Raw genomic sequence first — 72089 nt, forward strand, 5'->3', positions numbered from 1 at the left:
TTACAAATGTAATGAAGATGGACAGACCTGTAGAAGGAGTCAGACTGGAAGATGAGGACATTATTTACAGATGTAATACTGTAGAAGACCTAAAGATGGATATTCATGTGGGATCACTGGGATGAGACCAGTTATTTAACTGAATTGTATTATTTTTAGAGTGGTATTTTTCAAACCTGAAATAAACTGGGATTTAGTCCATCCTCCTCCATTTCTACCTACATCTGACAAGGTTCCGTCTGTAGTTTATACATATCATCCAACTGGTGTTGTAGATCAAACAGAACAGATTTATCCTCCTCTGAAAGACTTTCAACAGGCTTTTGAACAAGACAGGTGATCTTTGTAATTACACTTTCTTCTTCAGTTCTCCTGGTCTTGGCAACAAAACTCTCATGTTTTCTTGCATATTTTCCAACCTTAAAAAGCTCCCAGTTATTACTGTATGAATTGTTATTCATAGCGTTGTTCCAGAAGTGTGTAATTACATAGTTTATCTCCATCTGGACCAACTCATGTTTTAATATAGAGCTATTAAGCTTCCAATAGGATGCTCTGCCAGGGCCATTATCAGAGATAAACAGTGTAATGTCAATATAAACAGCTCTATGATCAGTAAGGGCCATTATCAGAGATAAACAGTGTAATGTCAATATAAACAGCTCTATGGTCAGTAAGGGCCATTATCAGAGATAAACAGTGTAATGTCAATATAAACAGCTCTATGATCAGTAAGGGCCATTATCAGAGATAAACAGTGTAATGTCAATATAAACAGCTCTATGATCAGTAAGGGCCATTATCAGAGATAAACAGTGTAATGTCAATATAAACAGCTCTATGATCAGTAAGGGCCATTATCAGAGATAAACAGTGTAATGTCAATATAAACAGCTCTATGGTCAGAAAGGGGAGTGACCAGGATGTTAACACAAATAGCCTGTTAATCAAAACATTTCGACACCAACCAAAGATCTGTGGTGATTGTCTGGAGTGGGTCTTATTACTCCAAGTGAAAGACTCATCATTAGGAAACTTTACTCTCCAAATATCTAGAATATCAAACCTTTCCATCAACTGGCTCAAACTAATATTCATAGAAATGAACTGTCCTGGAGGCCAAACTAATATTCATAGAAATGAACTGTCCTGGAGGCCAAACTAATATTCATAGAAATGAACTGTCCTGGAGGCCAAACTAATATTCATAGAAATGAACTGTCCTGGAGGCCAAACTAATATTCATAGAAATGAACTGTCCTGGAGGCCAAACTAATATTCATAGAAATGAACTGTCCTGGAGGCCAAACTAATATTCATAGAAATGAACTGTCCTTTAGGCCAAACTAATATTCATAGAAATGAACTGTCCTGGAGGCCAAACTAATATTCATAGAAATGAACTGTCCTGGAGGCCAAACTATTATTCATAGAAATGAACTGTCCTGGAGGCCACTATTCAATTGAAAATTATTCTGGTTAGCTACTATAAGTAAAGCATTAGAAATGAACCCCATTAGCCCTACTATAAGTAAAGCTATTAGGGAACTTGGTTAGCCTACTATAAGTAAAGCATTAGGGAACTTGGGCCTACTATAAGTAAACTTGGTTAGCCTACTATAAGTAAAGCATTAGGGAACTTGGTTAGCCTACTATAAGTAAAGCATTAGGGAACTTGGTTAGCCTACTATAAGTAAAGCATTAGGGAACTTGGTTAGCCTACTTTAAGTAAAGCATTAGGGAACTTGGTTAGCCAATGGAGAATACGCTTTTCCAAAGATTCAAGTCATGGATCATTTTCAAGTTTGGAATTGAACCAATAAATGTTGGTAATAATGATGATGTTGTTACAGTTGATGACAAGACACAGAAAGTGACCAATAGGGTCCCAGTCTGAGTGTAAAATACTTCCATTGGACTGATTCATTAGAGTGGTGACTCCAGCAGAGAGTTCAGAACCAGGAGACACAAATCATTTCCCCACTGAGATCTGTAGAAGTTGACATCAATCTGTTTTAAGCTGTTTGGCAAATATAAAAATAAGGCCTTGTGCTTTACATGATTTCTTAACCCCCCGACATTCAGTGAAACTATAGACAACAACAAAGTGGAATACAGAACAGAAAGTACTACGAGATAAACAACAATAGTAAAAACTCTAGTAAAACTGAGAAGAAACCAGAGCTGCACAACATATAGATTTAAATGATTGAGTGAGAATAGTGGAGCATAACAGAGATAACTGTCAGACCTCCATATAGATTTAAATGATTGAGGGAGAATAGTGGACAACATAACAGATAACTGTCATACCTCAATAACTGTCAGACCTCCATCCTAGATTTATAATAATGATTGAGGGAGAATAGTGGAAGCATAACAGAGATAACTGTCAGACAATCCATATAGATTTAAATGATTGAGGGAGAATAGACTCTTTATCAACAACTCTAGCATGAGCATCCATATAATTTAAATAACAGAGATAACTGTCAGACCTCCATATAGATTTAACAACAAAGCCCATGATTGAAAATCAGCAAAAGGGAGAGAAAAATAAAATAATAATTATCCATTACTCCTGTAGTCCTGTATTAGAACGAAAGGTAAAACAGTCAGAGATAACTGGGAGTGAGATCTGCTCACATCAGAGGTAGATAACTAGGTATGTTGACTATCAGTCACAGTCTGGGATGAGATTCACATCAGAGGTAGATAACTAGGTATGTTGACTATCAGTCACAGTCTGGGAGTGAGATCTGCTCACATCAGAGGTAGATAACTAGGTATGTTGATCAGTCACACTGGGACACTATCAGAGGTAGATAACTAGGATTTAAATGAGTCACAGTCTGGGAGTGAGATCTGCTCACATCAGAGATAACTAGGTATGTTGACTATCAGTCACAGTCTGGGAGTGAGATCTGCTGTCAGGTAGATAACACCAGAGACCATGAATTTCACAATAATTCACATCAGAGATAACTGTATGAATTGTGGAGTCCATATCAGTCACAACTGTCAGATCTGCTCACATATAGCCTCTTTAACCTAATGATTGAATCAGTCACAATCTGGGAGCATAGACACCTGAGATAACATCAGACCTGATAACAGATATGTTTAAATGTCACATTGAGTGAGATCCTTTCAATCACAGTAGAATATGTTGACTCATCAGTCACAGTCTGGGAAGACTTATAACATGCCCTGATAAGGTCTTTACCTGCCTAACTCTCATGACATCCTTCCACTGTCCATAGACTTTATGATTGAGTATGATTGAATAGTCAGTCATAACAGGAGATCTATCAGACATCCTTATAGATTTAATGATTGACCAGAGACAACATCTAACAGTTGGGCATTTAACTGTTTCACACTGTCATACCTCCTCACAGTCCTTTAACACATCAGAAACTAGGTATGATTGACTTTCAAATATACATCAGAGGTAGATAACTGATTAATGTTTGACTGTCCATACCTGAGCCTACTCCTTTACACAGAGACACAGTCACAGCCTGATGAGACTCTGTCAGAGACAGATAACTGAGGTATTTGACTATCCAACTCTGGGACCTTTATATCAAGAGGTAGATAATTTATGTTGTCCTACAGTCACAGTCCTATCAACACCAGACTAATGTTTACTCCATACAACTCCTTTAACACCAGGACAATAACTAAGAAGACTGTCCAGACTGCCTACTCCTTAACAGGCTCTTTAATGTCCATACTACTACACCAGGACATGATTATATCAACCTGCCTACTCCTTTAAACCAGAGACAACATGATAAGTTTCCACTGTCCATACCTGCCTACTCCTTTAACACCAGAGACAACATTAACAGGACATGCCTTAACACCAGAGAGATTTAATGTTTCCACTGTCCATACCTGGCTCCTTTAACACCAGAGACAGATTAATGTTTCCACTGTCCATAGGACAATTATATCAAGAAGACTGTATAACTGCTCCTGATAGCTGATTAATGTTTCCACTGTCCAACTCTAACCAGGACAATTTAATGTTTCCATATCAAGCCTAGACTTTATAACCAGAGACCTGATAATGCTTTAACCTACAACTCCTTTAACAGGACAATTATATTTCCAGAAGACTTTATAACTGTTTCCTGATAGGCTCTTTACACATGCCTACTCTGACAAGGACAATTTATCAAGAAGACTTATAACTGCCCTGATAGGCTCTTTACTGACAACTCCTAACAGGACAATTATATCAAGTTGACTATTCACAGTCTATGACTCATGATACCTTACCTACAACACCAGAGACAACATGATTCAAGAAGTTTATAACTGTCCATACCTGCCTTTACCTACACCTAACAACAATTATATCCAGAAGACACTTTATAACTGCCCTGATAGGCAAAGACTAAAACAGGACATGTAATTATTAAAAGGACCTTTATGAACCAAACTAGTTTACAGACAAAGACTGTCCTGATAGGCTCTTTAAAGACAATTATATCAAGAAGACTTTATAACTGCCCTGATAGGCTCTTTACCTACAACTCTAACAGGACAATTATATCAAGAAGACTTTATAACTGCCCTGATAGGCTCTTTACCTACAACTCTAACAGGACAATTATATCAAGAAGACTTTATAACTGCCCTGATAGGCTCTTTACCTACAACTCTAACAGGACAATTATATCAAGAAGACTTTATAACTGCCCTGATAGGCTCTTTACCTACAACTCTAACAGGACAATTATATCAAGAAGACTTTATAACTGCCCTGATAGGCTCTTTACCTACAACTCTAACAGGACAATTATATCAAGAAGACTTTATAACTGCCCTGATAGGCTCTTTACCTACAACTCTAACAGGACAATATATGGGTCTGATAGGACATGGAAGAAGAACTTAATGCCCATTTGGAGCATCATATTATCTGAGTCAACACTTAAATGTGGGACTGCAGAATCCCATAATGTCCCAAACTAAGAAATATGGAGTCAGATAAATAAGAGACAGACATCTTCACCTTTCCTGACAAGCTCTGCTTCGTTATGGAACAACCATGAATACTAATTAGGAGGAAAGGTGGTTGTCTGGAGAGAGTGGGATAGGTTTTGTTTTAGCCTCAACACTAATACATTTCACTTCTGCTTTTAGTGTCAACTTGAATTAGAGTGGCTGTGGAAGACTGGTCCCTTGATGATGTCTGCAAGTGTCTGAGTACCAATGATCTCCATGATTCCATCCCATCATTCCAAGGTTCACAATCTTTCTGAAGAATGCCAACTCTATTCTATTGTCCACTTTGCAACGAGCAAACTTTCTCTGTGTCCAGACTACTCACACATATTGTCCTCTACCACCAGCATGAACCACATGTTCTAACTACCTGTGGAGTTAATGGGTGTGGGAAAACAAATAGATGTTTCAGCTTCTATCGGTCACACATCTACCAAAACCACACAGAGCTTTTAAGAGCCAACTTAGATGAGAATTGCCCTCATGATGAATTTGAGACTGGGACTGATCCCATTGAAGATGACATGAGCGATGTAGAGAGTCTGCCAGAGGCTGAATATGTTCAAGACACAGAGATCAACACTGAGCAGCTAATTGAAGGTCTCCAAAACAATATCTGTCTTGTTATTTAGTAAACCAGGAAAGAACACTGCATCCCAGCTACGGTACAGAATAACATTGTTGAGGACCTCAGAACCATGTTGATGCATTATGACCCACTACAGTCCCCTCAGGTTTCATCTGACAAATAAACTAATAAATGTGGTTGAACAGGACGATCTCAGGGACTTGCTTAACAACTCTGCAGTATTTGAGGAAGGCATTAGATGCATCATCTCTGAGTGGATGCTGGAGCATTACTGTGTGAAAGAAGTGGGCGTTGTCAGGACAACTGAAGTACCACTGAGAAACAGAGAAGGTTATAAAACAAGGTGATTTCAATACAGCTACATTTCCCCCAGGCTACATGAATATAAAGAGACATGAGACAACACAATCATAATGAATCAGATTACATGGCCCCCAGGCTACATGAATATAAAGAGACATGAGACAACACAATCATAATGAATCAGATTACATGGCCCCCAGGCTACATGAATATAAAGAGACATGAGACAACACAATCATAATGAATCAGATTACATGGCCCCCAGGCTACATGAATATAAAGAGACATGAGACAACACAATCATAATGAATCAGATTACATGGCCCCCAGGCTACATGAATATAAAGAGACATGAGACAACACAATCATAATGAATCAGATTACATGGCCCCCAGGCTACATGAATATAAAGAGACATGAGACAACACAATCATAATGAATCAGATTACATGGCCCCCAGGCTACATGAATATAAAGAGACATGAGACATATAAAGAGACATGAGACATTGTTGACACAATCATAATGAATACATGAATATAAAGACATGAGACAACACAATCATAATGAATCAGATTACATGGCCCCCAGGCTACATGAATATAAAGAGACATGAGACAACACAATCATAATGAATCAGATTACATGGCCCATGAGAGGCTACATGAATATAAAGAGACATGAGACAACACAATCATAATGAATCAGATTACATGGCCCCCAGGCTACATGAATATAAAGAGACATGAGACAATGAGACAATCATAATGAATCAGATTACATGGCCCCCAGGCTACATGAATATAAAGAGACATGAGACAACACAATCATAATGAATCAGATTACATGGCCCCCAGGCTACATGAATATAAAGAGACATGAGACAACACAATCATAATGAATCAGATTACATGGCCCCCAGGCTACATGAATATAAAGAGACATGAGACAACACAATCATAATGAATCAGATTACATGGCCCCCAGGCTACATGAATATAAAGAGACATGAGACAACACAATCATAATGAATCAGATTACATGGCCCCCAGCTACATGAATATAAAGAGACATGAGACAACACAATATAAAGAGACATGAGACAACACAATCATAATGAATCAGATTACATGGCCCCCAGGCTACATGAATATAAAGAGACATGAGACAACACAATCATAATGAATCAGATTACATGGCCCCCAGGCTACATGAATATAAAGAGACATGAGACAACACAATCATAATGAATCAGATTACATGGCCCCCAGGTTTACATGAATATAAAGAGACATGAGACAACACAATCATAATGAATCAGATTACATGGAGGGGGGGACCTGATCCTGAGATCATAATGAATCAGATTTACATGGACTGATCCTAGATCATACATGGGGGACCACAGATCATAATGAATCAGATTCAAAAATCCCCCATGGACAGAGGAGAATGAATAAGAACTTTTATAAATCATCTTCATCTTGAGGAGTCACCTGTGACAGATCATAATCATAAAGATTAGATGGAGAGGGGACCTGATCCTAGATCAGAATTAACCAGATTACAGGGAGAGGGGGACCTGATCCTAGATCATAATGAATCAGATTACATGGAGAGGGGGGACCTGATCCTAGATCAGCACTCCAACTCTGGGACACTGCCTGTATAAAACCGAACACAGAGTTGTAAAGTCTAGTTACAGCAGGTGTTTACTGCCATCTAGTGGAAGATACCAATATAACACTTTATTATCAGGGTGGGGAGGCGGCTGAGCTGAAACAGAACACATAGTTGTAAAGTCTAGATACAGCAGGTGTTTACTGCCATCTAGTGGAAGATACCAATATAACACTTTATTATCAGGGTGGGGAGGCGGCTGAGCTGAAACAGAACACATAGTTGTAATGTCTAGATACAGCAGGTGTTTACTGCCATCTAGTGGTAGATACCAATATAACACTTTACTATCAGGGTGGGGAGGCGGCTGAGCTGAAACAGAAAGTAAAGTTGTTCTTTTGTTCAGGATCCATTGTGAGACGACAGAGCAGAAAACACTATATGGAGATTATTGAAAAATAAAGTAAGTATTTCTGAACAATAATCTATTCTAATGGACAGAGTAAGAGAATGAATATCTGGAATGAGATATTACTAGTTAGTAGAACTGCTACTTGAGCTGAGTTGCTGACAGACAGCAGTTTCAAAGTGTAAACTAATCAGTAGTCCGACATGTTATCAGTAACACGTCTGGTAAAGATGGTGGAGGAGCTTTTCAATGATATGATTTTATGTTTATCTCAGGGTTTCTCCATCCTTTTGTTCTTACCAGCACTTACACACCTGATTCAACTAATCATCAAATATTATGTGAACCGACCTGAACAGGTTTAGGCTGGTCATCTATGATATATAGGCTGTAGCTGAGGTATAGACCCTGATCTGCATATCACTAACAAACTGCTATTATACATTATAACCTAGTCTACTTTACATAATGTAACATCTACATATCACTAACAACCCACTACTATACATTATAATCTAGTCTACTTTACATAATATAACATCTACATATCACTACCAACCCACTACAATACATTATAACCTAGTCTACTTTACATAATATAACATATCACTACCAACTATACATTATTCTGTCTACATTTTCTTTAAACCTTTATTTAACTCGGCAAGTCAGTTAAGAACAAATTCTTACTTTCATTGACAGCCTAGGAACAGTGGGTTAACTGCCTGTTAAGGGGCAGAACGACAGATTTGTACCTTGTCAGCTCGGGGATTTGAACTTGCAACCTTCTGGTTACTAGTCCAACGCTCTAAAAACTAGGCTACCCTGCCGCTACTACTCTACATTCAAATAAGTGTGAGACATTGCCTTGTGTTGCTGTACTGTCTATAACTACCTTAACAAACAGTGACTTATTATTATTATTATTATTGTTGCTGTACTGTCTATAACTACCTTATTATTGTTCTATAACTACCTTAACAAACAGTGACTTATTATTATTATTATTATTATTGTTATTATTGTTGCTGTACTGTCTATAACTACCTTAACAAACAGTGACTTATTATTATTATTATTATTGCTGCACAGTTACCATGGAGATGTCATTTCATAACTACATATTCATGTGATGCATTAAATCACCTGACTGTTTCTATATATCTGTTAGTAAATGTTTCTAAGAGATAATTAATAAATGACAACACTTGACATTCAATAATTAGTTGTCACTGTGTTAACCACAACCAACATGTTGGATCTCTGTTTAGTTGTTACTGTGTTAACCACAACCAACATGTTGGATCTCTGTTTAGTTGTTACTGTGTTAACCACAACCAACATGTTGGATCTCTGTTTAGTTGTCACTGTGTTAACCACAACCAACATGTTGGATCTCTGTTTAGTTGTCACTGTGTTAACCACAACCAACATGTTGGATCTCTGTTTAGTTGTCACTGTGTTAACCACAACCAACATGTTGGATCTCTGTTTAGTTGTCACTGTGTTAATAACCACAACCAACATGTTGGATCTCTGTTTAGTTGTCACTGTGTTAATAACCACAACCAACATGTTGGATCTCTGTTTAGTTGTCACTGTGTTAACCACAACCAACATGTTGGATCTCTGTTTAGTTGTCACTGTGTTAACCACAACCAACATGTTGGATCTCTGTTTAGGAGTCAGTGCTCTAGAATGAGTCGCTCTGGGAAGAGAGAGGAGGGACCTGCCTTTAAAAGGCGTCTCTCTGGGGAGAGAGAGGGGGCCCCTGCCTCTAAAATGTGTCTCTCTGGGGAACATGACACCAAAGCTAAGAGGTGAGATGACAATTTTTAAAAGAATAATTAAGAGTTTATTTCCAAAATGCATCACATTTGCTTTTTTCATCAGAAATGGTTGCTCATGGGTACCTTCAAAATTACTGTTCTCAGATTTTTAATTAATAGATTTTAGATGGGTATATCTTTATTAAATTATTATTACTATTATTATCAGTTAATAGATTTTAGATGGGTATATCTTTATTATTATTACTATTATTATCAGTTAATAGATTTTAGATGGGTATATCTTTATTAAATTACTATTATTACAGCATGTCCTCTTTTTCAAGACGTGGCCGATTTTAAAACTGCCTGAATACATTTTTAAAATAAGATTCATTTATTTTTTTACGACATTGTTTCTGAATGGCTGCTGGGTAATTTGATTTGCATTGATATCTTCATTTGTAGACATCGGATTGAGTGAAAGCTGCGCAGGTTCACTGAGTTGCAAACCAAATGGACAGGTCTAGCTCATTGATTAGCTACGTATGACCTATTTTAGCCTTATTTTTTTTGCCTATTTAGGAAATAATATTATGTTAGTAAATACCATTATTGTACTAAATAGCATTTAGATTATTTTGTTAATCACAACCTAAGCATTTTGCTTTTATTGTTTTGTTATTTTATTATATTTATTATTGCAAGAACAACAAGACACATTAGTTTTATTTTTTCAAATGTGGTTTGGACCAGTTTGAATTGGCGTGTGATAGATGGGGCAGGTTTGAGACTGATCTAAGGAATGAACAAGAAAAATACACTTTATTTCTCAAGTGCCTCACCAACGTCTGTAGGTGAATTAATAACTTTTAATTGCTAAATATTTTCAATAGATGGCAGCACATGACCACGAAGCATCAGTTATAGGCTACAAGCAGCAATATGATGGACCATGAAGTTATATCATTATGATGGCTGAACAAGCAGCAATATGATGGACCATGAAGCATCAGTTATTCTACATAGCAATATGATACCAATAGCAAGCAGCAATGATGGACCATGAAGCATCAGTTATAGTCTACAAGCAGCAGTATGATGGACCATGAAGCATCAGTTATAGGCTACAAGCAGCAATATAATTGACATAAAATAGCATACAACCACAGACTATATGTCCCATGATTTTCTAAAATGGTCACTCATTACTTTAGTTAGCTATATATCTTGTATTTGGGCTGTGTTGCTTTTGGGAGAGCAAAGAATAGTGACTATAGCAGGTATTGAACCCCGGGTAAATTATCACTAGTCAGAACCTCAACCTTAGTATAAATGCATTATAAAAAATAATCTTAATATCTGATATTGAGAGTAAACAACCTCGGAATAGAAAAGACAAGAATGCGACTTCCAGCCCGCCAATAAATTACATCATGCAAACCTCGCTGTTAGCAAATTAACCCCAACAGGCCCCTTGAGAAGGCAGAGTGACGACACAAGCTTTTTAGCGGGGCTGAGTTGACTACTAGCGAGAGAAGGCAGAGTAACGACACAAGCTTTTAGCGGGGCTGGGTTGACTACTAGCGAGAGAAGGCAGAGCGGGTCGATGCTGGTTGATGAATTTGACAATGAATGTACCTGGAAAATATGTTTTTCTCAACCAGGTGACTGAATTAATGTTCAGGTTTATTGCTAATCGTTAAATTAATAAAGTATAATTTCAAACATGAGCATAAAAACAGGTAATAATAAACATGAATCATTATATTACTTCACAGTAATCTGTTAAATGCTTTTTCAGTCCTTCCTCTTGTGTTAGCAGTGTGGAAAGGGACAGGAAGAAGCACACAGGAGTTTTCCTGTGAGGGGAGTGGTGGTGTATCCAGGGAGAAAACTAAACTAATCTTCTGAAATGTCATTTGTGGTCTTATGCTGCCATCTATTGGAATTATGTAGCAACTGCAGTAGTACTGAATAATGTGTTATTGCTTACTAAATTACTAAGAATTGCAAGATATAACATTTTGTGGTTCATTTTACCACTTACGACCATAAAATAACAATTTATAGCATAACACACAATGAAACTAACATCAACCAAAAACACATACAATTAGATAATTATTTTAAAAAATTAACTATTTAATTAGATGGGTGACATTACCTGCCAAAATAACAGCCCTGTAGACAAAAAAGAGCTCTCCAGTAGGAACCAAAACATTCAAAGGTCATTTTGTCAAAAGTGAGGTTACAAGTTTATCATCGTTCAAAGCAGAATTACTTTCCCATTGTTCCTCAACTGTAGTGTCTGATATACCATTGTTCCTCAACTGTAGTGTCTGATATACCATTGTTCCTCAACTGTAGTGTCTGATATACCATTGTTCCTCAACTGTAGTGTCTGATATACCATTGCTTCCTCAACTGTAGTGTCTGATATACCATTGTTCCTCAAATATACTATTGTTCCTCAACTGTAGTGTCTGATATACCATTGTTCCTCAACTGTAGTGTCTGATATACCATTGTTCCTCAACTGTAGTGTCTGATATACCATTGTTCCTCAACTGTAGTGTCTGATATACCATTTTCCTCAACTGTAGTGTCTGATATACCATTGTTCCTCAACTGACATTAGTGTCTGAATGGCTATACCATAATTCCTCAACTGTAGTGTCTGATATACCATTGTTCCTCAACTGTAGTGTCTGATATACCATTGTTCCTCAACTGTAGTGTCTGTATACCATTGTTCCTCAACTGTAGTGTCTGATATACCATTGTTCCTCAACTGTAGTGTCTGATATACCATTGTTCCTCAACTGTAGTGTCTGATATACCATTGTTCCTCAACTGTAGTGTCTGATATACCATTGTCCTCAACTGTAGTGTCTGATATACCATTGTTCCTCAACTGTAGTGTCTGATATACCATTGTTCTGATAACTGTACTGATATACCATTGTTCCTCAACTGTAGTGTCTGATATACCATTGTTCTCAACTCAACTGTAGTGTCTGATATACCATTGTTCCTCAACTTTAGTGTCTGATATACCATTGTTCCTCAACTGTAGTGTCTGTATATACCATTGTTCCTCAACTGTAGTGTCTGATATACCATTGTTCCTCACTGTAGTGTTATATTTGTTCCTCAACTGTAGTTCTGATTACCATTGTTCCTTGTTATTCTGATATACCATTGTTCCTCAACTTAGTGCAAGATACAACTCAACTGTAGTGTCTTATACCATTTTCCTCAACTGTAGTTTGATATACCATTGTTCCTCAACTGTAGTGTCTGATATACCATTGTTCCTCAACTTAGTGTCTGATATACCATTGTTCCTCAACTGTAGTGTCTGATAACCATTGTTTCAATACCATTGTTCCCAACTGTAGTGTCTGATATACCATTGTTCCTCAACTTAGTGTCTGATATACCATTGTTCCTCAACTGTAGTGTCTGATATACCATTGTTCCTCAACTGTAGTGTCTGATATACCATTGTTCCTCAACTGTATGTCTGATATACCATTGTTCCTCAACTGTAGTGTCTGATATACCATTGTTCCTCAACTGTAGTTCAGATATACCATTGTTCCTCAACTGTATGTCTGATATGTATGATACCATTGTTCCTCAACTGAATCAACTGTAGATATACCATTGTTCCTCAACTCTGATATACCATTGTTCCTCAATCTGTCTGATATACCATTGTTCCTCAACTGTAGTGTCTGATATACCATTGTTCCTCAACTGTAGTGTCTGATATACCATTGTTCCTCAACTGTAGTGTCTGATATACCATTGTTCCTCAACTGTAGTGTCTGATATACCATTGTTCCTCAACTGTAGTGTCTGATATACCATTGTTCCTCAACTAGTGTCTGATATACCATTGTTCCTCAACTGTAGTGTCTGATATACCATTGTTCCTCAACTGTAGTGTCTGATATACCATTGTTCCTCAACTGTAGTGTCTGATATACCATTGTTCCGAGAAATACCATTGCTGTCTGATATACCATTGTTCCTCACTTGTGTCTCTATACCATTGTTCCTCAACTGTAGTGTCTGATATACCATTGTTTCCTAAAACCTGTTCCTCAACTGATGTCTATACCATTGTTCCTCAACTGTAGTGCTGATATACCATTGTTCCTCAACTGTAGTACTGATATAATTGTTTATAGTGCTGATATACCATTGTTCCTCAAATTAGTGTCTGATATACCATTGTTCCTCAAAGTGTCTGATAACCATTGTTCCTCAACAGGTGTGTCTGAATATACCATTGTTCCTCACTGTAGTGTCTTTATACCATTGTTCCTAACTGTAGTGTCTGATATACCATTGTTCCTCAACTGTAGTGTCTGATCCTCAATACCATTGTTCCTCAACTGTAGTGTCTGATATACCATTGTTCCTCAACTGTCCTAAATATACCATTGTTCCTCAACTGTAGTCTGAATACCATTGTTCCTCAACTGTAGTGTCTGATATCATTGTTCCTCAACTGTAGTGTCTGATATAATTGTTTAACTGTAGTGTCTGAATACCATTGTTCCTCAACTGTAGTGCACTGATATACCATTGTTCCTCAACTGTAGTGTCTGATATACCATTGTTCCTCAACTGTAGAAAACCAAACTGTAGTGTCTCATTGTTCCTCAACTGTAAATTGTTCATCAACTGTAATAACCATCCTCAATTGGAATTTTTCCTCAAAGTGTCTGAATACCATTGTTTCAACTGTAGTGTCTTATACCATTGTTCCTCAACTGTAGTGTCTGATATACCATTGTTCCTCAACTGTAGTTCTGATATACCATTGTTCCTCAACTGTGTCTAATATACCATTGTTCCTCAACTGTAGTGTCTGATATACCATTGTTCCTCAACTGTACAATGTCTGATATACCATTGTTCCTCAACTGTAGTGTCTGATATACCAACTTAGTCTCCTCATCTGTAGTGTCTGATATACCATTGTTTCAACTGTAGTGTCTGATATACCATTGTTCCTCAACTGTAGTGTCTGATATACCATTGTTTTGTAGTGTCTGATATAATTGTTCCTCAACTGTAATATACCATTGTTCCTCAACAGTGTCTGATATACCATTGTTCCTCAACTGTAGTGTCTGATATACCATTGTTCCTCAACTGTAGTGTCTGATATACCATTGTTCCTCAACTGTAGTGTCTGATATACCATTGTTCCTCAACTGTAGTGTCTGATATACCATTGTTCCTCAACTGTAGTGTCTGATATACCATTGTTCCTCAACTGTAGTGTCTGATATACCATTGTTCCTCAACTGTAGTGTCTCAACTGTAGTGTCTGATATACCATTGTTCCTCAACTGTAGTGTCTGATATACCATTGTTCCTCAACTGTAGTGTCTGATATACCATTGTTCCTCATTGTTCCTCAACTGTAGTGTCTGATATACCATTGTTCCTCAACTGTAGTGTCTGATATACCATTGTTCCTCAACTGTAGTGTCTGATATACCATTGTTCCTCAACTGTAGTGTCTGATATACCATTGTTCCTCAACTGTAGTGTCTGATATACCATTGTTCCTCAACTGTAGTGTCTGATATACCATTGTTCCTCAACTGTAGTGTCTGATATACCATTGTTCCTCAACTGTAGTGTCTGATATACCATTGTTCCTCAACTGTAGTGTCTGATATACCATTGTTCCTCAACTGTAGTGTCTGATATACCATTGTTCCTCAACTGTAGTGTCTGATATACCATTGTTCCTCAACTGTAGTGTCTGATATACCATTGTTCCTCAACTGTAGTGTCTGATATACCATTGTTCCTCAACTGTAGTGTCTGATATACCATTGTTTCAACTGTAGTGTCTGATATACCTCCTCAACTGTAGTGTCTGATATACCATTGTTCCTCAACTGTAGTGTCTGATATACCATTGTATAAAACCTAGCAGTCTATACCATTGTTCCTCAACTGTAGTGTCTGATATACCATTGTTCCTCAACTGTAGTGTCTGATATACCATTGTTCCTCAACTGTAGTGTCTGATATAATTGTTCCTCAACAGTAGTGTCTGATTCCTCTCAACTGTAGTGTCTGATATACCATTGTTCCTCAACTGTAGTGTCTGATATAATTGTTCCTCAACTGTAGTGTCTGATATACCATTGTTCCTCAACTGTAGTGTCTGATATACCATTGTTCCTCAACTGTAGTGTCTGATATACCATTGTTCCTCAACTGTAGTGTCTGATATACCATTGTTCCTCAACTGTAGTGTCTGATATACCATTGTTCCTCAACTGTAGTGTCTGATATACCACTGTAGTGTCTGATATACCACTGTAGTGTCTGATATACCACTGTAGTGTCTGATATACCACTGTAGTGTCTGATATACCACTGTAGTGTCTGATATACCACTGTAGTGTCTGATATACCACTGTAGTGTCTGATATACCACTGTAGTGTCTGATATACCATTATCTAGCTCTGAGCTCTACTTTTATCTTAGCCTACCTTTAACAATCAGCTGAATATATTATTACTGTAAAAACCTCAGCTAGATATTATTACTGTTAAAACCAGCAGATATATATTATTACTGTGTAAAACCCAGAAAAACACTGTGTAAAAGAGCAGATATATTATTACTGTATAAAACCAGCAACTAATTAACCAAAAACACAGATAATATTATTACTGTATAGCCTACTTTATTACTGTATAAAACCAGCAGATATAGCTACTATACTGTATAAAACCAGCAGATATATATTATTACTGTATAAAACCAGCAGTATATTATTACTGTATAAAACCAGCAGATGTATAACTGTATAAAACCAGCAGATGTACTAGCCTACTGTATAAAACCAGCAACTATTATTACTGTAAAAACCCCTAAGCTAGACTAGCCTACTTAAAACAGCAGATAATTAACAAAAACACCTAAGCAGATAGCCTACTTTAACAACAGCTAACTAAAAACCAAAACACCCCTAAGCTAGACTAGCCTACTGTATAAAACCAGCTAACTAACCAACCAAAAACACCCCTAAAAACTAGCCTACTTTAACAATATAACTAATTACCAACCAAAAAACCCCTAAGCAGACTATTATTACTGTATAAAACAGCTAATAACTAATAAAACTGTATAAAACCAGCAGATATATATTATTACTAACCAAAAAATAAAATCCAAAAACACAGCTTTAACAACAACTATAGTGGGTATATATTCTAATTACTGTATAAAACCAAAAACTACCTGATTTCACTAGTGTATGCAGATATATATTATTACTGTGTAAAACCCCAGTACTACTGATTTCCCACCAGCAACAAATAAATTACCATAAAACCTAAACTACATTACTCACAGGTGATGGCAAATATATTATGAGGTGCTAAAACAAAAGCAGTAGGTTAAGACACAAAGTGAGGCAGATATATATTATTACAGAGTAAAACCTACAGTACATGCATTTACAGAGGCAGATTAGCTTATTACTGCATAAAACCTAGCAGTACTGGGATTTTCTAGACCAGGCAGATATAACTGTATTAGGGTATAAAACCAGCAGGTGATTCCTCTGAGTGAGGCAGATTATATTATTACTGTATAAAACCTAGCAGTACTACTGATTCCTCTGAGAGTGAGGCAGATATATATTATTATGTATAAAACCTAGCAGTACTACTGATTTCTCTGAGAGAGAGGCAGATATATAGCTGTTACGAACACTTTTGGGACAGTCTAGGGGATGGTAAGACACACATAACTCATGCAAACACACAGTAAAAGTGTGGAAATAACAGGATAAAACAAACACACAGGATAAACACACGGTAACACAGGATAAAGCTGGACACACAGGAAAGAAACAATAAACACAGGATAAACACACACACAGGATAAACACACACACAGGATAAACACACACACAGGATAAAAAATACAGGATAAACGCCCAGTTCTAACAGTGATTTAACAAAGTCACACAGGATAAACACACCCAGGATAAACACTTGTCTTGGTTTCCCCTTTTTCCCACCAGGAAAACACAAACACCATAACCAAAAACACACACACAGGATGACAAAGTGCTATGGGTGCTAAACACAAACAGGAAAAAAGTCCTACAGAGGTTAAGACACAAAAGAGGGGTAAAAACACACAGTCCTACAGGATACCTGTATCCACAATTTAGCAAATACCCATGATTTGTCTCTCTGAAATGAAACCATCAAGTGATAGATTTTAAACAAATACATGTCTGTCATTGAAACAACACCATGTCATGATTATATAGTGAACAACCCCATGTCATGATTATATAGTGAACAACCCCATGTCATGATTATATAGTGAAACAAACACAGGAACAACCCCATGTCATGATTATATAGTGAACAACCCCATGTCATGATTATATGAAATGAAAACACCATGTCATGATTTTATATATTGAACAACCCCATGTCATGATTATATAGTGAACAACCCCATGTCATGATTATATAGTGAACAACCCCATGTCATGATTATATAGTGAACAACCCCATGTCATGATTATATAGTGAACAACCCATGTCATGATTATATGTCATGATTATATAGTGAACAACCCCATGTCATGATTATATAGTGAACAACCCCATGTCATGATTATATAGTGAACAACCCCATGTCATGATTATATAGTGAACAACCCCATGTCATGATTATATAGTGAACAACCCCATGTCATGATTATATAGTGAACAACCCCATGTCATGATTATATAGTGAACAACCCCATGTCATGATTATATAGTGAACAACCCCATGTCATGATTATATAGTGAACAACCCCATGTCATGATTATATAGTGAACAACCCCATGTCATGATTATATAGTGAACAACCCCATGTCATGATTATATAGTGAACAACCCCATGTCATGATTATATAGTGAACAACCCCATGTCATGATTATATAGTGAACAACCCCATGTCATGATTATATGGAAAAACACAACAGTCTCTTTCAGCAAATTATTTTTTTGCTTACAGCAAATTTAAGGACATTTCTGAAAAGTGAAAAATGACACACTGCTCGCGCCGTTAACTAACGTCTGGAAGTCAGTTCTATTTGTGAAACTCTTCTTATGTTTCCCCATCTGAGCTCAGAGTAGATGAGAGATGTAATGTTTGTCTCTGTTGTGTTGAAGTCCAATCAAGCAGGAGAGACCAGCCTCCCCTGTTCCCAGCTGTGTGTCCATGAAGAGTGACCGGTCTATGGGTGTACCTATACACTTTAGAGAGGGAGACTTTTCTACTGAACAAAGGTAAGAAGAACTCATGGGTCCTGGTCAGTGAGTTAAACAACACTGTCTATAGTCATTTCTCCTCTCACATTTTCCCATTTCTATTTGTTGTTTTCAAAATCCATAGGCTAATCATTTTGTCCATTTTTCTAGTCCTAAAACAATATTGAACAAACACACCATTCCCTCCCTGTGTGTGTGTGTGTGTGTGTATTTTGTGTGTGTGTGTGTGTGTGTGTGTGTGTGTGTGTGTGTGTGTGTGTGTGTGTGTGTGTGTGTGTGTGTGTGTGTGTGTGTGTGTGTGTGTGTGTGTGTGTGTGTACAGTCCCTGGATGAGGAGATGTAATCTCTATCCTTATTGCCAAGTCACGTTTACCCCTACCTACATGTACATACACTGCTCAAAAAAATAAAGGGAACACTAAAATAACACATCCTAGATCTGAGTGAATGAAATATTCTTATTAAATAATACTTTTTTCTTTACATAGTTGAAAGTACTGACAACAAAATCACACAAAAATTATCAATGGAAATCAAATTGATCAACCCATGGAGGTCTGGATTTGAGTCACACTCAAAATTAAAGTGGAAAACCACACTACAGGCTGATCCAACTTTGATGTAATGTCCTTAAAACAAGTCAAAATGAGGCTCAGTAGTGTGTGTGGCCTCCACGTGCCTGTCTGACCTCCCTACAACGCCTGGGCATGCTCCTGATGAGGTGGCGGATGGTCTCCTGGGGATCTACGCTCCCAGACCTGAACTAAAGCATCTGCCAACTCCTGGACAGTCTGTGGTGCAACGTGGTGTTGGTGGATGGAGCGAGACATGATGTCCCAGATGTGCTCAATTGGATTCAGGTCAGGAAGGGAACGGGCGGGCCAGTCCATAGCATCAATGCCTTCGTCTTGCAGGAACTGCTGACACACTCCAGCCACATGAGGTCTAGCATTGTCTTGCATTAGGAGGAACCCAGGGCAGAACCGCACCAGCATATGGTCTCACAAGGGGTCTGAGGATCTCATCTCGGTACCTAATGGCAGTCAGGCTACCTCTGGCGAGCACATGGAGGGCTATGCGGCCCCCAAAGAAATGCTACCCCACACCATGACTGACCCACTGCCAAACCGGTCATGCTGGAGGATGTTGCAGGCAGACTAAACCACGTATCTACCACAGACTCTGTCACGTCTGTCACATGCTCAGTGTGAACCTGCTTTCATCTGTGAAGAGCAAACCAGTGATTTGCCAATCTTGTTCTCTGGCAAATCCAAACGTCCTGCACGGTGTTGGGCTGTAAGCACAACCCCCACCTGTGGACGTTGGGCCCTCATACCACCCTCATGGAGTCTGTTTCTGACCGTTTGAGCAGACACATGCACATTTGTGGCCTGCAGGAGGTCATTTTCAGGGCTTTGGCAGTGCTCCTCCTGCTCCTCCTTGCACAAAGGCGGATGTAGCGGTCCTGCTGCTGGGTTGTTGCCTTCCTACGGCCTCCACATCTCTCAGTACTGGTCTCCTGATTACCTCAACTACCTGGTACCCTGCACATTGACCAGTACTCTCCTAGTCTCATTAGCGCCTCCATGCTCTGGACACTCCTTATAGCTGACAGACACAGCTCAGTAAACCTTCTTGCCACAGTCTCATTATTCCCAACTGAGTACCCTGCACATTACCAGTAGCCACTTATAGTGGGTTATTACTCAACGTACCATGCTGCCACTAGAGTGAAACTCAGTACCGCCAGCATTCAAAAGTGACCAAAACATCAGCCAGGAAGCATAGGAACTGAGAAGTGGTCTGTGGTCCCCACCTGCAGAACCACTCCTTTATTGGGGGTGTCTTGCTAATTGCCTATAATTTCCACCTGTTGTCTATTCCATTTGCACAACAGCATGTGAAATGTATTGCCAATCAGTGTTGCTTCCTAAGTGGACAGTTTGATTTCACAGAAGTGTGATTGACTTGGAGTTACATTGTGTTGTTTAAGTGTTCCCTTTATTTTTTTGAGCAGTGTAATATTATATTGAATAAATGCATTGATGTTCACATTAGTTTAACAAAATGACCATACTCCTTATATCTCTATTGACCTCAACTACCTGGTACCCTGCACATTGACTCAGTACTGGTACTCTTATAGTCTCATTATTGTTTGGAGACCCTAATTGACTCAGTACAAGTATCCTTATACCTCATTATTACCTCAACTACCTGGTACCCCTGCAAAATGACTCAGTACTGGTACTCCTTATAGTCTCATTATTACCTCAACTACCTGGTACCCTGCACATTGACTCAGTACTGGTACTCCTTATAGTCTCATTATTACCTCAACTACCTGGTACCTCTACCCCAGGCTAAAAACACATGATGATTTCAAAACTAAATGTTTAAATACAGATCTTATATTACTGTATTTAATAATGGTTTAAAAAAAATTCTATTGATGTCTAATGTATCATTTGTACAGTTCTTTATGAAACTCTGTATTTATTTGTTACATTTGAGGCAGATATATATTATTACTGTGTAAAACCTAGCAGTACTACTGATTTCTCTGAGAGTGAGGCAGATATATATTATTACTGTGTAAAACCTAGCAGTACTACTGATTTCTCTGAGAGTGAGGCAGATATATATTATTGCTGTATAAAACCTAGCAGTACTACTGATTTCTCTGAGAGTGAGGCAGATATATATTATTGCTGTATAAAACCTAGCAGTACTACTGATTTCTCTGAGAGTGATATTATTTGTTTCTCTGAAATGAAACCATCAAGTGATAGATTTTAAACAAATACATTTCTGAAAAGTGATATATTTATTGCATTTGGAATGAAACTCATCCTATGTTTCCCAATCTGAGCTGAGAAGATGAGATGTAATGTTTGTATCTGTTGTGTTGAAGCCCAATCAAGCAGGAGAGACCAGCCTCCCCTGTTCCCAGCTGTGTGTCCATGAAGAGTGACTGGTCTATGGATCAACCTATATTCTTTAGAGGGGGAGACTTTTCTACTGAACAAAGGTAAGAAGAACTCATGGGTCCTGGTCAGTGAGTTAAACAACACTGTCTCTAGTAATTTCTCCGCTCACATGTTCCCATTTATTTTTGTTTTCATAATCCATAGGCTAATCCTTATGTCCATTTCCATAGTCCTATAACAATATTAAACAAACACAACTTTCCCTCTCTGTCTGCCTGCCTGCCTGTTTGTCTGTTTTTTTTCTGTCTGTCTGTCTGTCTGTCTGTGTGTGTGTGTGTGTACGTGTGTGTGTGTGTGTGTACAGTCCCTGGATGAGGAGATGTAATCTCTATCCTATCTATCTAATCTCATGTTTTGTCCACAGAAACCAACAGGAGAGATCAGAGTCAGAGATTCTCAGTGGTCAGTCTTCCCAGAGTCATCAAACAGACCTGGCCTCCATATTCAGTGTATGTGGTCCTGTTATGTACATTTCTTTTTGTTTACCTAAAGAAAAGTTGATCTGTCAATCATTCATTAACGTGTTAATGACAAAGCATTTAGTCTCTTGCTTAATTTATTTACTTGATTATTTCAGTTGCTTGAGGAGAATATTATGACATTTGTGAGGAACGAGCTGAAGATGTTCAAGAGGATTCTTCGTCCAGAACTCCCAGAAGGCTTTGAGAGTCAGAAGCAGGAAGTGGTGGACGCTGAAGATGAGAAGCAGGAGAGCAGTGCCAGAGAGGGGGCTCTGAAGATCACACTGCACATCCTGAGGAAAATGAACCAGAAGGAGCTTGCTGACACACTGGAGAAATGTAAGATCTGTCTGCCTCATGTTGAATGATGTTTTATAACATTTAAAAGCTGTAGCTAAAGTACAGCTGAAGTAGCTGTGCATCTCAATGATATTGAAACAGCCTTAACACAACATCTAGTGACCTCATCAAGTAGCAGCAGGGATGTGTTGTGTTGATTCATTTAGAGAGAGACAACATTAATAATACCAATAATAATATAATCAGTCACACCAGTCTGTAATGCATTATGAAAACGTTTACACATTTATACAGTCAGTTAAGAGAATAAATTATTATAATTTAAAACTTTATAACAGTCCTACAACACTCTAGGCATTAAAACATACATAATATTAATATTATTTGTGTTATTTCTAGATTCAGATGATCCTGCTGTGATTTGCCAACGTGAACTCAAATCTAATCTAAAGAAGAAGTTTCAATGTGTATTTGAGGGGATCGCTAAACAAGGAAACCCAACACTTCTCAATAAGATCTACACAGAGCTCTACATCACAGAGGGTGGAACAGGAGAGGTCAATAATGAACATGAGCTGAGACAGATTGAAACAACAACCAGGAAACAAGCAAGACCAGAGACTGCAATCAAATATAACGACATCTTCAAACCCTTAACTGGACAAGACAAACGTATCAGAACTGTGCTGACAAAGGGAGTCGCTGGCATTGGAAAAACAGTCTCTGTGCAGAAGTTCATTCTGGACTGGGCTGAAGGAAAAGCAAATCAGGATGTCCAATTTGTATTTTCATTCCCTTTCCGGGAGCTGAATTTGATGAAAGAGGACAAACACACTTTGATTGATCTTCTCAATCACTTCTCAGTGGAAACCAAACAATCAAGAATCTCCAACTACCACAAGTACAACGTTGTGTTCATCTTTGATGGTCTGGATGAATGCCGACTGCCCCTAGACTTCCAGAAGAACAAGATCTGTTGTGACGTCACAGAGTCAACCTCAGTGGATGTTCTGCTGACAAATCTCATCAAGGGAAATCTGCTTCCCTCTGCTCTCCTCTGGATAACTACCCGACCTGCAGCAGCCAATAAGATCCCTTCAGTGTGTGTTGACCAGGTGACAGAGGTACGAGGGTTCAATGACCCACAGAAGGAGGAGTACTTCAGGAAGAGATTCAGTGATGAGGACCTGGCCAGCAGAATCATCTCACACATAAAGACATCAAGGAGCCTCCACATCATGTGCCACATTCCAGTCTTCTGTTGGATTTCTGCAATAGTCCTTGAACACATGCTGAAACATAAGAGAGAAGAGATGCCCAAGACTCTGACTGAGATGTACACACACCTTGTGGTGTTTCATACCAAACAGAAGAATGAAAAGTATCTTGGGAAAGAAGAGACAGGTCCACACTGGAATAAAGAGAGCATTCTGTCACTGGGAAAACTGGCTTTTCAACAGCTTGTGAATGGCAACCTAATTTTCTATGACGAAGACCTGAAAGAGGCTGGCATTGATGTCAATGAAGCCTCAGTGTACTCAGGATTGTGCACACAGCTCTTTAAAGAGGAACGTGGGCTGTACCAGGAAAAGGTGTACTGCTTTGTTCATCTAAGCATTCAGGAGTTTCTGGCTGCTGTATATGTGTTCCTCTCATTCATCAACAACAATGAGAATCTAATGGATGAACTGCAAACAAAAAACAACTCTGAAGTTACTGTCTACAAGAGTGCTGTGGATAAAGCATTACAAAGTGAGACAGGAAACCTGGACCTTTTCCTCCGCTTCCTTCTGGGCCTCTCACTGGAGTCCAATCAGAAGCACTTACGAGGCCTACTGACAAAGACAAGAAGCAGCTCACAGAGCCATGAAGAAACAGTCAAGTACATCAAGGAGAAGATCAGGGAGAATCCCTCTCCAGAGAGGAGCATCAATCTGTTCCACTGTCTGAATGAACTGAATGACCATTCTCTAGTGGAGGAGATCCAAAGCTACCTGAGCTCAGGAAGTCTCTCAAAACCCAACCTGTCACCTGCACAGTGGTCAGCTCTGGTCTTTGTGTTGCTGACTTCAGAAAAGGAGCTGGATGTGTTTGACCTGAAGAAATACTCCAGATCAGAGGAAGGTCTTCTGAGGCTGCTGCCAGTGGTCAAAGCCTCCAGAGCTGCTCTGTGAGTAAATAAAATGACCTATAAGAACTAATCATCAGGAAGAAATATTCAGTTTAGAGAAAAATATGTATTATAATATGTAAATAATATTATAATGAATAACATATTCAATAAATTCATTGATTTTCACATTAGTATAACTTTATGACCATACAATTCAAGGAGACAGAAGATGAATCTATATGTTGTTTAGAGAATAAACCAAATGCATCTGCCATTGTCCTTCTACACTACTGGTGTTAAATTAACAGTGTGTTTGTGAAGTCATGATGATCTCTTTGTCAGGCTGTCAGGCTGTGGACTCACAGAGGAAGGCTGTGCTTCTCTGGTCTCAGCTCTGAAGTCAAACCCCTCACACCTGAGAGAGCTGGATCTGAGTAACAATGACCTGAAGGATTCAGGAGTGAAGCTGCTCTCTGCTGGACTGGGGAATCCCCACTGTAAACTGGAGACTCTGAGGTCCGTATTCCTGTAGTTAGTCAACAAGTGATAACTGTTCACCAGATCCACATGTGTTTACCAGGCACACATAGTCCACACCATATGTGTTTGGACAGTGAAGCTTACAGTTTTACATGTGGTGCTCTGCTCCAGCATTTTGGATTTGAGATAGAATGTTTCATATTAGGCGACAGTACAGAATGCCACCTTTTATTTGAAGATATTTATACATATACTTTATGTACGTATTTCTCTTAATTATTTGGACAAATTCACTTACATTGTATTTTTTATTTTAGTTCACCTTTATTTAACCAGGTAGGCTAGTTGAGAACAAGTTCTCATTTGCAACTGCGACCTGGCCAAGATAAAGCATAGCAGTGTGAACAGACAACACAGAGTTACATATGGAGTAAACAATTAACAAGTCAATAACACAGTAGAAAAAAAGGGAGTCTATATACATTGTGTGCAAAAGGCATGAGGAGGTAGGCGAATAATTACAATTTTGCAGATTAACACTGGAGTGATAAATGATCAGATGGTCATGTACAGGTAGAGATATTGGTGTGCAAAAGAGCAGAAAAGTAAATAAAAAAAAAACAGTATGGGGATGAGGTAGGTAAAAATGGGTGGGCTATTTACCGATAGACTATGTACAGCTGCAGCGATCGGTTAGCTGCTCAGATAGCAGATGTTTGAAGTTGGTGAGGGAGATAAAAGTCTCCAACTTCAGCGATTTTTGCAATTCGTTCCAGTCACAGGCAGCAGAGAACTGGAACGAAAGGCGGCCAAATGAGGTGTTGGCTTTAGGGATGATCAGTGAAATACACCTGCTGGAGCGCGTGCTACGGGTGGGTGTTGCCATCGTGACCAGTGAACTGAGATAAGGCGGAGCTTTACCTAGCATGGACTTGTAGTTGACCTGGAGCCAGTGGGTCTGGCGACGAATATGTAGCGAGGGCCAGCCGACTAGAGCATACAGGTCGCAGTGGTGGGTGGTATAAGGTGCTTTAGTGACAAAACGGATGGCACTGTGATAAACTGCATCCAGTTTGCTGAGTAGAGTGTTGGTAGCAATTTTGTAGATGACATCGCCGAAGTCGAGGATCGGTAGGATAGTCAGTTTTACTCGGGTAAGTTTGGCGGTGTGAGTGAAGGAGGCTTTGTTGCGGAATAGAAAGCCGACTCTAGATTTGATTTTCGATTGGAGATGTTTGACATGAGTCTGGAAGGAGAGGTTACAGTCTAGCCAGACACCTAGGTACTTATAGATGTCCACATATTCAAGGTCGGAACCATCCAGGGTGGTGATGCTTGTCAGGCGTGCGGGTGCAGGCAGCGAACGGTTGAAAAGTATGCATTTGGTTTTTACTAGCGTTTAAGAGCAGTTGGAGGCCACGGAAGGAGTGTTGTATGGTATTGAAGCTCGTTTGGAGGTTAGATAGCACAGTGTCCAAGGATGGGCCGGAAGTATATAGAATGGTGTCGTCTGCGTAGAGGTGGATCAGGGAATCGCCCGCAGCAAGAGCAACATCATTGATATATACAGAGAAAAGAGTCGGCCCGAGAATTGAAGCCTGTGGCACCCCCATAGAGACTGCCAGAGGACCGGACAGCATGCCCTCCGATTTGACACCCTGAACTCTGTCTGCAAAGTAGTTGGTGAACCAGGCAAGGCAGTCATCCGAAAAACCGAGGCTACTGAGTCTGCCGATAAGAATATGGTGATTGACAGAGTCGAAAGCCTTGGCAAGGTCGATGAAGACGGCTGCACAGTACTGTCTTTTATCGATGGCGGTTATGATATCGTTTAGTACCTTGAGCGTGGCTGAGGTGCACCCGTGACCGGCTCGGAAACCAGATTGCACAGCGGAGAAGGTACGGTGGGATTCGAGATGGTCAGTGACCTGTTTGTTGACTTGGCTTTCGAAGACCTTAGAAAGGCAGGGTAGGATAGATATAGGTCTGTAACAGTTTGGATCCAGGGTGTCTCCCCCTTTGAAGAGGGGGATGACTGCGGCAGCTTTCCAATCCTTAGGGATCTCAGACGATATGAAAGAGAGGTTGAACAGGCTGGTAATAGGGGTTGCAACAATGGTGGCAGATAGTTTCAGAAATAGAGGGTCCAGATTGTCAAGCCCAGCTGATTTGTACGGGTCCAGGTTTTGCAGCTCTTTCAGAACATCTGCTATCTGGATTTGGGTAAAGGAGAACCTGGAGAGGCTTGGGCGAGTAGCTGCGGGGGGGGGCGGAGCTGTTGGCCGAGGTTGGAGTAGCCAAGCGGAAGGCATGGCCAGCCGTTGAGAAAGGCTTGTTGAAGTTTTCGATAATCATGGATTTATCGGTGGTGACCGTGTTACCTAGCCTCAGTGCAGTGGGCAGCTGGGAGGAGGTGCTCTTGTTCTCCATGGACTTCACAGTGTCCCAGAACTTTTTGGTGTTGGAGCTACAGGATGCAATTTTCTGCCTGAAGAAGCTGGCCTTAGCTTTCCTGACTGACTGCGTGTATTGGTTCCTGACTTCCCTGAACAGTTGCATATCGCGGGGACTATTCGATGCTATTGCAGTCCGCCACAGGATGTTTTTGTGCTGCTCGAGGGCAGTCAGGTCTGGAGTGAACCAAGGGCTATATCTGTTCTTAGTTCTGCATTTTTTGAACGGAGCATGCTTATCTAAAATGGTGAGGAAGTTACTTTTAAAGAATGACCAGGCATCCTCAACTGACGGGATGAGGTCAATGTCCTTCCAGGATACCCGGGCCAGGTCGATTTAGAAAGGCCTGCTAACAGAAGTGTTTTAGGGAGCGTTTGACAGTGATGAGGGGTGGTCGTTTGACTGCGGCTCCGTAGCGGATACAGGCAATGAGGCAGTGATCGCTGAGATCCTGGTTGAAGACAGCGGAGGTGTATTTGGAGGGCCAGTTGGTCAGGATGACGTCTATGAGGGTGCCCTTGTTTACAGATTTAGGGTTGTACCTGGTGGGTTCCTTGATGATTTGTGTGAGATTGAGGGCATCTAGCTTAGATTGTAGGACTGCCGGGGTGTTAAGCATATCCCAGTTTAGGTCACCTAACAGAACAAACTCTGAAGCTAGATGGGGGGGCGATCAATTCACAAATGGTGTCCAGGGCACAGCTGGGAGCTGAGGGGGGTCGGTAGCAGGCGGCAACAGTGAGAGACTTATTTCTGGAGAGTAATTTTCAAAATTAGTAGTTCGAACTGTTTGGGTATGGACCTGGAAAGTATGACATTACTTTGCAGGCTATCTCTGCAGTAGACTGCAACTCCTCCCCCTTTGGCAGTTCTATCTTGAAAGAAGATGTTATTGTTGGGTATGGAAATCTCTGAATTTTTGGTGGCCTTCCTGAGCCAGGATTCAGACACAGCAAGGACATCAGGGTTAGCAGAGTGTGCTAAAGCAGTGAGTAAAACATATTTAGGGAGGAGGCTTCTGATGTTGACAAGCATGAAACCAAGGCTTTTTCGATCACATAAGTCAACAAATGAGGGTGCCTGGGGACATGCAGGGCCTGGGTTTACCTCCACATCACCCGCGGAACAGAGGAGGAGTAGTATGAGGGTGCGGCTAAAGGCTATCAAAACTGGTTGCCTAGAGCGTTGGGAACAGAGAATAAAAGGAGCAGATTTCTGGGCATGGTAGAATATATTCAGGGCATAATGCGCAGACAGGGGTATGGTGGGGTGCGGGTACAGCGGAGGTAAGCCCAGGCACTGGGTCATGATGAGAGAGGTTGTATCTCTGGACATGCTGGTTGTAATGGGTGAGGTCACCACATGTGTGGGAGGTGGGACAAAGGAGGTATCAGGGGTATGAAGAGTGGAACTCCATTAGGGGCTCCATTGTAAACTAAAACAATGATAACTAACCTGAACAACAGTATACAAGGCATATTGACATTTGAGAGAGACATACAGCGAGGCATACAGTAATCACAGGTGTTGAATTGGGAGAGCTAGCTAAAACAGTAACTAAAACAGTAGGTGAGACAACAACAGCTAATCAGCTAGCACAACAACAGCAGGTAAAATGGCGTTGACTAGGCAGGGAGGGTCGGTTTATCTACACACAGAGCCTGAGTGCGGCTGGGGCCGACAGATAAAATATAAACAAGCAGAATGGAGTACCGTGATTAATGGACAGTCCAGCATGCATCAGCTATGTAGCCAAGTGATCAGTGAAGATGAGAAGTACGAGACTGGAAACAAAGTATACTACAAAGTGTACTACAAACGAGTTGACTGTCAAGTGTGGAAAGGTAGTCATTGGCAGAGATGGTGTGGTGATATTTGTGAGACACGGAGGCACCATTTTTAAGGTGCATCACTCAAGATTGTGGAAAGTAAATTATCAACAAGATGGAGGGTCTGTTGCTGAGAATCAGCCTCCTACTGAAATTGACAAAAAGGACACATTATTAATAACCTCTTGGGATAGGGGGAAGCATTTTCACTTTTGGATAAATAGCGTGCCCAATTTCAACTTCCTGCTACTCATGCCAAGAATATAAGATATGCATATTATTAGTAGATGTGGATAGAAAACACTCTGAAGTTTCTAAAACTGTTTGAATCATGTCTGTGAGTATAACAGAACTTATGTAGCAGGCAAAACACCGAGGACTAACCATTCAGATTTTTTTATTTTTTTAAGGTCACTGTCTGTTCAATGATTTCTCAATGGGAAACGATATTTCTTAGGCAACTTGTTTGCAGTTCCTACCGCTTCCACTGGATGTCACCAGACTTTGGAATTTGGTTTAGGTTAATCCTTTGTGCAATGAAGAAGTACGGCCATCTTGGAACAGGGTAACGTTATGTGTACTGTTAATAGTTGCGCAAGACTTGAAAAGTAGCTTTAGTTTGTGATCCTCCTGTATTGAAAATAGATAGACCCGTCTTCAATTTGATTGGTTATTAACGTTTAAAAATACCTAAAGTTGTATTAAAAAAGTCGTTTGAAATGTTTTGGCAAAGTTTACAGGTACATTTTGAGATATTTTGTAGTGACGTTGAGCATTTTGGAAGCTGTTTTTTTTCTGGATCAAACAAATAAATGGACATTTTGGATATATATCGACGGAATTAATCAAACAAAAGGACCATTTGTGATGTTTATGGGACATATTGGCCAACAAAAGAAGCTTGTCAAATGTAAGGGATGATTTATATTTTATTTCTGCGTTTTGTGTGGTGCCTGCAGGGTTGAAATATGCTATTGTCTCTTTGTTTACTGTTGTGCTATCATCAGATAATAGCTTCTTATGTTTTCGCCGAAAAGCCTTTGACCAGGTGAGACATTTGCGTCCCGCCTATCCCAGAGAGTTAACAGACACAAGACTACCAGAAACTGACACTGGAAGTGGAGCAGAGACCTTCAACCATGCCACTGGTAATACTGTTGAGGGTTCAAATGAGGAAAACGTTCAACAACAGACACATGTGTTAAGACAACATGGTTGTTCCAATCTGAAAACTGGACAAACTGTTAAATACATGGACAGAGAAAGTGGTATTCCAAACACAGCAACCGTCACTGGACGAGCAGGAAAAGCCAAAGGAAAACACCAGAACTGGTCCAACTTGCAGTACTCTGAACCAGCTACACTTTCTTGTACAACAGGGTCAGCTGACCTGTCACTCAGATTTCAACCAATGAAAAATCATAGAACACAGAATGACATTCAAAATGATGATGTACTTGAAACAAATGATGTTTCATTTGACTCTAAACTAGATGAGCTCAGTAATTAGAGAAAAAATTGAATGTTTGAGGAAGTGAAAGACATTGGCCAAAAATGTGTCTCAACAAGTTGGGTGTGTCCCTTAAAGAACTGGAATAGTGCCAAAAGACTTATCTAGTGGCTAGAGGTTTAGAGAAGCTGGCTGCTAAACAACTCCCAAAAGACTCATCTAGTGGCTAGAGGTTTAGAGGAGCTGGCTGCTAAACAACTCCCAAACGACTAATCTAGTGGCTAGAGGTTTAGAGGAGCTGGCTGCTAAACAACTCCCAAACGACTCATCTAGTGGCTAGAGGTTTAGAGGAGCTGGCTGATAAACAACTCCCAAAAGACTCATCTAGTGGCTAGAAGTTTAGATGAGCTGGCTGCTAAACAACTCCCAAACGACTCATCTAGTGGCTAGAGGTTTAGAGGAGCTGGCTGATAAACAACTCCCAAAAGACTCATCTAGTGGCTAGAGGTTTAGATGAGCTGGCTGCTAAACAACTCCCAAACGACTCATCTAGTGGCTAGAGGTTTAGAGGAGCTGGCTGCTAAACAACTCCCAAACGACTCATCTAGTGGCTAGAGGTTTAGAGGAGCTGGCTGCTAAACAACTCCCAAACGACTCATCTAGAGGAGCTGGTGGCTAGTGGCTAGAGGTTTAGAGGAGCTGGCTGCTAAACAACTCCCAAACGACTCATCTAGTGGCTAGAGGTTTAGAGGAGCTGGCTGCTAAACAACTCGACTCATCTAGTGGCTAGAGGTTTAGAGGAGCTGGCTGCTAAACAACTCCCAAACGACTCATCTAAAGGTTTAGAGGAGCTGGCTGCTAAAAGACTCATCTAGTGGCTAGAGGTTTAGACTCCCAAAGACTCATCTAGTGGCTAGAGGTTTAAGGAGCTGGCTGCTAAACAACTCCCAAAAGACTCATCTAGTGGCTAGAGGTTTAGAGGAGCTGGCTGCTAAACAACTCCCAAACGACTCATCTAGTGGCTAGAGGTTTAGAGGAGCTGGCTGCTAAACAACTCCCAAACGACTCATCTAGTGGCTAGAGGTTTAGAGGAGCTGGCTGCTAAACAACTCCCAGACGACTCATCTAGTGGCTAGAGGTTTAGAGGAGCTGGCTGATAAACAACTCCCAAAAGAGTTGGCGCCTCAGAGTCTCTCAGATTGCTGCTGACAGTGAACTGCCAGAAACAATGGAAACTTAATTCCATATTCATCAAATCTGCATTTTTGCAGGAAACAGAGCATCAAGGGACATTCACATCTGACCTCCGCCTGAAGCTAAGGGCGAAGGAACACTGTGGAAACTAAAAAGGTGTGTGTCTGGCCTGGCAGGTGCATCACTCTACTGGTACAGCAAAGTCAAGGCAACAGTGCTGAGTACAGGTGGAGAAGCATCACAAGTGGATCCTGCAGTTTTCTATTGGCTTGACTGGAGGACTTACCTGTCATGTTGATGACTTCATCTGGGGTGGCTCACAGACCTTCGCTACAACTGTGATTCCACACCTCAAAGCTGTTTTCCTGGTCCACCACAAAGGAGCAGCTTGCTGACTGTCTGACTACAAAGGGAGCATCAGGTCTTGTGCTCCTAAAGACTCTCAGTAATGGGAAGTGGCAGCTTGCTGACTGTCTGACTACAAAGGGAGCATCAGGTCTTGTGCTCCTAAAGACTTGTAGACTGTCTGACTACAAAGGGAGCATCAGGTCTTGTGCTCCTAAAGACTGGAACGTGGCAGCAGACTGTCTGACTACAGTAATGGAAAGGAGCAGCTTGTAGACTGTCTGACTACAAAGGGAGCAAGGTCTTGTGCTCCTAGAGAGCAGTAATGGGAAGTGGCAGCTTGCTGACTCAGCATCAGGTCTTGTGCTCCTAAAGACTCTCAGTAATGGGAAGTGGCAGCTTGCTGACTGTCTGACTACAAAGGGAGCATCTGGTCTTGTGCTCCTAAAGACTCTCAGTAATGGGAAGTGGCAGCTTGCTGACTGTCTGACTACAAAGGGAGCATCTGGTCTTGTGCTCCTCTCTAAAGACTCTCAGAGCATAATGTGCTCCTAAAGACTCTCAGTAATGGAACGTGGCAGCTTGACAAACACAAATATAAACTGAGTCACACAACCCATTTGTAATGAGGAACTTAAATAATACTTGGGACATTTCATTATTTTGTTGTTTAATTTGTCTTTAAAGAAACGTGGGAAATTGTTAAGTTCATGTTTTAAGTATCCCTATATTTCTGTTACTACAGTGATATCACTCTGTTATTATTAGTACAACTGGGAGTGTCAGTGTTGATGAACCTGGCCTGAGTGTCATGGCAACCATTTGTATTGTATTTTATTTCACCAGGTAGGTGAAATAACCAGGTAGACCTTTATTTAACCAGGTATTTAACCAGGTATTTAACCAGGTAGACTAGTTGATAACAAGTTCTCATTTGCAACTGCGACCTGGCCAAGATAAAGCATAGCAATTCGACACATACAACAACACAGAGTTACACATGGAATAAACAAAACATAGTCAATAATACAGTAGAACAAAAGCAAAACAAAAAGTTTATATACAGTGAGTGCAAATGAGGTAAGTTAAGGAAATAAATAGGCCATGGTGGCAAAGTAATTACAATATAGCAATTAAACACTGGAATGGTAGATCGGCAGAAGATGAATGTGCAGGTTGAGATACTGGGGTGCAAAGGAGCAAAATAAATAAATAAATACCAGTATGGGGATGAGGTAGGTAGATGGGCTGTTTACAGATGGGCTATGTACAGGTGCAGTGATCTGTACGTTGCTCTGACAGCTGGTGCTTTAAAGCTAGTGAGGGAGATATGAGTCTCCAGCTTCAAAGATTTTTGCAATTTGTTCCAGTCATGGGCAGCAGAGAACTGAAGGAAAGACGACCAAAGGAGGTGTTGTGTATCGTGGAATTGTGGAAATACGGTGGAGTAAACGTTGTTCAACTGGAACACGTTGTGTTATTTTGAGTGAACACTGTATATTCAATACAATCTAAATCTGATACCTCACTGTCTGTCTTTTGACTGATACTGCTTTTTAAACTGGTCTGGTCAGGCTATTCAAATATTTGTACTGTACATGTTTCTATCTACAAGCAATATTTTGATGTTTTGTCATTTCTAATATTGATAGCTATGCATTAATGAATGCATGTATGGCATGTTTCAGGACACTGATATATCTGAATGTGTTGAAAAAATTTACTGCCACTATTTTCACCACCAAAGAAATTCAGTGTGATTTTAATCTGATTTGACTCTTTGCAGGCTGTCAGGCTGTCTAGTCACAGAAGAAGGCTGTGCTTCTCTGTTCTCAGCTCTGAGGTCAAACCCCTCACACCTGAGAGAGCTGGATCTGAGTAACAATGACCTGAAGGATTCAGGAGTGGAGCTGCTCTCTGCTGGACTGGGGAATCCCCACTGTAAACTGGAGACTCTGAGGTCAGTATTCCTGTAGTTGGTCAACAAGTGATAACTGTTCACCAGATCCACATGTGTTTACCAGACACATAGTCCACACCACATGTGTTTGGACAGTGAAGCTTACAGTTTTAAATGTGGTGCTTTGCTCCAGCATTTTGGATTTGAGATAGAATGTTTCATATTAGGCGACAGTACAGAATGTCAGATTTTATTTGAGGGTATTTTCATAAATATCTGTTTTATCGTTTAGAAATGAAAGCACTTTATGTATCTTGTCCCCCATTCTCACATTTGAAGAATTATTAATTATTTGGACAAATTCACTTATATTGTATTAAAGTAGTCATAAGTTTAGTATTTGGTCCCATATTCCATGACTGCAGTGATTACATCAAGCTTGTGATTCTACGAACTTGTTGAATTCATTAGCAGTTTGTCTTGGTTGTGTTTTGGATGTTTTTCCTAATAGAAACTGAATGGTGAATAATGTTCTGTCATTTTGGAGTCACTTCACTTGTATTGTCAGTAAGAATAGAAGATGTTTCTGAACACTTCTACATTCATGTGGATGCTACCATGATTATGAATAATCATGAATGAATCGTTAATGATGACGAATGAGAAAGTTACAGAGGCACAAAGATCAGACCCCCTCTGTTATTGGTAATGGTGAGAGGTTAGCATGTTTTGTTGTAGCCTCTGTTATTGCTAATGGTGAGAGGTTAGCATGTTTTGTTGTATCACCTCAAATGGAACAGATATGTACTAAAATATCCTCAAATAAAAGGTGACATTATATACTGTAACCTCATATGAAACATTTGATCTGAAATCCAAAATGACGGAGTATAGAGCCACATTTAAAATGTTAGCTTCACTGTCAAAATAGATATGGTGTGGACTGTATACTCAATACAATCTAAATCTGATACCTCACTGTCTAAATAGATATGGTGTGGACTGTATACTCAATACAATCTAAATCTGATACCTCACTGTCTAAATAGATATGTTGTGGACTGTATACTCAATACAATCTAAATCTGATACCTCACTGTCTAAATAGATATGGTGTGGACTGTATACTCAATACAATCTAAATCTGATACCTCACTGTCTGTCTTCTGACTGAAACTGCTTTTTATCTGGTCTGGTCAGTCTACTCAAATATTTGTACTAAACATGTCTCTCTCTACAAGTAATATTATGATCATGTCTAATCATGATACATTAAATTATGAATAGATATGGCAGGTTTCAAGACACTGATGTATCTGAAAATGTTGAAAAAATATTCTTCATATAAAAATAAATATGTACTGTCACTATTTTCACCACCAAAGAATAGCAGTGTGATTTTAATATGATTTGACTCTTTGCAGGCTATCAGGCTGTCTAGTCACAGAGGAAGGCTGTGCTTCTCTGGTCTCAGCTCTGAGGTCAAACCCCTCACACCTGAGAGAGCTGGACCTGAGCTACAATCACCCAGGAGACTCAGGAGTCAGACTGCTCTCTGCTGGACTGGAGGATCCACACTGCAGACTGGAGAAACTCAAGTATGTAGAGGGTTTATGTCAATGTTCATATCAGACATGTTGGACTTATCAGGCTGGTTAAGACAAACATTCTTACCACCACTTTTACAAATGATACGCTGTGTGTGTGTGTGTGTGTGTGTGTGTGTGTGTGTGTGTGTGTGTGTGTGTGTGTGTGTGTGTGTGAATGTGTGTTACATGATCATTCAAATGTCTCTCCTTTTGATACCTAGAAACATCTACATTAAATTAATTAGTGAAAAGTGAGTTAACATTCTATTGTGAATGATGATGATTTCTAATATTGTGTCTGGTTCCATCCATCAGATGTCTGTTATCTCACACTGGACCCAAACACAGTAAACAGTCTCCTCTCTCTGTCTGAGGAGAACGGAAAGGTGACATGTAGGAGAGAGAAGCAGCCGTATCCTGATCACCCAGAGAGATTTGAGGACTATAGACAGGTGCTGTGTAGAGAGGGTCTGACTGGGCGCTGTTACTGGGAGGTAGAGTGGAGTGGGAGAGGGGTTGGTATAGGAGTGACATATAAAGGAATCAACAGGAGAGGATGGGGTGGCTGTGGGCTTGGATACAATGACAAGTCCTGGAGTCTGTACTGCTCTGACCACGGTTACGCTGCCTGGCACAATAGTAATCCCACTACCATAGACGTCCTCTCCAGCTCCCACAGAGTAGGAGTGTATCTGGACTGGCCAGCCGGCACTCTGTCATTCTATAGAGCCTCCTCTGACACACTGACCCACCTGTACACATTCACCTCCACATTCACTGAGCCCCTCTATCCAGGGTTTTATCTTTGGTATGATGGTGCCTCAGTGTCTCTGTGTCAGTGATACACACACACATTGGACATATACACACACACACATTGAACACACACACAGACACAGACACACTCATTGGGCACACACACACACACACACACACACACACACACACACTGGACATGTACACAAACACACTGGACACACACACACTGGACACACACACACACACACACACTGGACACACAGACACACACACACACTGGAAAACACGTTGGACACACACACATATTGGACACATACACACACACATTTGGATACACACACACACACACACACACACACACACATTGTACATATACACACACACACTGGACACTCACATACACACAGCCACACACAGACACACACATTGGACACTGGACACACACAAACACACACACACACACACACACACACACACACACACACACACACACACACACACACACACACACACACACACACACACACACTGGACACACACACAAATTGAACACACACACACACACTGGACACACACACACACACACACACACACACTGAACACACACACACGCACACACACACACACACACACACACACACACACACACACACACACACATATTGGACACACACACATTTGGACACACACACACTGGACATAGACACACACACACGCTGGACACACACACACACTGGAAACAGACACTGGACACACACACACACACACACACTGGAGACACACACACACAAACACACACACAATGGACACACACACACACACATATTGGACACACAAACGCATTGCACACACACACACACACACACACACACACACACACACACACACACACACACACACACACACACACACACTGGACACACACACAAATTGAACACACACACACACACTGGAAACACACATTGGACACACACACACACACACTGAACACACACACAACACACACACACACACAGACACGCTGGACACAGACACACACACAAACACTGGACACATACATACAGACATACACATTGGACAAGCACACACACACATTGGACACACACACACACACAGACACGCTGGACACAGACACACACACAAACACTGGACACATACACACAGACACACACATTGGACACACACACATATTGGACACACAAACCCTGGACACACACACACATTGGACGGACACACACACTGGACACATACACACACACACTGGACACAAACACATTGGATACCCACACACACTGGACACACAAACCCTGGACACACACACACTGGACACACACTGGACACACACCAGTGGATGCTAGGCAGTTTCTGTATCACAGCTTCTATCCCAGTTCTATCTGCCTGTTAAATCAGTTTCTGGACCACAGGTTCTAGAACATCTTCTATCCCAGTTCTATCTGCCTGTTAAATCAGTTTCTGGACCACAGGTTCTAGAACAGCTTCTATCCTAGTTCTATCTGCCTGTTAAATCAGTTTCTGGACCACAGGTTCTAGAACAGCTACTATCCCAGTTCTATCTGCCTGTTAAATCAGTTTCTGGATCACAGGTTCTAGAACAGCTTCTATCCCAGTTCTATCTGCCTGTTAAATCAGTTTCTATCCCAGTTCTATCTGCCTGTTAAATCAGTTTCTGATGGACACAGGTTCTAGAACAGCTTCTATCCCAGTTCTATCTGCCTGTTAAATCAGTTTCTGGACCACAGGTTCTAGAACAGCTTCTATCCCAGTTCTATCTGCCTGTTAAATCAGTTTCTGGACCACAGGTTCTAGAACAGCTTCTATCCCAGTTCTATCTGCCTGTTAAATCAGTTTCTGGACCACAGGTTCTAGAACAGCTTCTATCCCAGTTCTATCTGCCTGTTAAATCATCAACCTAAACTGTTTTCATCAGACTATTAGAACATGACTGAACCTTTTGGTTCCTTTTCTGATCTTTTACCACTTTGCATTTTTTATGATATATTTTACTGTTTGTGTTTGTACCACAGGAGGTTGGTGGGACCTTAATTGGGGAGGACAGGCTTGTAATGGCTGGAGGGGAATAAGTGGAATGGTATCAAACACGTGGTTTCCATGTGTTCCATTTCATTCACTCTGTTCCAGACATTATTATGAGCCGTCCTCCCCTCACCAGCCTCCACTGGTATGTACTGTCCTATATGTGAGAGAGCTCCAACAAGGAATTACAATGCATGTATTACTTTAAATACCTGCAAATGGCAAATCAACTACTAGAACTCCTTATAAATGTCTGCAGCCAACTAGGCTGTTGGCGTCTGACAAGAGGTGAAAATATGTCAGGAATATTCTGCAAATGTTGATGAAGACGTCACTCAATACACCCAAAACAACATGCAGTCTTTCCACAAGACTCCCATGAAGTTATAGTGTGACGTTATGAGTTGAAGTTAAAGTAACATTCTCAGAACATTGTTTTATACTGTTTTAGATGGATCCTCTGTTTATCATCTTGTTTTATACTGTTTTATATGTATCCTCTGTTTATCATCTTGTTTTATACTGTTTTAGATGGATCCTCTGTTTATCGTCTTGGTTTATACTGTTTTAGATGGATCCTCTGTTTATCATCTTGTTTTATACTGTTTTAGATGGATCCTCTGTTTATCATCTTGTTTTATACTGTTTTAGATGGATCCTCTGTTTATCATTGTCATGACGTTGGCCTGGGAGGTAGGTTTATGACAGTCATAAATACCTCTTCCACCTTTTTCCTCTCTCTATCCTACTGATGTTACATTTGCAAAACCCTTGGTTAACATAGAGATTCTGGGAACATCAGTAGGTGGGGGGAAATGAACTATATTCTGGTAATCCGACCAATTGAACATATGCGGTGGTACTGAATGAATATGATGTCAGTTCGGTTGTCATCTGAGACATTCCCATTAATGATCCTGTTACAGATTCAGGTTCCCAGTTGGGAACCAACGTAAACTGGGACGTGGCGCATGGAACGCAAAAATATTCTTAGAAATATTTAACCTCCACACATTAACAAGTCCAATAGCTCAAATGAAAGATAAACACCTTGTTCATCTAGCCAGCAAGTCAGATTTCTAAAATGTTTTACGGCGAAAACATAGCACATATTTATGTCAAACAACCACCAAAGACACAGCTAATTTGAATTAGCCACGTTGAACAAAATATGCAATCAACAACCGCAGGATTAAAAGAAAAATAATTCACTAACCTTTTGAAAATCTTCATCAGATGACAGTAATAGGACATGTTACACAGTACATTTATGATTTTTTTTCAATAATATGCAATTCATATCCATAAATCTCTGTTTACAATGACGCCATGTTCAAAAAAATGCTACTCAGATGTCCGGAGAAATGATGATATCTGCCGGAGCTAACTCAGATAACAAGCAATACACATCATAAACTTTGACTAAATATACATGTTCTACATATAGTTACAAAGATACACTCTTCTTAATGCAACCGCTGTGTTACATTTATTTTTAACGTTACAGAATTCGTTCACTATGTAATAATATGAGACGGCGCTCAGAAATTAGCATTATGTCTCCTCTATCTCGGAGTCCACAGAAACCCATAATTAACACAGAAATATTCCCTTACCTTTGATGTTATTCAATCAGAAGCTTTCGTGGAAGAAGTTATACTTCAAAAACTGCTTTTGGTTTTCAAGTCTGTGTCTTTAGGTTATCAAACACGACAAACGGTCGAAATGTGCAAAATTTGTGGATGCGCATCAAAACTTCAAAATTACATATGTTAACTAATCTGGTCAAACTAAGTGCAGAATCGAGCTTTAGCATGTTTTTAACATAGAAAACAATCCTTAGCGTGAACAGTGCTTTGGTGAATCTTGGAACAAAGGGATGTGACTGGCATGAAAGTGCATGTATTTTGTGTGACCCGGAGGTTTCAGCCCGCCAAACCTTAGGGAGCGTGTGTCTCACAATGAGAGGCCCCACTGAAAGGGGACATCGCGCTGAAGAGATAGGAACTGTTCCCAGATCTGTAGCTGGTTGGGAAGGGTGGGGCGATGACGTCAAAGTTGGCCCAACTTTTCTGTTGTCAAGAGAGAGTTTGAGAATGGATGCCCTGAGAGTTCTGCTTTACATAGAGACATAATTTGAATGGTTTTAGAAGCTTTGAGTGTTTTCTATTCAATAATAATTATTATTGCATATATTAGCAATTTTTGACAGATTTTTTTTCTGTTTACTATGGGCACGCAATTCCTCCAAAGGGGGCAGTAGTCAGCCCTAATCCGACCAATTGAACATATGCGGTGGTACTTAATGAAAATGATGTCAGTTCGGTTGTCATCTGAGACATTCCCATCAATGATAAGATGACATAAACTCTACAGTGGAAAGTCTACACATCAGAGTTATCGGATTCACATGGAATTATTGTTCAATTTAAATGTTTGAATATGAAATTATTCGTGATGGGATGAAATGTTAGCTTCTAAAATGTGAGATTTGGGTTTTCATAAGGTTAGGGCTCTGCTCAATCAGCCCATGTGAAGGGACATGGGCTATAAAACTTTTCAAACACGCCCTCCTCTCCCTTCCTATATAAGCCCTTGACGACAATATAACCTCCTGTTCCGAGGACGTGAGGACGACGGTCTGATGTCAGAATGGTTCAGATAATAACTACAGAACGAAGCCAACATCAGCGTGAGCTTTGGTTGCGAATGGTATGAACTTTGAACTCTTATTCACTACAGAAGTGATACCTCCTAGCCGTTGAGTTAGCAACAGCAGATGCAAACGCAGGCTAGGAAGGAACAGACAGAGTATCCCGTCTATCACACAATGACATTACTACAACATATCCAATTTACCAGCAGAGAGATTCTTCAAAGGACTCGGTTGGGCAACATGGCCTTCCATCTACCACCAACCTACCGAAGCGCAGCGCAGAGTAAATATTTATTGCATTTTCCTTTTCCAAATGGGCGGTACTTTAGAATGCATAAGATACTGTATTTACGATAGCACAGCTTCCTCCTTTGTTCCTCAGTCTTCCCGCTCTTTCATTCAAACCCAGCCCCTTTTCTTTTGTGTAACAAGCTGTCATATCTGTTCCGCCCGCTAGGGACGTTTTCCTTTATGACGTAATTTGTAATCAAGTTATGATTTAATGATGTGTATGTGTAATTCTGTGTGATTAGTTAGGTATTGAGTAAATGTTAAGGGAATTTTTATCAATGATGACTAATTATGTATACATTTCAATCAGGACGTACTAATCCGAATACTAATATGTTACTGTATATGTACTAATCAGAATACTATTCTGTATGTGTATGAGTTTTCTTTCTTGATCCCAGTACTGAATATAATGTGTGGGAATGTGGTCAAGAGTTTAGTACAATGACTGTCTGTTCCTTGGTACAAATGAATCAGACTGGCTAGAATGCTTATCTACACAAGAAAACCTTGACTCGTAAATTATATTAAATTGGTAGGGAGACGGAGGTGGGAAGACTTGAGATACAGCCTTTGTAGTGGAACGGAGATGGCACGGGTTGGTGTTGGAACTAATGATGTCATTTTCAGTTTATAACCTGTGGTAACCTGTATTGTGGCAGTACTCTCTTGAATAAACTCTGCTGTCTGACTTGAAGACTGGGCTCTGTCTATCATTATAGAATAAGGGAATTACAAATCCTTATGAATTGACAGAGTGTTTAATTTTAATTGGATATTAAAACATAGAGCAATTGAATTCCTTTAACAGTAAATAAATAATTAAACCCAATTTTGCATCGCTGGTTCAACTTGTTAGCCAGGGTTTGTGCAGATAACCAAGAATGTACAACTTTCAGATGAGACTGAATTAAGTTGACGATTAATGCTGCCTGCTATTGATGTAAAATATTACTAGGTCTTTAAGAGTTTATTCGGAAGATAACAGCTCTATAAATATTATTTTGTGGTGACCGACTCTCTAGTTAATTACATTTACATGATTAGCTCAATCAGGTGATATTAATTACGGGGAACTTATTTAGAATAGCATGTCATATCACTTAATCCAGCATAGCCAAAGACACAACATAGACCTGCAATGTAAACGCAGGCAGATATCATTGATAACAATAGCGAAGCTGACATTGTGACGCCAAAGACACAACATCATCTTGTTTTATACTGTTTTAGATGGATCCTCTGTTTATCATCTTGTTTTATACTGTTTTAGATGGATCCTCTGTTTATCATCTTGTTTATACTGTTTTAGATGGATCTTGTTTTATCACTTGTTTTATACTGTTTTAGATGGATCCTCTGTTTATCATCTTGTTTTATACTGTTTTAGATGGATCCTCTGTTTATCATCTTGTTTTATACTGTTTTAGATGGATCCTCTGTTTATCATCTTGTTTTTTATCTGTCTTGTTTTTCCTACTCAGAAAAATTGACATTTTAGCTTGACCTAAAATAAAATGTAACATTTGACATTGTATTTTCTGTATCTTACTATATTGAAATCCTGAAATAAAAACAGTGTTATTGAAAATCTCCCCTACAGCTGTAAACAAAGACTCTAGTATCTCAGAGAGGCTTTATCCTCTCACACTCCATCAAACAGTGTTATTGAACATCCCCCCTACAGCTGTAAACAGAGACTCTAGTATCTCAGAGAGGCTTTATCCTCTCACACTCCATCAAACAGTGAAACATTGTTTCTCTTATATTACAAAAAGGACATCCATCTCCGACATCTGAGTTAATGACAAAAACAAAAGCATTAACTGCAATGATGCCATGTATCACCCCCCATTACATATCACCAGTCCCCTGTACAGTGTTCTCCATGCTGGCTTTACCTTGTCATCAACACCCTCCATTACATATCACCAGTCCCCATCAACACCCTCCATTACATATCACCAGTCCCCTGTACAGGGTTCTCCATGCTGGCTTTACCTTGTCATCAACACCCTCCATTACATATCACCAGTCCCCTGTACAGTGTTCTCCATGCTGGCTTTACCTTGTCATCAACACCCTCCATTACATATCACCAGTCCCCTGTACAGTGTTCTCCATGCTGGCTTTACCTTGTCATCAACACCCTCCATTACATATCACCAGTCCCCTGTACAGTGTTCTCCATGCTGGCTTTACCTTGTCATCAACACCCCCCATTACATATCACCAGTCCCCTTTAGTAAAGGTGGCTTGTACAGTGTTCTCCATGCTGGCTTTACCTTGTCATCAACACCCTCCATTACATATCACCAGTCCCCTTTAGTAACGGTGGCTTGTACAGTGTTCTCCATGATGGCTTTACCTTGACACACCAGTTTTACCCTCCAAGGAGTGTCTTTTCTATTTTTCAATATATCTTTATTTACAACCTTGACACATATAACTCCTTCCCATTCACCTCATCCAAACCCACCTCTTCCAACCCTCTCAAACCCACTAATAAAGCCTTTCTGTCTGACTCTGGGATATTGGGTGGAATCCTTAGTCCGTCTGACTCTGGGATATTGGGTGGAATCCTTGGAAATGGGTCGTCTTCATCTTGTCTTTTTGTAGTAACTCTTGAGCATAATCCACTCTTCTGCTGACAGAGTCTTCCTGCAACTTTCCAGCAGTTTTCCTACAGTCCTTTCTGACCCCCCCCCTAAATGTTCAGCCAGCCGTCCTCCATCCATTAATGTGGGCCCAGCCATGTCCATTAACTTCCTGAGGGTGATGATTTTGCCCTTCAGCAGTATCTTGGTGATATGTGGAACAGTTTCAGTTGTACAGTCCAGTCTTGCCCCAAACACCAGAGGTTCCTCCAGCAGCATCTTGTTGATATGTGGAACAGCTTCAGTTGTACAGTCCAGTCTTGCCCCAAACACCAGAGGTTCCTCCAGCAGCCAATGCACTGACTTAGCCTTAGTGTGTCTGGACACCTTCATTATACTCCAACCCGTAAGAAGGCCTCTGTAAAATGGAGGTACTCCATCCCTAGAAATCTGGAAACTATCAACCAAAAATAAAGCCTTCCTTAAACCTAATCCCCCGACCTGCTGTAATACCAGACCTGCCACCCCTCTCCACACCACATTTTCCAGTCGATAAAGAAATAAACTGGAACAAACTGGAACCGGAAATCAGCAACATGTACAAGACCTTGTCCTCCTCTTGGTGGAACCCAATGATATTTATCCCCTGAAAATCTACAGTAATTGCCTGTATCTTGGCCAGAGGGCCAGATGGTGGCTATAAACATGAAAAACGATGCCGCAGTGCAGAGGCAACCACATTATTAACAATAATAGACTGCCCCCTATATGACATACGAGATAGCAGCCAATGCCATCTCCTCATCCTCCCTTCCACCATATCAACCACACCATTCCAATTTTTTTCCATTGTCCCCTCATCCACTAGGAACACTCCTAGATACCCTTACACCATTCCGACCCCCCTAGCGAAGCCATGAACCCTCATCCCCTAGGAACACTCCAAGATACCCTTACACCATTCCAACCCCCCCTGGCAAAGCCATGATCCCTCCTCCCCTAGGAACACTCCAAGATACCCTTACACCATTCCAACCCCCCTGGCAAAGCCATGATCCCTCCAGACCATTTCCTAATCTGTAAAGCACAACTTTTTTCCAGATTTACCTTTGCAGGATATTCCCTTAAACCGATCAACTATGAGACTCAAACTATCCACCTCCACTTGATGTTTCACCGTAGTAACTCCATCATCATGCTGAGAGACCAGTAGGAGGAATATCCTCTGAAAGGTTCACCCCATGCTGAGAGACCAGTAGGAGGAATATCCTCTGAAAGGTTCACCCCATGCTGAGAGACCAGTAGGAGGAATATCCTCTGAAAGGTTCACCCCATGCTGAGAGACCAGTAGGAGGAATATCCTCTGAAAGGTTCCCCCCATGCTGAGAGACCAATAGGAGGTATATCCTCTGAAAGGTACACCCCTTCAATGGGACTTCTAATGCTATTTAGTAGTGGCTCTATAGCGATGGCATTTAACATTCCTGACAAAGAACACCTCTGTCTAGTTCCTCGACACACTTTAAAAGGAGCACTCAAGCCACCGTTAACTTTCAATACACTTTCAATGTCACCCTGATCATGGCAATAAAACCAGAGCTTAAACCAAAAGCCTCCAAAGTGGCCCCAGAGGTATTGATGTTCAACTCGGTCAAACGCCTTTTCCTGATCAATTGAAATTAGACCAGCATCCAACCCAACAGCCCTAGAGACGTCCAGAGCATCCTGAATGAGGGAAATGTTATCTCCTATCTGCCTGCTGGAAACACAGTAGGACTGGTCCGTATGATGTGAAATGTTATGCCCCTATCTGCCTGCCGGGAACACAGTAGGACTGGTTTGTATGATTTGCCCCATCACGTCCCTCAGCCTGATGGACAAAGCCTTGGGCAGGATCTGATAATCAGTGCACATTAAGGCCACCGGCCTCCAGTTCTTAACTTCCATAGGGTTACCCTTTTTTGGCAGTGAGGACAGCCCGTCTGCAGCTTAACGGTAGTAACCCTCTGGTCAAACTATCGTTAACTTCTTGACACACCCATCCCGTTAGCGGGATCATTCATCAACACCTGCTGAATTGCAGAGCGCCAAATTCAAATGAAATGACTAAAAATATTTAATGTTCATGAAATCACAAGTGCAATATAGTAAAACACAGCTTAGCTTGTTGTTAATCCACCTGGCGTGACAGATTTCAATACAGCTTTTCGGCGAAAGCATAACAAGCGTTTATGTAAGAACATCTCTCTCAGTAGACAAAATATTACAAACACCTAGCAGCCAAGTACATTGGTCACGCAAGTCAGAAAAGTAATAAATTAAATGGCTTACCTTTGATGATCTTCAGATGTTTGCACTCACGAGACCCCCAGTTACACAATAAATGTTCCTTTTGTTCCATAAAGATTATTTTTATATCCAAAATATCTCCATTTGTTTGGTGCGTTATGTTCAGAAATCCACAGGCTCGCGCGGTCACGACATCGCAGACAAAAATTCTAAATAGTATCCATAATGTTCACAGAAACATGTCAAACGTTTTTTATAATCATTTTTATAATCCTCAGGTTGTTTTTAAAAGATATAATTGATAATATATCAACTGGGACTGTAGCTTTTTCAATAGGAGGGGGAGAGACATTGGCTGCCCCACTCTGTGGCACAAGCAAAACTCTGGGAACACCCAGCTATCCACCCATTCGCCTGCAATATCAGTTATGTAAGGGAATACCCCCCTGTAAGGGACAAAAATGTATGGGAAGTCATTGGCATCGGACAAACCATATACACATTGTCCAATACCACCCAATTCGGCGTTGATTCATGCAAAGTGTATTGCAAATGCCATATGGCAATTGCCAGTTGTAACACTTTAAAAATCCAACAGGTGGCGAATGCGTTCCACCTTGGTTTTTCATATTGGAAATGTAACCCAAGTCAACATCCCAAAGCAAAATTTTGAAAAAATGATTTTTTTTGTCAAAAACTTTAAAAAGTGCTTTCCGGACCGTTTTTCGAAATTCTTTCGATTTTTTTTTGTCAATTACACATGTGTAAGAACTGTATAAATATACTTTTGTCCAATTTTATTATCATAATTTTTTTTTTACATGCGCATAAGGAATATGTTTTGTCCATTTTCAATATGATTTCATAGGAAGTCAAAAGTCACTTTTTTTGGGGCCAAATGCCATAAGAAATTTATATATATATATATTTATTATGAATCATATTGCAAGTGTACGGGCATTTGCAATATGGTTCAATGGGCATTTACCATAAGAAATTTGACATGCTCAAAAATCATTCAGAAATGCAAAATTGACTGGCCTGACGAACACAGGATGGCCTGGCATTGATAGTTGCTCCTTTCCATTGCTCGTTGTGTTGACTTCATCATGTCTATTTGGTGATGTTTTTTCACTGTTGAATCATATTGCAAATGCACGTGCATTGTTGTGCAACTGGTAACCCAAAAATACAAATATGGTGATTTCATCATGTCCATTTGTTTATGTTTTCTTACTTTTGCAAACTCACTGTGCATTTGCAATATGGTTCAATGGGCAGGTACCATCACGAATTTGTCATGCTATAAAAATCCTGCAGGAATGTAAAATTGACTGGCCCGATGAACTCGGGATGGCTGGGCAGTGATTCTGGTTCATCTCAATGGCTCATTAGGGTTGATTTTAGAATGTGACTTTGGTGATGGTACCTCAATGTTTAAACATATTGCAAATGGACAAGAGTCACCAGCAAGTCACCGTCCATCAGTCAATTAGATATCATTCTGACACCAAACTGATACAAACTGACACCAAACCCACTTTTTCCAACTCGTTTAGTAGCCAACTATCACATACTTCAGAGCTGGCCCAAAATTCACAATGCCTTCGGTTCAAACCATAAAAAAAACATAAAACACGTAGTTATGTTCTAGCTGCGGGTCCATTTCTTATGTTATGTGTAGGCCTAGCTGAGGCGACCCCGAATCCCAAGTTTCGGCTCAATCGGTCATTTGGTGTCCGAGCAAAACCCTAATTGGTGCTGGAAATCCACTTTTTTCCATGACTTGCTACGGGGTCCTTGAATGAGCTATCGGACAGAAACGTTGGGGTCTGTCTATATCGGCAGAGACTGTCGCAATGCACCTAGTCTTGCGACTCTGGGACATTTCTAAATGTCGTCCTTTTCGTGATGCAAAAATGAATTGAAATCATTGCAAATGTACGAGGCTGTTTCTCGGTCCGAGAACCTTCTAGAGCCACGTAACTCACCACGCACTATCGACCTGAGGTCTAGAACAGGATAAAAAAGTTTCGGAAGTCTAGGTCTGACGGTTCTTTAAAAGTTCCAACAAGGTTAACTAATGCAGGCACTGTATGTCTCTACGCACCCCAATACGTCCCTCCTTCCAAGTTGTATGTCTGTGTGATTTAGTTTTCCTTTGAAATTTTATGGGAAAAATGACTGATTTACAGTTCATGGGGGTTTCCTAATCACACATATGAAGTTTTGGAAAGATCTGACTTTTTTAACCCCTCGAAACAGCCCCTGAGACACCAATTATGGCACTCCCGGTTGGCACAGGAAGCTATAAGTCAACACATATCCTCATTGGGGTATGCTTTTTACAGAATCCTGAGTTTTAAGTCCTTACGTTAAGAACTCACTGATTTACACAGGGTTGAATGCACTATGTCTATCAAACTGCAGGCAGGGTATGGATATACACTTTTAGGGCGATTTTAACCACTTCCGGTTGGTCCAGGAAGCTTAGAATCGACACAGGTAGACCTCATAGTGTCCTGATGGACTGTCATCGAAGACAGGTTCATAAGGCATTCATAACCCACATAGGCCTTAGGTTGAATTTAGAGGAGCAGGGAATGTATTCATATGGGGAGAGATGTCATTGTATTCTGTGAGATCAAAAAACCCTGTTTTACTGTTAAGGGTTAATGCTACACGGTCAATGTTAGGCTTGCACAGATCGGGAGGACCTTAGGAACGTACCTGAGGTCAAATTGTGCTTCTCACCCTAACGGTTCTCTCACTGTCACCCAAAAGCAAATGACGTTGTGGGGCAGGCTTCATTTTGGGCCTACTTTTCTAATGGTCGCTGTGCTTAGACCGAGCGAGCTACGGTCAAGCGGGGCATCTCGTTGAACTCTGCACGGCCTAGAGAATATGGAAGTGCCATTGTAGGCTTTGTGTGTCTTTAAGCACCGCACTTTGTCACTCCATCCTTGCTGTGTGTGTGTTTCTGTGTGTGTGTGTGTGTGTGAGAGAGAGCTATTCTTTGACATCTGTTGGGAGAAATGACTGACTTACAGTTTATGGGGGTTGCCTAATCACACATATGAAGTTTTGAAAAGATCTGACCTTTTTAACCCTTGGAAACTGCCACTGTGACACCATTTAAGGCACTTCCGGTTGGCACAGGAAGCTATAAATAAACTCATATCCTGATTGGGGTATGCCTTTACAGAATCCTGAGTTTTAAGTCTTTACGCTAAGAACTGAGTTATTTACGGAGGGTTTAGTGAGTATGTGTTATTTCAGAAAATCATAGAAAATCACAGAAATCTCGCAGAGCTCCGCAGCACACTTTAAAAAGATTCGTAAGAACACCCTGCAACTGGATCTGTAACCGTTGAAAAAAGAAACACCTATCCATGAACATCACCAATCTGTCATTGTACGATTTCTCTTAAATGACGATAGATAAATGGCTGGTTCTTTTTTTATTGACACCGGAGGCTCCTTGACTTTGACGTGAAGTGGAAAAATTATTTCTCTATTTTCATTTTGGACCTTTAATCCCAGATAAATGGCCATAACTGAAAAACCGTTGAGGCCTAGACGCCATCTTGTTCGGGGCCAACTGCCCAACTGCCCATTATGCCAAACCTACGCTCACCAAGTTTCGGCTTCGGAATATTTTCCATTTTCGAGATAAGGCCCCGTCGTGAATCGTGATGTTTTGTCCAATAGCAATATGATTGCTTATGCCCTCTTGTGGGATTTTCCGGGACAGCGGAAAAATGACCAAAGTTGGATTATTTTTGTAAAACGGAAACCGAATGTCCGACAAAGTTCATTTGATGACTTCCCGGTAGGTCCGGCCCTGCCGCTCGGCCCGACGCCATCCGCGAATTTTACAAACGTTTTCGGACATCTAGTAAGGGACCGTACATTTGCAATATGGACTTTCTCACTAACCATACAGCAAATGCCGAAATGTTCCCTTAAAGTATGGAAGAGATCATTTGGACCGAATGGTGTGTGTACCTCAAAACCCCCTCTAACTGGCTGAAGAAGAGTGACAAAGGCGTTGAAGGAGGCTTTCCAAACCACTTCTACCGAGAGAAAAGAACCAAGCCAGAAATTGGTGTACAGTATCAGATCTAAGCTATCAACTGCTTTTCTTTCATGGTTCTCTCATACTGTGATGAGTCCACTTGGAGTGATGGAGAAAGATCTGTTCTAACATTTTCTTATGATGCTGGTATATTGGTTGACGAATGGACAAGACATGAGTGGTAAAGATGAGACATTGAAATTGGGACATTATCATGGGCCGTCCACTTTGAACTGTAAAGCTATCTGAAGAAAAACGAAGATGCCAGAAGATGCCGTGCCTGAGAGGGGGGGGGGTTTGGTCAACTGTGCCATTAAAATGGTTTATACTTTTGTGGTATCAGGTTGATTGAAGAGGTCTACACCATGTAAATTGTAGTAATTTAGATTAAGAATGCATTGAGATACTGATCTGTATTATAATCATGATAAAAAAAAGTTAATAGTAGAATTATGGGATAATTATACTGTATGTAAATCTGCTAATATTGATGTGTGTTAAATTGAGGTTTTTACTTTGAGTGATAAGACAAATTTGAATCACTGAGGAATGCTATTCTAAATATTGGTTTGATAAATAGTTGGGTTGTTACTTATGATTTGGAATATGAATGATTTCACTGCTCTATGCTCTATTCGTGAGTATATTTCTGAGCATGAGTACTTAGAGGGATGTCTGTCCTATATATTGTGAGGAGGCCTGTGTTTAGACACTGGTTCTCATGTAACTTAAAGAGCATAAATATGTTATGTTTTTATTTTCCTCAAATGGATTATTCTGTGTTATTAAACATATGCAAGTTTGTCTTGTAGAATAAATGTTGGAATCTTAGTTTCAGAAGGGAGAAAGCTTACATATAAGCTAAGGTATTTGACATTGAGGGGATTTGAATTGTTAAATATTGAGTATGTTACTATTCTGATTCTTCAGAAGGGACTGAGTCCCTTGAGAGGGGAATGTTGGGGAATAATCAGAATTGGTTGGTAACATAGGTAAGATGTTTTATATTCCTCATATGCTTATGAGTTATTTCTCATCAGAATGTATTTTGTTGTACTATAGTGGTGGCCATTGGCAGTTATCTGTTCTATGTCAAGACTAAGTTGCATAGGCCACAGAGAGGGGAGAGGTCAAGGTGTCGTCATGTGTAAACATATATTTTGCTCCACTGTGTCTGTGTGCCAGTCACTCCCTACTTTTCCCACCGGGGAGAGGAGGATGGCAGTGTCTGGAATCATTCTCATGCTCCTTCTTATCTTAACCTATAGCCTCACTCTCCTCTCCGTGAGCTTGTCCAGGATTGGTTGTATTTAGAGTTGGTTGTATCTAAATGAAAATATGATATATGCCTGTTGATATGGAGGATTGGTTTATGGTTCTGGGTTTAAGTAAGGAGACAAAGCTGAACGATTTATTATATCTATGCTGTCTGGCTATGCGTGTTTTTTGCTATTAAAGGATCTCAGTTGCAATGTGGAAGGGACTCTCAGAGAATTCATTGATAGACACTGAATTGATCTGAGAGTCACAGGGTTGTGATAGAGCTCATATAATTAAAGATGGACTTTGATAACTAACTCTGACTTGTGTTGTGGTTTGCGCTCATGATTTGGTAAATAGAGGACATTTCCACGACAACAGCAGCCAGGTTACAGCGATACGCCCTGTTCCTTGCCAGTCAATGACAGTGTGGGAGCAAATATAACACATAGACAAATGCATAAGATGTATAGAATAGCTGAACACTAAAAACAGACTACATGAAGGGAAGGTGACACATAGGTGCCAGGATAGCTGGACATACCAAGGCCAGAGGGATATACAAAGGAGGGGGTCAGTCAAATGACTAACTGATGACCAATAGACATAGTTCGCATATTTTTAGGACGTAGAGATGCAGAAGGAATGACAGAGAAGACACATAGTCTGTTGCTCTGAGATAAAGACACACATACAAAGGAACATATTGAGCTAAGTGCAGAGCCAAAGCATAGGGCTGTAAAATAGAGGAATGTATAGTATTTTTAGTATAGCTGGACACGCTAGAAACTGAGGAGACACATAGTCTGCTGATCCTAGATAATACATAAACAAAAGAATGCATTTAGCTAAGTGCAGGAACAAAGCAAGGGTCTTGTCATCATTATAATCTGACTGAAAGCAGGTATGGGCGTTATTGAGCTGAACAAGCAGGATGCACGGATTGGAATGTAACTTCATTTGCATGTGGGATGGGCTCATATGCAATATGTGGATAAATACTGGAGCCAGGGCTCTGGAAAAGGTGTGTTCCGCGGACCACTCCGGCTTGCGATACCTTTTTATTAAAAGCCTATTGATTTTCACAAAGTTCTTGATTGTGTCATATTTGAACCGATTTTCTACCACATGCTTGCCAGGAGTGACAGGGGCCGAGGCGTCCTGGCTGACGGCGGGGTCTTTGGACGATCTAGGCAAACAAGGGTGGCCACCCAGCTATTAAAAGGTAAGCAAAGTACTTACAACAGTGAAATGTTTGCGTAGATCGCTTCAGAGATCCTGCCTCAGCAAGAGGAACGTCAAGTAAGTCTCTTTCTCAAATTTCCTAAAAACTATAGAAACGAAAGAACTTTTTGAAATTCAATGAATTTGCATGTGTGTGTAAGCTTGGGAATTGTATAGCAAATACGAATGTGCATGCATGTCTAGTGAGTAAGTAGGCGGGGGCTGTGAACTTCGCTGGTGTCGGGTGTGTTATTCGGCATGTTGGGGCTGGGGTTGGGCGCAAGGCTACAGCTACCTGCTTATAAGGTTTGAATAAAATAAGTAGTTATAGAAATCCTGCGATACTGCTTCAAAATATTTAGCTGAAGGACTGAATGGGTAGGCTACTTTATTGATAAGTAGAAAGGGAAATATTCGTGGCTACCGCTCTATGAAAGAGGTCTGAAACGGACGGATATTTAGAACACAGGAAGAACGCTAGCCTGATTGTGCGACGTTCAACTGCAAAAAGAAATCCTATAATCTAGACTTATGTTGAGGAAGTGAATTAAGTCAATAAAGAAACTATAGGTAGTTTTTAGGTAAAAACGAAGGGTGTATGTGAAACGAATGTGAATAAAGAAATTGAATGAATGAAAATAAACGAATGAATGACAATTCTTTGTGATGAATGAGCAGATTAGAAAGAAGAGGAAGAACAGGCTGTGTGTCTGTGACCAACTGGGAATGCGCAGGCCTCTCTGACAGTTAACTGAGTGTAACTTGAGAAAGAGAGCGCATTTAACTCTCACTGCAAAGAGGAAGGAAATCGATAAATATTGATAAGATAAGTTATACATAAGGATAAAACATTGACTGGATAATGAGTTGTAAAAATTACAATAGGTGTCAAAAAGAGGTATTAAACAGGGCATGGATAGTATTTAACGGATGCGAAGTAGGAAGAAATAACTTAAAAATATACAGATAAAATAAAATATACTGGTTAAAATAAATCTAGGCGGTCTAGAATAAAGTGAGAACTGCATGAAAATAGAAGTCTAGAACACATATTAAAAATATCCCGAGCCCCGTAAACAAAATAGGAAGCTGCAATTTAAAAACAGCCTCAGGAATTAAACAGTAAAATAGGCTAAGAGAGAATATAGCAAGCGGTTAAATAAAGAGATAAGAAAGTGCAGACATTATAAATAAGCTGAATTAGAAGGAAAATTATATGAAATGGGATTTAATACACTGAATAAAGTTAAAGTAATAGAATAAGCAAATGAATAAAATGATGATAGTAATGATATCTGTGAAAGGGGAAACACAGTAATATTTGAGGTGCTGTACTAGAATAAGACATGAAGGCTTCTGTAGTATTCAGTAATACAGTTGTAGACATTATAGAGTAGGCTTTAATAGAAGGTATTAAGTGCTGTAACTAATGAATTAGTATCTGGGAAAATGGGTGGCCCTACCTTGGGAAATAGTTAATAAAAGGGAGTGTTTAGGAAAAAGAAATAAATAGTGGCATGGAAACAAATGGACTGTTTCTTCCTGGAATATAGAGATAGCGAAATTTAATAAAGCCATAGAGTCACTGAAAGAAGTGCACGTTAATTCTACCAATTTGGCTTGAATATGAAAGAACAAACTGGATAATGTAGGGCAACATTACCCGGTAAACAGGATAAATAAAATAAACGATTCAGGTAGGAATTGGAATAATCACATAAAACCAGAATAAGAAGCTCAATTTACCAGCGTTCTGATGTCAGCATTCTATCATCAGAAAATACATTACGATGGGGGACAGATATGATTCTTCTTGCCCTCGCAGACGTGCGAATGGTTTGCAAAGCTATAGAAAATATCTAAGCGTAAGAAGTGGTAGATGTGGAGCTAACAAGTATGGGGGAAAATGAGTGTAGGATGACACTGGAACTTAGTGCGGTAGCAGAGAATGCCGCTATACAGGAGTTTGCACCCTTTTCAAAAGAGCAACAACTAATCGTTTTGAGGTTAGTAAGAATGGAATTTTCACCAAGCGGTTTATAGTCTCTGATCGATCAATAAGTGGTTCAAAGAGATTACAATTTATATGTGATAAAATACGTACTAGATCACCTTTTACCAAACTTCTAGTAAGGTACCGATGTAATTTACAAATAGCCCCACTTGGAATCATTTTGCATTGAAACAACAGTTTCAGTGGTGATCAAATACGTGGAGAAGTTGTTATTAGCGTCAAAAGACGGAAAATAAACGTATATGAGAAATCACAAACGCTGCAAAATAGGTTAGAAGAAAAGCAAATTGTAATATATGGGTGTTTTCAATTTCTAAGGGTAGGATACCGATAACCGACCAAGAAGAAACTATGCGTTCTGTGCATGGCTAAAACTTTTATCGCATGCTCAGGAAAAGTAAGGGGATTTTAGAATATGTAATACTATTGCTGATTTAAAAGGTAACATTGTGAATGTTAACGAAATGTACATTTCTTTTCCAGAAAAAAAGGGGTTACATTTTCTCTGGTCAAAATGTAATTGGAGACTGTGGTACTGAGGAAAGCAGATAGAGATATTCAGCCACTTTAAAAGGCTTAGTATCTGGATAAGGCTATAACTGGAGTTCCGGATAAGTGAGGCCAGCTCGTGTATTCTTGGCCTATACGCGATAGTGGATTTCCTTTGGAAGGCTTTTTTTCAGTTCAGTTTCAAATTGGGTATGCAGAAGGATGGAAATGTTTTTGAAAATGTATTTAAGTTGTTTCTAAAGAAAAGAGAGTGGAAACATTTTAATGGTGTCAAATGCCCTATACCCTAAGAATTTACCGTGAAGACTGATCAACTTCACTAGAAATTGTTGGAACAGGTGTGATGTAATTATAAAATGATTGAGAAACACCAGTCTCTATTCAAAGTCTATTCAAAACGACTCAGAAAAAGAGGGAAACGAAGCGGTCTTCTGGTCAGACTCCGGAGACGGGCACATCGTGCACCACTCCCTAGCATTCTTCTTGCCAATGTCCAGTCTCTTGACGACAAGGTTGATGAAATCCGAGCAAGGGTAGCATTCCAGAGGGACATCAGTGACTGTAACGTTCTCTGCTTCACGGAAACATGGCTAACTGGAGAGACGCAATCCGAAGCGGTGCAGACAGCGGGTTTCTCCACGCATCGCGCCGACAGAAACAAACATCTTTCTGGTAAGAAGACGGGCGGGGGCGTATGCCTTATGGCCAATGTGACATGGTGTGATGAAAGAAACATAAAGGAACTCAAATCCTTCTGTTCACCTGATTTAGAATTCCTCACAATCAAATGTAGACCGCATTATCTACCAAGGGAATTCTCTTCGATTATAATCACAGCCGTATATATCCCCCCCAAGCAGACACATCGATGGCTCTGAACGAACTTTATTTAACTCTCTGCAAACTGGAAACGATTTATCCGGGGGCTGCATTCATTGTAGCTGGGGATTTTAACAAGGCTAATCTGAAAACAAGACTCCCTAAATTTTATCAGCATATCGATTGCGCAACCAGGGGTGGAAAGACCCTGGATCATTGTTACTCTAACTTCCGCGACGCATATAAGGCCCTGCCCCCCCCCTTTCGGAAAAGCTGACCACGACTCCATTTTGTTGATCCCTGCCTACAGACAGAAACTAAAACAAGAAGATCCCACGCTGAGGTCTGTCCAACGCTGGTCCGACCAAGCTGACTCCACACTCCAAGACTGCTTCCATCACGTGGACTGGGAGATGTTTCGTATTGCGTCAGACAACAACATTGACGAATACGCTGATACGGTGTGCGAGTTCATTAGAACGTGCGTTGAAGATGTCGTTCCCATAGCAACGATTAAAACATTCCCTAACCAGAAACCGTGGATTGATGGCAGCATTCGTGTGAAACTGAAGGCACGAACCACTGCTTTTAATCAGGGCAAGGTGTCTGGTAACATGACTGAATACAAACAGTGCAGCTATTCCCTCCGCAAGGCTATCAAACAAGCTAAGCGCCAGTACAGAGACAAAGTAGAATCTCAATTCAACGGCTCAGACACAAGACGTATGTGGCAGGGTCTACAGTCAATCACGGACTACAGGAAGAAACCCAGCCCAGTCACGGACCAGGATGTCTTGCTCCCAGGCAGACTAAATAACTTTTTGCCCGCTTTGAGGACAATACAGTGCCACTGACACGGCCTGCAACGGAAACATGCGGTCTCTCCTTCACTGCAGCCGAAGTGAGTAAGACATTTAAACGTGTTAACCCTCGCAAGGCTGCAGGCCCAGACGGCATCCCCAGCCGCGCCCTCAGAGCATGCGCAGACCAGCTGGCCGGTATGTTTACGGACATATTCAATCAATCCCTATACCAGTCTGCTGTTCCCACATGCTTCAAGAGGGCCACCATTGTTCCTGTTCCCAAGAAAGCTAAGGTAACTGAGCTAAACGACTACCGCCCGTAGCACTCACATCCGTCATCATGAAGTGCTTTGAGAGACTAGTCAAGGACCATATCACCTCCACCCTACCTGACACCCTTGACCCACTCCAATTTGCTTACCGCCCAAATAGGTCCACAGACGATGCAATCTCAACCACACTGCACACTGCCCTAACCCATCTGGACAAGAGGAATACCTATGTGAGAATGCTGTTCATCGACTACAGCTCGGCATTCAACACCATAGTACCCTCCAAGCTCGTCATCAAGCTCGAGACCCTGGGTCTCGACCCCGCCCTGTGCAACTGGGTACTGGACTTCCTGACGGGCCGCCCCCAGGTGGTGAGGGTAGGCAACAACATCTCCTCCCCGCTGATCCTCAACACTGGGGCCCCACAAGGGTGCGTTCTGAGCCCTCTCCTGTACTCCCTGTTCACCCACGACTGCGTGGCCATGCACGCCTCCAACTCAATCATCAAGTTTGCGGACGACACAACAGTGGTAGGCTTGATTACCAACAACGACGAGACGGCCTACAGGGAGGAGGTGAGGGCCCTCGGAGTGTGGTGTCAGGAAAATAACCTCACACTCAACGTCAACAAAACTAAGGAGATGATTGTGGACTTCAGGAAACAGCAGAGGGAACACCCCCCATCCACATCGATGGAACAGTAGTGGAGAGGGTAGCAAGTTTTAAGTTCCTCGGCATACACATCACAGACAAACTGAATTGGTCCACTCACACAGACAGCATCGTGAGGAAGGCGCAGCAGCGCCTCTTCAACCTCAGGAGGCTGAAGAAATTCGGCTTGTCACCAAAAGCACTCACAAACTTCTACAGATGCACAATCGAGAGCATCCTGGCGGGCTGTATCACCGCCTGGTATGGCAACTGCACCGTCCTCAACCGTAAGGCTCTCCAGAGGGTAGTGAGGTCTGCACAACGCATCACCGGGGGCAAACTACCTGCCCTCCAGGACACCTACACCACCCGATGCTACAGGAATGCCATAAAGAACATCAAGGACATCAACCACCCGAGCCACTGCCTGTTCACCCCGCTGTCATCCAGAAGGCGAGGTCAGTACAGGTGCATCAAAGCTGGGACCGAGAGACTGAAAAACAGCTTCTATCTCAAGGCCATCAGACTGTTAAACAGCCACCACTAACATTGAGTGGCTACTGCCAACACACTGTCAATGACACTGACTCTACTCCAGCCACTTTAATCATGGGAATTGATGGGAAATGATGTAAATATATCACTAGCCACTTTAAACAATGCTACCTTATATAATGTTACTTACCCTACATTGTTCATCTCATATGCATACGTTGATACTGTACTCTATATCATCGACTGCATCCTTATGTAATGCATGTATCACTAGCCACTTTAACTATGCCACTTGGTTTACATACTCATCTCATATGTATATACTGTACTCGATATCATCTACTGTATCTTGCCTATGCTGCTCTGTACCATCACTCATTCATATATCCTTATGTACATATTCTTTATCCCCTTACACTGTGTATAAGACAGTAGTTTTTTTTGGAATTGTTAGTTAGTTAGAAGCACAAGCATTTCGCTACACTCGCATTAACATCTGCTAACCATGTGTATGTGACAAATAAAATTTGATTTGATTTGATTTGATTTGAAAGTGTACCATCACTTTGAAATTCTATTATTTCTTGAATTGACTAGTTATTCAAATAGGTTTATTTTTATTTAACATGGGTTCATAGGAGAAATTATCAGTTCCCTGGGGTTATGGTCTTTGGGTAAATACAAAATGTGCTTTGTTCATTCTGCATATAAAATGGAAATATATGTTTAACAAGGGATAACAATTACTCCAAATAGTTTATTGGAGTGGGAGTTTCTGCAAGGGTTATGTTGATAACTACATAATCTGTAACTCATCTGAGAGATCGCCAGTAGAATAAGGGAGTTACCATGGAAATGTGATGTCAGAATGCATTAATGCTTGGGAGAGATTATCACCACAACAAGTGTGTGTGAAACTCAAACCCACCCTACTGGCTGAATAGTGAGGGGTAACTGTGTCTGATGACCTGTGAACTGTATCTGGAATGATATGTGTCTGGGAGAAGAAAGACTAAAGGGGATTGGGGTAATGACCTTTTATTACCAGGCCACTCATGACAGAAAAACAGAGGCAAAAGGGCGCATGGTAAAATAGATATTACTGGTACTAAAAGTTTTTAGTATAATGTTAATTATTAAAGGGATGATGTATTGAATTGAGTAGGTCAAATTTGAGTTAAAGTAAACACTAAGGACTGTTATCCTGAATATTGGATTGGACAATTTATAAACAACATTTAGTTATGTTTTGAATATAGGACTGTTTAAATTTACTAGGCCTAGGGAAGCTCTGGAAACTAATCGTGAGACAGGGTGATTGACAGAACTTGCAGAATATTAGATTAAAGGTTTTTGTTTCTTATATTTTACAATATCATTGTAATTGGAGTGATACATTGGAATGACATAAGTAATTGAATAAAAAGTATAGTCTGTTGTGTGATAACACCCAAGGATGAAGAAGAAAGAGACCAACATAACATGGGCATAGAACTAAACGGATGGATGTTTTCCCCAGGTTTAATTACATTACAAATAGTGGTAATTTATTGCAAATATCAGGTCCAGCTGAATAATGGGTGAGCTTGAAAACACCATGACAGAGGACGTGAAACAAGAGAGAGAGAGAGAGAGAGAGACTAGATTCTACTGTAGACATACTGGGTTGAGTTTGGGGGTTACTTGTTTTATTTGTTAATGTATCATGTGAAAAAGGATAGATGTTAGGGTAGTTGTACTCTAAACAACATGTTGAAGGCTCGATGTGGAAGCCCATTCAGTGTTGAATTACTTCAAGAAGAAATAATGTTGACTAAGGTTATGCACATGTTTATCAGTTGAAATAGAGCAGATGGGGAACTAAATAAAAAATGACATGATTTGGGAACACCTCTCAGAACCTGCGGCCGAAAGGGGAAGACTGGATAAAAGCACGAGGAAGCTGATTAGGGCTTCCATTTTTGTGGAGTCCATCAGAGAAGTATCCTGGAGGCATAGAGTCAGGTGAAGAGAGAGTGGGAATTGTCATGGTCTCACATTTAAGTATTCATGAATACAGTCATGTATAACACATAACATTGTCAATACTGTTATGTTTTGTCCTTTGTTTTAAGTCTTATGTTTAGGAAACCAGATGGAGAAGGGTTCGCCAGCTTCAGCTGGAATGTCAGTTTGTGTGATGAGTGATGAAAGTAAGAGAATGTATGCCGTAATCGTAGAACAGAGGCCAGAAGTCTCTAAGTCTGAATGCCCCACAGAAATAAGGCAGAAACCTGAACCAGGACGAGAGGTTCCACATCTGATGATCCAAGGGGACCAGAAGGACCTCTCCCAGTGATACCAGGAGATCCAGTCTACGTTTGAGTGTTCCGAAGTAAGTGGGATCAGCCGAGGAGAGAAGGACCCTACGAGGTGGCAACAGCCACAAACACGGCCGTCCAAGTGAAAGGAAGCAAGACGTGGTATCATCTGAACCACTGCACCTAAGTCCCGACGGAGAGAAGGACACAACCATACAGAGATGAGGACACAGAGGATGCTGATTCACCAGGCGGGACCCTGGAGGGAGCAGGAGCAGCGGAAACGATCAAAGCGCCGGGGAGGAATCAAGAAAATGGCAGACCAGATACAAGCCAAGATACAACGAGTGCATCAACTAACGCACTCAGAAGAAGCACCAGGGGAAAAGAGCCTGAAAAGAAAAGAGACAAACAACCAAAGTTTCCTCCAGTATGGCCAGAAACCCCAGAAGTGGGGGGGGGTAACATATCTGCTACTCCTGATGATATACCTGTTGGGGCAGACCTCTTTGACAGAAGCCCTCCACAGTGGGACCCCGAAGTATCACCTACAGAATGGGAACATCTCTTCCCTAAAAATTTACACCCTTCCAGATGGAAGCCCAGTCCGGCCTGAGGAGGGAGCCTCATGGGAAGAAAGAGGAGGAGAGGCCTCACAAGGAACAGAAGGAGAGACCCCACAAAGAGGAGGAAAAGTCCAGCAAGCTGAAGAAAATGGGGATTTCCCCAAAATTGACTTTTCAGCTCTTGAATGGTCTCCTTAACAGACACTTGAAGTTAGAACCACAGAAGAACAATGACATTGACATAACAGAAGTAACAGTGAACGCTAGTATAGAAACAACAGACTCACGCACAATCAAGATGTAGGGTGGAAACAGGAAGAGAAGAGAGGAACCAGTCAAACAATCTAGAAAGACTGACAAGATTAGAATCTCTGTTCCACCTCAACACATAACTGAAACAGGAGAACAGAAGACAAAAGGATCAAACCCTTACCGGAGATTGCATTCGGTGGATGGACACATCATCAAACGAAGGGAGGAGTCATTTGGGACTCAAAAGGATGTGACCTGACGTTAACCAAAGAAGTAGACGAGTGGGTGCTCACCATGAATCAGATTGAACCAGTTGAAGGTGAAGAATTAATAGTTGAAAATAACGAGAACAATATTGACCGAAGGGAGTAGCTCCTCAGTCATTAGAATTGGTCTTAGGCCAATACCTAAACAGGAAGAGCCTGTGGTAGCTAGAAAGCATCAGAACCGGGAGGGTTCTTTACTGACATTTGGAACTTTTTGAAAAACTCTAATGATATACCTCAAGACAAGAACATTGTAAAAACGACATCTATCTCAGAATCTGAACCACTCAAGGACACCACACGAGAAGAAGTAGTGAAGAATGAGTGAATAGTGAGTGAATAGTTAACGTTGTGTTATGCTAATGAGCTTGCGGATAGATTTACACAATCCTGGATACAGGTTTTTTTCCGTAGCTAAACGTGACGCAGAAAACGGAGCGATTTGTCCTAAACAAATAATCTTTCAGGAAAAACTGAACATTTGCTATCTGAGAGTCTCCTCATTGAAAACATCCGAAGTTCTTCAAAGGTAAATGATTTTATTTGAATGCTTTTCTGTTTTTTGTGGAAAATGTTGCATGCTGAATGCTAACGCTAAATGCTACGTTAGCCATCAATACTGTTACACAAATGCTAGTTTTGCAATGGTTGAGAAGCATATTTAGAAAATCTGAGATGACAGTGTTGTTAACAAAAGGCTAAGCTTGAGAGCAAATAGATTAATTTCATTTCATTTGCGATTTTCATGAATAGTTAACGTTGCGTTATGGTAATGAGCTTGAGGCTGTAGTCACGATACCGGATCCGGGATGGCTCGACGCAAGAAGTTAATAAACCGGGTGTTTTTGAATACTTATTGTTTCTTTCCTTGGGTCCAGCTCAGCCCATTTTCCTGCTCCCCCCATTACCGTGTGTTTATTAATAAACCTTGAGTTTGACGGTAGATTTTAGTTGTCGTAGTTATTTCGTTCACACTTTTACTTTGTCACTATTAGAATTTGTATGAGTTATGTTACGGGTCTCATTACCATCCCCCCTAGACTGTCGGGCCAAAAGGAATTCGTAACAATAGCACTGAGACTGCACTTGTGAAGGTGGTAAATGACCTTTTAATGGCATCAGACCGAGGCTCTGCATCTGTCCTCGTGCTCCTAGACCTTAGTGCTGCTTTTGATACCATCGATCGCCACATTCTTTTGGAGAGATTGGAAACCCAAATTGGTCTACACGGACAAGTTCTGGCCTGGTTTAGATCTTTCTGTCAGAAAGATATCAGTTTGTCTCTGTGAATGGTTTGTCCTCTGACAAATCAACCTTAAATTTCGGTGTTCCTCAAGGTACCGTTTTAGGACCACTATTGTTTTCACTATATATTTTACCTCTTGGGAATGTCATTCAAAAACATAATGTTAACTTTCACTGCTATGCGGATGACACACAGCTGTACATTTCAATGAAACATGGTGAAGCACCAAAATTGCCCTCGCTAGAAACATGTGTTTCAGACATAAGGAAGTGGATGGCTGCAAACTTTCTACATTTAAACTCGGACAAAACAGAGATGCTTGTTCTAGGTCCCAAGAAACAAAGAGATCTTCTGTTGAATCTGACAATTAATCTTAATGGTTGTACAGTCTCAAATAAAACTGTGAAGGACCTCGGTGCTTCTCTGGACCCTGATCTCTCTTTTGAAGAACATATTGAGACCATTTCAAGGACAGCTTTTTTCCATCTACGTAACATTGCAAAAATCAGAAACTTTCTGTCCAAAAATGATGCAGAAAAATGAATCCATGCTTTTGTCACTTCTAGGTTAGACTACTGCAATGCTCTACTTTCCGGCTACCCGGATAAAGAACTAAATAAACTTCAGTTAGTGCTAAATACGGCAGCTAGAATCCTGACTAAGAACCAAAAAATTGTATCATATTACTCCAGTGCTAGCCTCCCTACACTGGCTTCCTGTCAAGTCAAGGGCTGATTTCAAGGTTTTACTGCTAACCTACAAAGCATTACATGGGCTTGCTCCTACCTATCGATCTGATTTGGTCCTGCCGTACATACCTACACGTACGCTACGGTCACAAGACGCAGGCCTCCTAATTGTCCCTAGAATTTCTAAGCAATCAGCTGGAGGCAGGGCTTTCTCCTATAGAGCTCCATTTTTATGGAACGGTCTGCCTACCCATGTAAGAGACACAAACTCGGTCTCAACCTTTAAGTCTTTACTGAAGACTCATCTCTTCAGTGGGTCATATGATTGAGTGTAGTCTGGCCCAGGAGTGGGAAGGTGAACGGAAAGGCTCTGGAGCAACGAATCACCCTTGCTGTCTCTGCCTGGCCGGTTCCCCTCTTTCCACTGGGATTCTCTGCCTCTAACCCTATTACAGGGGCTGAGTCCCTGGCTTACTGGGGCTCTTTCATACCATTCCTGGGAGGGGTGCGTCACCTGAGTGGGTTGAGTCACTGATGTGATCTTCCTGTCAAGGGTTGGCGCCCCCCCCTTGGGTTGTGCCGTGGCGGATATTTTTGTGGGATATACTCGGCCTTGTCTCAGGATGGTAAGTTGGTGGTTGAAGATATCCCTCTAGTGGTGTGGGGGCTGTGCTTTGGCAAAGTGGGTGGGGTTATATCCTTCCTGTTTGGCCCTGTCCAGGGGTGTCCTCGGATGGGGCCACAGTGTCTCCTGACCCCTCCTGTCTCAGCCTCCAGTATTTATGCTGCAGTAGTTTATGTGTCGGGGGGCTAGGGTCAGTCTGTTATATCTGGAGTACTTCTCCTGTCCTATTCGGTGTCCTGTGTGAATTTAAGTGTGCTCTCTAATTCTCTCTTTCTCTCTTTCTTTCTCTCTCTCGGAGGACCTGAGCCCTAGGACCATGCCTCAGGACTACCTGACATGATGACTCTGCTGTCCCCAGTCCTCCTGGCCGTGCTGCTGCTCCAGTTTCAACTTCCACCTGACTGTGCTGCTGCTCCAGTTTCAACTGTTCTGCCTTATTATTATTCGACCATGCTGGTCATTTATGAACATTTGAACATCTTGGCCATGTTCTGTTATAATCTCCACCCAGCACAGCCAGAAGAGGACTGGCCACCCCACATAGCCTGGTTCCTCTCTAGGTTTCGGCCTTTCAAGGGAGTTTTTCCTAGCCACCGTGCTTCTACACCTGCATTGCTTGCTGTTTGGGGTTTTAAGCTGGGTTTCTGTACAGCACTTTGAGATATCAGCTGATATACCAAGGGCTATATTAATACATTTGATTGGAAATTGTTTTTAACATAGTCTTTAAAAGTAATAACTATAATACAGGCCTACCGTATCCGTAAAGAGCTCTTCAATCCATTCATGTTGCTTCTTCGTCATCTATAACAATCACTTCTGTTGGGGTGTTGGTTCTTGATCCTCTATAACAATCACTTCTGTTAGGGTGTTGGTTCTTGATCCTCTATAACAATCACTTCTGTTGGGGTGTTGGTTCATTATCTATAACAATCACTTCTGTTGGGCTGTTGGTTCTTGATCCACATCCATTAGTTCAGGTAGCTCCTTTGTAAATGTAGGCTATCCTTTATAGATTGACATAATATTACAATATACATTTTTACTTAAAAATGCAGATCATTTACATAAAATACAATACAGTAAAAATTAAAATTCTATGTCATTCAATCTAAAAAAAGTCTGCAGAAACCAAATATTTGAACATTGTTAAATATTTGAAAAAAAAAACTTCTTATAAATTGAAAGAGCGATAACATTACAGATACAGTCCACACACACACACACACACACACACACACACACGCGCACACACACACACACACACACACACACACACACACACACACACACACACACACACACACACACACACACACACACACACACACACACACACACGCACACACTATAAAATGTCAAGTAATTGTTTTCTATAACTGTGAACATCCACTAGGTGGAGCCAGTTGTTCTCTCTTGATTAGAGCCTTTGCATCGTTCTGAGTCACTTTGAGACATAAAACTGACGTTTGTTTGGTTAAAACAGTCGGATAAATACATATGTGGATTGAGTCCATTCTTGTGTAAGAAAATTAAATAATAATCAACACATCTCATGAAATATATACTATATAATTTGACATAATACATTATTAAAAACATTAATTTATAATGTACAACATAAAAAATATATATAAATATGCATAGTTAGATAAAAACTTTCATCATATGGGAAATTCAACTCACCTTCAAATTTCTGCATGACATCCCTAGGAGTCTCTTTAGATGTGTCTTCTGGTCCTCTGTTTTAGTGGTGGACTGAGACATCTCTAGGAGTCTCTATAGATGTATGTCTTCAGGTCTTCTGGTCCTCTGTTGGCTGTTTTAGTGGTGGACTGAGACATCTCTAGGAGTCTCTTTAGATGTGTGTCTTCAGGTCTTCTGGTCCTCTGTTTTAATGGTGGACTGAGACATCTCTAGGAGTCTCTATAGATGTGTCTTCTGGTCCTCTGTTTTAGTGGTAGACTGAGACATCTCTAGGAGTCTCTTTAGATGTATATCTTCAGGTCTTCTGGTCCTCTGTTTTAGTGGTGGACTGAGACATCCCACTCTTTTATGGGGTCAAATTGATCTGTTTAGGTCAGCATTTTAAAAGGGGTCCATCTTAAAGAATATCATGACCCCCTTTTTTTATTGACTGAGATACACACTGGACAGTCCATCCTCGGACATCCCAGGATGACCCCCCTGAGGACTCCTTTTAAAAGGTTAAAGGTTAGACAGGTTTAAAACAGTTGTTTCAATGACACACCATACACACACACACACACACACACACACCCCAACAAACCACTGTTTCTTGAGTAGATAAAGAGAGAGATATGAACAGATCGGGGAGACAGACAGAGACAGAGATTTCATTAAAGTGAGTCGTCTTCCACTATTAAAGTAACCAGTGATTCTATGTACAGTACAGAGGGCAGCAGCCTCTAAGGTGCAGGGTTGAGTAACCAGTTATTCCATGTCTATGTACAGAGGGCAGCAGTCTCTAAGGTGTAGGGTTGAGTAACCAGGTGGTGGCCGACTAGTGATGGCTGTTTAACAGTCTAATGGCCTTGAGATAGAAGCTGTTTTTCAGTCTCTCGGTCCCAGCTTTGATGCACCTGTACTGACCTCACCTTCTGGATGATAGTGGGGTGAACAGGCAGTGGCTCGGGTGGTAATGATCTTATTGGCCTTCCTGTGACATCAAGTGCTGTAGGTGTCCTGGAGGGCAGGCAGTGTGCCCACGGTGATGCAGTAGGCAGACCGCACCACCCTCTGGTTGTGTTTCGGAGGATGCATGGCTCTCGACAGTCGCCTCTACAGAGTCCATATGGGAATTAGGACAAGACTGTAACTACCAATTGGAGAAAAAAGGGGTAAAAATATATTATTAAAAATATAGTATTTGCAAATGAGTTATGACAGCAAAGTATGTGATGGTCAAAGTTCACATTTTAAGTTTAAACCATTTCCATATGAATTGGTTGCCAACTGCAGATGGAGGCAGGGAGTTCCATAGTCTGGGAGCTGCCCTGGAGAGGTGAAGGTTGGAGACGATGAGATAACCAGCAGTGGAAGACCTGAGTGACCCAGTGGGTTGGTGGGGGAAGTAGTTCTCCTGATCACCAAGGTCAGCAGGGAAGACCTGAGTGACCCAGTGGGTTGGTGGGGGAAGTAGTTCTCCTGATCACCAAGGTCAGCATGGAAGACCTGAGTGACCCAGTGGGTTGGTGGGGGAAGTAGTTCTCCTGATCACCAAGGTCAGCATGGAAGACCTGAGTGACCCAGTGGGTTGGTGGGGGAAGTAGTTCTCCTGATCACCAAGGACAGCAGGGAATGGGGGCATTCACATCATGTAGTCTAATGGAGGGGCTCACATCATGTAGTCCAATGGAGGGGATCACATCATGTAGTCTAATGGAGGGGATCACATCATGTAGTCTAATGGAGGGGATCACATCATGTAGTCCAATGGAGGGGATCACATCATGTAGTCCAATGGAGGGGATCACATCATGTAGTCTAATGGAGGGGATCACATCATGTAGTCTAATGGAGGGGATCACATCATGTAGTCCCATGGAGGGATCACAGGTCATGACCTAGTGACCCATGGTGGGGGATCACATCATGTAGTCTAATGGAGGGGATCACATCATGTAGTCCCATGGAGGGGATCACATCATGTAGTCCCATGGAGGGGATCACATCATGTAGTCTAATGGAGGGGATCACATCATGTAGTCTAATGGAGGGGATCACATCATGTAGTCTAATGGAGGGGATCACATCATGTAGTCTAATGGAGGGGATCACATCATGTAGTCTAATGGAGGGGATCACATCATGTAGTCTAGCATGGGGGGATCACATCATGTAGTCCCATGGAGGGAATCACATCATGTAGTCCCATGGAGGGAATCACATCTTGTAGTCTAATGGAGGGGATCACATCATGTAGTCCCATGGAGGGAATCACTAGTCCTGAACTCAAAGAAATATAAAATACTTTTTAATCAGACATCTTCGAGTCAAATGACAAAAATGTAACTGCAAAAAATGGTGAATCACCGTCACTGCCTCTAATAAACAGTTACTGATCAGAATGTTTTCTTGCTGCCATCACAACACAGGCTGTCATTGAAAGACTGTCCCCGTACAGCAGCTAGGGGGTCTTATCATTGAAAGACTGTCCCCGTACAGCAGCTAGGGGGTCTTATCATTGAAAGACTGTCCCCTTACAGCAGCTAGGGGGTCTTATCATTGAAAGACTGTCCCCTTACAGCAGCTAGGCGGTCTTATCATTGAAAGACTGTCCCCTTACAGCAGCTAGGGGTCTTATCATTGAAAGGTCTTATCATTGAAAGACTGTCCCCTTACAGCAGCTAGGGGTCTTATCATTGAAAGACTGTCCCCCCTTACAGCAGCTAGGGGTCTTATCATTGAAAGACTGTCCCCTTACAGCAGCTAGGGGTCTTATCATTGAAAGACTGTCCCCTTACAGCAGCAGCTAGGGGTCTTATCATTGAAAGACTGTCCCCTTACAGCAGCTAGGGGTCTTATCATTGAAAGACTGTCCCCTTACAGCAGCTAGGGGTCTTATCATTGAAAGACTGTCCCCTTACAGCAGCTAGGGGTCTTATCATTGAAAGACTGTCCCCGTACTAAAAACCGAGGGCTGGTTTAAAGACTGTTTGGAACCAATGGGGTCTTAAAACAAAGACTGCTACAACATGTAATAATTAGCAAGAGGTCTTGATCATTGAAAGACTAGCTACAAGCAGGGGTCTAATAATTAAAAGACTGTAATTGACATTAGCAGCTACGGTCATTAATAATTAAAAGACTGTAATTGACATTAGCTAGCTACAACATGTAATAATTAAACAGAGGTAATTGACATTAGCTAGCTACAACATGTAATAATTAACCAGAGGTAATTGACATCAGCTAGTTAAAATTAGCCAGTTAGCTAGCAAACATTCCTTATCGTTCTTCCCCTAAAGAGGGGTCAGAAAGGGACTACCACAGCAGCAGGAGTTTGTTGTGTAAATTTGAAAACTGTTTTACAGCAAGTGTTGTTGTGTAGCTACCAGTCTGTCCTGGAATGGGTTGTTGAGGTGGTAGTCTATTCAGAGACTCTAGAATGCAGTGTTGATGTGGGTGGTAGTAGTCATGAAAGACTGATAATAAGAGGGCGCCAGCATATTGAAGTTCCTCCTTTTCGCCTTCAGGTTCTTCCAAGAACCATTTATGATAAGAAAGGTTAAAATATGAACCCATTGATTAGTAAAGGTTAAAATAGGAACCCATTGATTAGTAAAGGTTAAAATATGAACCCATTGATTAGAAAAGGTTAAAATATGACATCATTGATTAGGACAGGTTAAAATATGACATCATTGATTAGGAAAGGTTCAAATATGAACCCATTGATTAGTAAAGGTTAAAATATGAACCCATTGATTAGGAAAGGTTAAAATATGACATCATTGATTAGGACAGGTTAAAAATGTGACATCATTGATTAGGAAAGGTTAAAATATGAACCCAATGATTAGTAAAGGTTAAAATATGAACCCAATGATTAGTAAAGGTTAAAATATGAACCCAATGATTAGTAAAGGTTAAAATATGAACCCATTGATTAGTAAAGGTTAAAATAGGAACCCATTGATTAGTAAAGGTTAAAATAGGAACCCATTGATTAGTAAAGGTTGAAATAGGAACCCATTGATTAGTAAAGGTTAAAATATGAACCCATTGATTAGTAAAGGTTAAAATATGAACCCATTGATTAGTAAAGTTTAAAATATGAACCCATTGATTAGTAAAGGTTAAAATATGAACCCATTGATTAGTAAAGGTTAAAATAGGAACCCATTTATTAGTAAAGGTTCCCAGAGGAACTCTAAAGATGAAAAGGTTTGTGTAAGAATCTTTTTTACATTTCAACTTACCTAATTAAACCCCTAATTATTATTATTATTATTATTTTATTGAACCTTTATTTAACTAGCCACGTCAGTTAAGAACAAGTTCTTATTAACAATGAAGGCCGACCCCGGGTCAAACCTGGATACGACCCCGGGTCAAACCTGGGACGTCCTGTCCCCGGGTCAAACCTGGGTCCTGTTCCCGGGCCAAACCAGGGGGGTCCTGGGCCAAACCTGGGGGTCCTGGGCCAAACCTACGCACGGTGGGGGTTGTGCGCCGCCCTATGGGACTCCCAATCACGGCCAGATGGGATACAGCCTGGATTCTTAGTGTTTCTTCTGAAAGAGGCTAGATTTTCTTAATGCCATGTTTCTTTAGACCTGTCTAAAATAAATAATATAGTTATTGTGATGGTGTAGAATATATTACATGGAGTTATTGTGATGGTGTAGAATATATTACATGGAGTTATTGTGATGGTGTAGAATATATTACATGGAGTTATTGTGATGGTGTAGAATATATTACATGGAGTTATTGTGATGGTGTAGAATATATTACATGGAGTTATTGTGATGGTGTAGAATATATTACATGGAGTTATTGTGATGGTGTAGAATATATTACATGGAGTTATTAGACTTTTTAAAGTGTAGATGTTCCAAAGGTCTGTATCAGTGGCTTGTAGTCTTTCCGTGGAATCCAGGACATGCTAAATGAATTGATGTTAATTAAGGGTCAATTACCATGAGACTGTCAGTCTACATGACAGTCACCGGCTGACAAAATGTCATGACCGACACAGCTCTAGGTGACATCAATAAGTGATCATAGCTTTCACCTGGATTCACCTGGTCAGTCTATGTTGTGGAAAAAACAGGTATTTCTAATGTTTTGTACACAGTGTATATCATGTGTATATAATAAACAAACTTGAACTAGAAGGGAAGGGGGAGGGGGAGGGGAGGGGAGGGGATGGGAGGGAAGGGGAGGGGAGGGGGGGGGGAGGGGGGAGAGCAGCCAGGAAGGGAGGGAAAGGGGGAGGGCAGCCAGGAAGGGAGGGAAGGGGGAGGGAAGCCAGGAAGGGAGGGGAAAATAACAACAGATTTGTGGTTAGATTGTGGAGGGAAGATGATGATTTAGGAGACCCAGACACAGACCTAGAGCTGTCATGATGTAGGAGACCCAGACACAGACCTAGAGCTGTCATGATGTAGGAGACCCAGACACAGACCGAGAGCTGTCATGATGTAGGAGACCCAGACACAGACCTAGAGCTGTCATGATGTAGG

At 40.8% G+C, this 72089-nt stretch overlaps 1 protein-coding gene and 1 long non-coding RNA gene across 4 annotated transcripts; both read left to right on the forward strand.

The window, feature by feature from the left end:
* Positions 1 to 7921: 7921 nt before the first annotated feature.
* LOC121844592 (NLR family CARD domain-containing protein 3-like) lies at positions 7922 to 34492 on the forward strand (the record flags this gene model as incomplete). Its single annotated transcript, XM_042314857.1, has 8 exons — positions 7922 to 7997; positions 9626 to 9763; positions 18955 to 19071; positions 21968 to 22084; positions 22408 to 22492; positions 22621 to 22843; positions 23204 to 24974; positions 34456 to 34492. Coding segments are annotated over exons 2-8 (2472 nt in total), but the record flags the coding sequence as incomplete, so codon positions are not given.
* A 2608-nt stretch (positions 34493 to 37100) lies between these two features.
* Positions 37101 to 38944, forward strand: LOC121844593. 3 transcript variants are annotated; one of them, XR_006082054.1, is made up of 3 exons: positions 37101 to 37115; positions 38342 to 38401; positions 38618 to 38944. It is a non-coding gene; the product is annotated as an uncharacterized LOC121844593 (long non-coding RNA). The 3 variants fall into 3 exon arrangements; XR_006082056.1 differs by lacking the exons at positions 37101 to 37115; positions 38342 to 38401 and adding an exon at positions 38139 to 38341; XR_006082055.1 differs by lacking the exons at positions 37101 to 37115; positions 38342 to 38401 and adding an exon at positions 38408 to 38521.
* The last annotated feature ends 33145 nt before the right edge of the window (positions 38945 to 72089 follow it).

Source organism: Oncorhynchus tshawytscha, unplaced genomic scaffold (assembly GCF_018296145.1).
Source record: "Oncorhynchus tshawytscha isolate Ot180627B unplaced genomic scaffold, Otsh_v2.0 Un_contig_2596_pilon_pilon, whole genome shotgun sequence".
Classification (NCBI taxonomy): domain Eukaryota; kingdom Metazoa; phylum Chordata; class Actinopteri; order Salmoniformes; family Salmonidae; genus Oncorhynchus; species Oncorhynchus tshawytscha.